We start from the raw sequence: 69,542 nt of genomic DNA on the forward strand, positions 1-69,542 counted from the left end.
ATAATGACAGAAACTTTCCCCTACCTGGTGAAAGAAATAGACTTACAAGTCCAGGAAGCACAGGGAGTCCCAAACAAGAGGAACCCAAAAAGCCCCACGCCAAGACACATCATAATTAAAATGCCAAGGGTTAAAGGCAAAGAGACAATCTCAAAAGCAGCAAGAGAAAAAGCAGTTATTTACCCACATGGGAGCACTCATATGACTGTCAGCTGATTTCTCAACAGAAACTATGCAGGCCAGAAGGGAGTGGCAAGAAATACTCAAAGTGATGAATAGCAAGGACCTACAACCAAGATTACTCTACCCAGCAAAGCTATCATTTAGAATTGAAAGTAAGACTATACTTTCAGGGATCATTTCTATAGTTCGTTACTAGAATTGAAGGTCACTTAAAGAGCCTCACAGACAAGAAAAAGCTAAAGAAGTTCATTACCACCAAACCAGTATTACATGAAATGTTGAATGCTATTCTTTAAGAAAAAAATAAATGAACAAGAAATCTAATGAACAAAATAAACTGATGAATAAAATAGAATGAGAGGCATGGAAACATGGAACAGACTGATGAATCTCAGAGGGAAGAAGGGTAGGGGGGCAGGAAGAGATTAACCAAAGATCTTATAGCATACTAGAGGCCCGATGCATGAAAATTCATGCAAGAGTAGGCCTTCCTTCCCCCAGCTGCCAGCACTGGCTTCCCTCCAGCACCCGGGACCCGGGCTTCCCTCCTCCCAGTGATAGTGCAGCCTAAAGACCCAGTTCCTAGCCCAACTGGAGGCAGCCTTGGGATGTGGAGTTTAGAACTAAAGGGTATCAGGAGAACTATATAGAATAAATGATAATGTCACTAAAGAGACAGATAGCTTCATTGGTGACGTCTACCAAACATTTAAAGAAGAATTAACACCATCTTTTTTCAAACTCTTCAAAAAAAGTAAAGAGGAGAGAACACTTTCTAACTCATTCTATGAGGTCAGCATTATCCTGGTACTAAAGCCAAAGATAGTATAAGAAAAGAAAACCACAGGCCAATATACTTTATGAATATTGATGGGAAATCCTTAAGAAAATACTAGCAAACTGAATTCAGCAGCATATTAAAAGAATTATACAATATGACCAAGTGGGACTTATTCCTGGAATACAAGAAGAGTTTAATATATGAAGACCAGTCAATATAACATACTACATTATTAGAAAAACACACACGATTACCTCGATTAATGCAGAAAAATGTATTTGAAAAAAATCCAATACCCATTTATGATTAAAAAATACTCAATAAATTAAGAATAGAAGAGAAGTTCCCCAATATAGTCCTAAAGGCCATGTACGAAAAACGAACACGCAGCTAATATCATATGCCAGGGTGAAGGATGGAAGCTTTTGATCTAAGATCAGGAACAAGAAAAGGATGCTCACTTTTATCACTTCTATTCAATATAGTGCTGCAAGTTCTAGACAGATCAATTAGGCAAGAAAAAGAAGCAAAAGGCACCCAAATTGAAAAAGAAGTAGCCCTAGCTGGTTTGGATAGAGCGTTGGCCACAGACAGAAGGGTCCTGGGTTCGATTCTGATCAAGGGCATGTACCCCTGGAGGGAAGCCCGGGTTGCAGGCTTGATCCCCGGCCCTAGTCAGGATGGGGTCAGAGGCAACCAATCAATGTGACTCTCTCTGTCTCTCCCTCTCCTTTCCACTCTCTCTAAAAAAATCAATGGAAAAATATTCTCGGGTGAGGATTGACAAAAGGTATCTGGTCACAGATGACATGATCTTACATGTAGAAAACTAAAGAATTTATACATAAAAACCAAGAATTTAGGAAAGGTACAAGATACAAAATCAACACACAAAAAATCAGTTGTACTGCTATGCACTAGCAAAGATCAATCTGATAGGAAATTAACAATTCCATTTAAAATAGCCTCAAAATAGCCCTGGCCTGTTTGGCTCAGTGGAGAGTGTTGGCCTGTGGACTCAAGGGTCCCAGGTTCGATTCTGATCAAGGGCACATGCCCAGGTTTCGGGCTCGATCCCCAGTAAGGGGGCGTGCAGGAGGCAGCCAATCAATGATTCTCTCTCATCATTGATGTTTCTCTCTCTTCCTGTCCCTTCCTCTCTAAAATCAATAAAAATATATAAAAATAGAAAAACTTAAAAAAAAATAAAATAGCCTCAAAATAATAAAATACTCAGGAAGGAGAGAGGAATAGCAAGGAAGTACAAAAGTGAAAAAAATACCTCACCATTTAATGGTAAGCCCTGAGTGCTTCTCATTTCCAAACTTAATACAGTGAGTTCAGGGGAAGCCCAATTTCAGGGATGTAAGGGAGTAGGTGAATAAAAAGAGCCAGTTCTTCATATGCTATCTTGTCTCTCTCCCACCCCCAAGCAGTTTCTGGATTTTGCATATTGGCCCATGGCTTATATGATTTGCCCAACACTGACTGGACTCAGGATAGATGAATACCTACCCATCTATTGGTTACCAACTTCAACTCTAGGTGTCTGCCAGGGGGCGCCAGAACCCAGGACTAAGGCATTCCTTTCTGAATAGTCCATGCTGCTCTAGGGTTTGTAATCTCTTGGCTCAGTTGGCCCTTTATCTCAAACTGGATGGGGTGGGGGTAGGGGGGCGGGGCAGACACGTAGGAGCAGCTGCCCTAGTAAGGTTTTGAAACTGTCTGAATTGCTTGGGGGCATGTGAGCCTGGTCCCCAAAGCAGATGGGGGAGTTCTGACTTGCTGGATAGGATGAAGGTGCTGTTTGTTCTTGGTCCTGGGAAAACATGGCCTGGGTTAGCAAACAGCCTCATGCCCAAGAATTCCTTCAGATGCCCTTCCCTTCACTTCCACTAAGAGGCAAACGGTCCCTGCCTGACTAAGAAGTCTTTTGCCCTTTGTCAAATCAGATTGTCTGCTTGGATATCAGTCCTGATTCAACGCCTCACTTCTCTCCTGCCTCAGGCACTGGGAGACACTAGAGAAGCAAGGACTTGCCATTTCTAGTTGTACATGGAGATCACCTGGGGAACTTTTAAAAACTGGATGCTGAGCCCCACCCCAGGGATTCCAATGTAATTGTTCCGGGGTGGGGCCTGGGCATCCGTGTTTTTAAAATCATCTCATGTGATTCTTACGTGCAGCATTATTAAGAATCTCTGGGTCCAAGGGCTTGCTACTCAAAGTGTAGATGGAGATCAGAAGTCTCAGCATACCCTTCCCGCTTCGCAGAATCAGAATCTGCATCTCAATGGGTTATTCGGTCCCACACTGAAGTTTGAGAAGCATGGATCTCATTAGCATATCGTTCTGCTTCACCTCTGCCCATTGCTCTGGCCTGAATTGCAGCCTCTGCGAGTTTCTCAAGCTGGAGCAGTGGCTTTCAGAAGTTATTGGCTGTGACCTACAGAAAGAACTAGACTTCATTTTCCATGTAAAGTGCACGTGTGTATACACAATGAAACAAACATGTCACAAAACAATACCTTTACTACCTGAAATGCACTCCCGTTCAACAGATATTGTTGGCACCTGCTTCCTGCTAGGCATTGTTCTAGGTGCCTGTGCCAGTCTGTCCCCAGACAAAAATCCCTGTCGTGGTTTACATTCTGTCTGTGGGGGCAGAGAACGTTGTTGGACATTTAAAAATCATGAATATGAAAGTGCAAGGGTTCAGAATGAGCCACCTCAAGCTGTACCTCAGTTATATGTAGAGTACCTTGAGCGAAAGGCAATTTTATCTTCAGGGTCAAGAGAAATTTTATCTTCAGGGAAAGCCTCTGAGGTGCTTGCCCTCATCCCCGGCTCAGGATGTCCAATATACCTCAATCCCCCTTTCTATCTCTGAGCCTCTCGTGCATGTGAGGTCGCTGACTCGTGCATGTGGGTTCCCAGACATATGTATATACTAAATTTGGTTATTTTCTCTTGCTAATCTGTCTCATGTTTATTTTATTATTAGGCCAGCCAGAAGAACTTTGGGGGTAGAGGAAAGTTTGTTCCTCCCCCACAAAGGGCATGCTAGAAGATGAATATAATAAAAATTTATTTTAAAAATTGCCCTACCCGGTTTGGCTCAGCGGATAGAGCGTCGGCCTGCGGACTGAAGGGTCCCAGGTTCGATTCCAGTCAAGGGCATGTACCTTGGTTGCGGGCACATCCCCAGTAGGGGCTGTGCAAGAGGCAGCTGATCGATGTTTCTGGCCCTCTATCCCTCTCCCTTCCTCTCTGTAAAAAATAAATAAAATATGTTTAAAATAAAATAAAAATTGCCATTGTGGGGAACTCTCAGAAAGCTGGTTCTGTTTCTTGATTTGGGTGCCGGGCATATTCACTTTGTAAAATGTGCATGTTTTTTGCACTTCTCTGGATATATATAGACTTCAACAAAAAGTTCAAAAAAATTACATTCTGGTATTTTCTATTCCATTAGTGTCCTCTCCCATGAAAAAATAAGCCAGTCAAACCTCACTAAATTCAGTTCATCTCCTACTAATACGTTGCAACAGTCATTTAAAAAACAGGGTTCTATTTTAGAAAACAAACCAGAACAAAAAAAACCTTCAGCCCAAGCCCTCAGCAGCCTCCACCACCCTTGGCGGAGCACCTGCTTGCAGGTATGAGTCAGGCGGCATCACCACCCCTGAACTGCCCTCCTTGCCTTGCCCGCAGTGTAAGCATCTCTCAGAGGAGATTCTGAAGGGCACCATCACGAGCCTCCTCTTTGAACTAGACCTGACAAGCCCTCTTTCTCTGCAGAGTCACTGCTGTGGGCAGCTCTCCTTACGCTCCAAATCTGGGAGGTGATTAGCACAGGCATGTTAGAGGGTTGGAGTTATGCCTACAGCACCTCCTGTATCTGCTGAGCCTTGGGCTTCTAAGCTGCCTTCTCTCCTCCATTGTGCTGTCAGCTCCCGGGGGGCAGAGCAGTCTCCCTGGGTGCCTCCCTGGCTCCTAGTATGGGAGTCACAGAACACTGCAGAGATGACAGCCTCAGAGACAACTCCCAGCAAAGTTCGTGTTCAACATGGTGGTCGGTGAGGACAGTCTGGGGGGTTAGGACTAGGCAGGATGGGGGAAGGGAGCAGGAGGCCTCTTTTCCTAAAGCAACAGAAAACCCTACACGAAGGGTGTTCGAGGCATGGATCTGGCCCTTGAGGGCAACGGGTGGAGAGGTGGGAGAATGGGGACCTGCGCTCCCCCAGTGAATCACCAAACAGGATCTACCAGGATGCAGGTGCTTTGATCCCTTGCTTTGTTTGATTTGGAGCTTGATTTACTGGCAGAGGAGCTTGCTCCCAATCAGTTGTTTGCATCTATTGACCCCTAAAAGTCTAGTCAAAACCAGTGCTTCCCAAAATGAAGCTCCTGGGTCTGGCATTGCTTTGTTGTGCCTCAGTGCCTCAGAGCAGACTTGTGAGTCAGAAAATTGGATTTGAATCCTGGTTTCCCTATAACCAGCTGTATGACCCTGAGCAAGTTACAGTACTTAGCCATGTAGAGCCTCAGTTCTGCCATCTGTAAAATGGGGATGATAATGTGTACCTCCCTGGGTTGTGGTGGGGGTTGGATGTAAATAAATGCCAAGGACAGGACCTTACCAATAGGAAGGGTCCAAACACTTTAGCAATTGTCATTACTGAAATTAGTGTAAGGAAGGTTGGGGAGAGGATACCTCCTCCGCGTCCTTCCCGCTGAGATTTTTTCCTGAGGCCAGGCCACAAGGGGGAAGACTTTAGCCTAGCTGTGCCCATAGGTGGGGTCAGGAGTCCTGTCTGTCCCAGACCCTCTCTTGGCCCAGGTAGGGTGCTTTAGCCTCCTGCTCAACAGCCCTGGCTCCATGGGGAAGGGCAGCTGTTACACACACTGCTATGAAGTGATTTAGTAGAAAGCTGTGCTGCCCACCTCACAGGGTAAGAAGCAATGATTCAAATCCACCCCATCTGGTCCCCCATCAGAGGTGTCTGGACACAAATCCACCCAATCCAGCCTCCCCCCCTCCCCCTGCCCCCTTGGGTGTCTGGAACCCATCCCCTTCTCATTGCCCTACTGTCCTCTGGCCAGGGCCCTTGGGCCCAATGCCAGACAATGGGAGTGCAGAAAGAACCACCCTCACACAGCTCTCTGATGTCCGATTTTGGGGACACTTCTTTCTGGGGTTATTTTGTTATTATACCCATTGTATAACGAGGTACAGTCAGTAGAACGGCCAACTGGGTTCTAAACTCCACATCCCAAGGCTGCCTCCAGTTGGGCTAGGAACTGGTCTTTAGGCTGCACAACCACTGGGAGGAGGAGCTCTAAGTTTTCTCCTCCGTTGTGGGTACAGGGAGAAGAGGGCCATAGAGGCCCAGAGAATGCCGGGCACAAACTGCCCATCTAGAGTCCCTTAGATTCTCTGACTCCCCATCCCTGGGTGCTGGTGCCATTTTAGGGCTCAGCCCATCTGGTTTACAGATGACCTAATAAATTTATAATTCTTTCCCACTTTCGGCCTCATGGGTACCCCTAGAAGCACCCCGACAGGAGGAAGGCCCCGTTTTTTGCCTGGGGCTCTTTCTGCCTGTGTTCTCAGCAGAAAGTGTCACATGCCCGAGAGAGTGCTCCCTTCCTGAAATACCCTTCAAGCACCCTCTGCCCTCTGTTGGGAAAAGGGACGGGAGATTGGCCTAGGTTCCTAGGCCTCAGGGCTCCATTTTATCTGTTAGGACTAGAACAGGGGTGGGCAACCTTTTTGTGAGTGCGTGCCAAAACCAGCAAAATCTCTGACTCAAAATTCTTCTGCGTGCCAACCCTAATTTTTTGAGAACATGTTACGCCTATTTGATATCTCCTAAGGTGTATGTATGTGGAGAACCTTGAAGAAATAATAAAATTCATTCGAGCGACAAAAACACAGTATATGATGATGAAAAATACATTTATTTTTAATGTATACATGTACACTGATAGTCCAACAGAAAACTTTATGACTCCGTTTGATATTATCAGTGGGACTTTTGCTGCTGCATCACTGATGACAGAGATTTTACATCAGGTTTATATTTCGTAACTTTCAGAGATATGCACGAGCTACTACTTTCATCCGTCAGGCTACTCCTATTATGAGACTTAACAGAAGTCATCACTGAGAACAAAGATTCACAAGTGTATGTGGATGAAACCAAAACACTGGTCGGACCTAGGAAGGCAGGGAGAGTTAAGGCAGAGGCATAGAAATTGCTCTTCCCCTCTCTCGTCAATCTATGTCTATGGTCTTTAAGATAACTTGTTATGTAAAATTATTTATCTAAGATGCACCCACACTGAATTTATCTGAAAAATAAAAAAGTCGATATTAAGAAAAAAATTGTAAATGGAAGATTATAAGAGAGGGTTTCGCGCGCCAGCAAAAGTTCCTGGCGTGCCATGTTTGGCACGCGTGCCAGGGGTTGCCCACCCCTGCACTAGACCCTTTCTCTGCAATCAACCACTCATTAGACTATGCCCCTGAAAACTTTCCAATCCATCCTCCTCATTTTAGAAACGAAGCAACCGAGGCCAGATGGAAGTGACTTTTTACAGGGTCACATGGTAAATCAGCACACCTGAACTGCTGCTTCGAATCCAAGACTCCTATGTCAGTGCTCCTCCATTGGGTGTGGTTGACTATACCTTCCCAGTGTTAACTCCTGACCTCACGCTTCACCTCGCCTTCCTTTTCTGGCGTCACTGGAAGACGCAAGCATGGCCTGAAGGAGGAAGGAGGAGTGAAGCGAAGAAAGGGGAGAGGAAGGGTAGGGGGAGGAGCGAGCGGAACCTGGCCCTTTAAGAGGGCGTGCTGGGCCCCGCCCCCGCCCCGCCCCGCCTTGGGCAGCGCAGGCGCAGGCGGGCTCCGGGGGACTCTGGCGGGAGGGCGGGCGCTCCTGGCTCGCGGGCCGGCGCGCGGGGCCGCAGCACCTGCGGGGGCCGGCGCAGGGCTCGGTGCCCATTGGGCGGACGTCGACGCCCGAGGGGAGGGCGGGAGACGTGCTGGGGACGTGGGGTCGACCGCGCAGTCGGAGGGACGCGACTCCGCAGCCCCCTCCCGGGGGACGGGGCGGAAGGAGCGGGCGGGCGGGGGGCGGTGTGAGCGAGCGCCCAGGGCAGCACCATCTGGAGAGGCGGGACCGCGCGGCCTCTGGGGGGCAAGCGAGTGCGCTGGGCGGCGCGGGCGGGGGACCCCCAGCAGGGCGCGGAGGAGGAGCGGGGCGGACTGAGCCCCGCGCTGCCCGAGCAGCAGCCGCAGCGGGTCGGAGTGCTCAGCTGGGGGCCGCAGCAGCTCTGCGGGTTGAAGCTCGGCGTGGAGGAGCAGGGGGGCGTGGGTCCGGCGGTGCAGGAGGAGGGCGGCGTGGGCGCGGGGGTGCAGGAGCGGGGCGGCCGCGGCCGGGAGCCCAGCCTGGGGGTGGCGTGGGGGACGCCGGACGGCGCGGACTGGAGGCGCCCGCCGCAGTGGACGAGCTCTGTGAGCTGGCCTGGGGTGCAAGAGGTGGGGCTGGGGGCCCGCAAGCAGCACCAGGAGAAGGGGGAAGGCAGCCCCGCAGTGCAGGAGCGCGGGGAGGCCCTTTCCGGGGTGCAGGAGCGGGGGGAGGGGAGCCCACGCTGGCTGCTGCAGCTGTCCGAATTCGGGGACCGCTCCTGGGAGCGCGGGAAGGGGCTTGAAAGTTCGGGGGAGCAGGGCGGGCAGGACTGGGAGAGCTGCGGGCACCTCAGACGGGAGGCGGTGGTTCTAGGAGAGACCCGGACTCGCAGAGAGAGACCCGAGCTGGTGGGGAGGGCACGGCCTGTGGGGCCCCAGGGCCCCGAGGGAGAGGGGCGCCTGGGGGTGCAGGAAGCAAATTGGCTTCCGGGGGTGCAGGAGGGACAGGTGGTGCGGGCTGTCCAGGAAACATTCCTGGACGGGAAGGGGTCCCAGGGGGGAGAGGGGCTCCCTGAGGGGCCCCGGACCCGGAGGCGCCGGCGGAGGAGGAGGTGGTAAGCCACAGGCGGGCTGCCCAGTGCCAGGATCGCTCCAGGGCTGGAGGGAGCACAAGATGTAGGGGTTTGAGGAGTGGGGAGCAGAAGAGCGCTGTGAACCTGGGAGCGTTGGAAGCGACTGCCTGAGAGCAGGCTGTGCCCTGCTGGATCCTCTCCTGCCACCCCAGCCTGGACATCATCAAAGCAGTGTCTGCGGAGAGGCAGCAGGAGGTAAGGAAGCCCATTTCTGCTCTCCGCCGGAATTGGGGTGTTTGGAAGCCGGGAGGCTGCGGTCACCCCGGGGGAGGGTGCTCTCCAAACCGCCCTTGTTCACTGCCCCGTGCTTAAACCTGGGGAGGGAGGAAGACGGTGCAGCTTTCCACAGCGAGGCCGAACCCCGTCCCCCCCCCCCCCCCCCCAGTACCCTGCATGCCAACTAGAGTGATGGGGCATTTCCTTAGAGTCTAGACTGAAGGTGAGACTGGGTGGCTGCCAGGCCTGGGCAGGAGGAAGAGAGGGGGTAGCCACGGGCTGAGCTTGCAGAGGAGGCCGCCATCCCTCCACCTGTCTGCCTTTGGAGATAGGGGTGCCTCCATGCCGGAGCTGGGATGGTGCAATCAGCATGGGTTGTTGCCTCAAGTCCTTACAACACATTCCGAAAAAAGGGAAGAGGGCAGCATTGTGTTAACAGGACCTTATCTTGTGTGGCAGCCCGTGACTTGGGCACGAGCCTGACCTGCTCCCGCCACACCTTCTTGTCACAGCTGATTAATGTTGAGGGCCCAGGGCCAAGGATGGATAGTGGGCAGGAGGGTGGAGAGCTACTGGGTAGGCTGTCCGTCTCCTGGAGGACCCCAGCCTGAAAGGGGTGGGAGAGGACAGGATATCTACAGCATTGGACTCTGGGCATCCTTTGTGGCCCAGACCTCAGCCCTCGCCTGTGGAGGTGGACAGATGGTCAGCTGTGGCATCATGGGTTCGGTACCAGCTGAAGCCAGCTCCTAGGCCAGCCTAGAGGTGGGGTTTGCAGCGGTCGGGGCTAGATTGGACTGTGTTGATTCCTTCATGGCCCCGGGTGTCAGGCCTTCTCATTCCTGCCCCTGGGGCTTGGTTGGCCAGCATATGGGCTTCATTCTCCTCGGGCTGCTCACCTCTTATCTGGTACTGTCTGGGTTTTTGCTTCTCTAGACCTTGGGGACTGGGAGATGGTGTGCAGAATTGCAGCTTGCTGCAGGGCCTTTAGCTGGGACCAATCTCTGCCCCAGCCCGAGGTGTGGCTCTAAGTCACATGGCCCCCAGGCTCCTGTCTGAAGCAGACAGGGTAGAAATTGTTGGGACTGGGGAGTGGTGGTGACTTCCTAGGTAGGCAGCCCCTGGGACTGTGCTGGAGGAGCCGGTTAGCCTGCTCCTCAATCAAACCCAAACTTGTCTGTCAGCTTCATCCCACGCCTGCCTGTCTCACTGCCACCCCAAATACTTATGTACCTGAACTTCAGGTGCTGTGTCCAGGGTGCCTGGCTCTTCTGGGATAGCCAGACTTGTTCTGTCTCTCTGGCTTCAGTGCATAAAATTGTCTGTTCTAGCCCTAGCCGGTTTGGCTCAGTGGATAGAGTGTCTGCCCGCAGACTGAAGTGTCCCGGGTTTGATTCCGGTCAAGGGCATGTACCTGGATTGTAGGCTGGATCCCTGGCCCTGGTCGGGTCTCCGGTGGGAGGCAATCTATCTACCAGTATGTGTCTTTCTCACATCGATATTTCTCTCTGTGGGAGGCAATCAATCTGTGTGTCTTTCTCACATCGATGTTTCCCTCTTTCTCCCTCCCTCTCTCCCCCCACCCCCTCCCTCTCTCTCTAAATCAATGGGAAAACATCCTCGGGTGAGGATTAACAACAATAACAAAAATTGTTCTAAACTTACACACAAGCACACATCTTCACTTATTTCAAGTCCCCTTTTTTGAATTTGTGGTAGATGAAGATGAAGAGGAAGGCTTTGTCAGACCTGGGTTTAGATTACGTATGAGCTATATAACCTCCTGGGGCAAGATAACACCTTTGGGTTTCGATTTCCTTTTCCTGTGTGGTGGGCCATGCTTTTCCCCAGTGTCTTTTAAAAAAAATTATATTTTATTTTATTGATTTTAGAGAGGAAGGGAGGAGAGAGAAATAGAAACATCAATAATGAGAGAGAATCATTGATTGGCTGCCTCCTGCACACCCCACACTGGGGATAGAGTCTGAAACCTGGGCATATGCCCTGACCAAATTGAACTGTGACCTCCTGGTCCATAGGTCAGTGCTCAACCACTGAGCATGCTAGCTCCCCACAGTGTCTTGAGTCCTGAGGGCTCAGTCCCTGCTTTGTCAGTCTGGTGCCCCCTCCCCGGGAGCTCTGGTTGGCAGATGTTGGGGAGGAGGGGCCAGTGCTTCCAGACCTTTTACTCTAGCCCAAAAGCCCACAATTATCCCCCTGCTCTGTGCTGTATTCTGGAACATGAAGTGCTTTTTTGTTTGTTTTTAATAGTAGTTTTACTGAGGTGTAATGATCCTATATAGTAAAAAGCTAATATGCAAATTGTCCCGTTGGACTGGGAGTTCAACCGGGAGTTTGACAAGGGGGCGGGGCCGGCCAACCCCTCATGGCCCCTCCCCCCTGCCGGCCTGGCCCCATCGCCCAGATCGGGGCAGGCTGGACCCCACCCATGCACGAATTCGTGCACTGGGCCTCTAGTATAAGATAAGTGGAAATATTTAAAACATAATTTAATGTTTTAATATATGTTTGTATCTGTGAAGCCACACCGCAGTCAGGATAATGAGCATGCCCATTATTCCCAAACTCCCAAAAGTTTTGTAATCCTTCCATCCCACACCTCCTTTGCCATCCCCCTTCCCCAGGTAACAGACTGGTTTGCTTTCTGTCACTATACATTAGTTGACATTACCTAGAATTTTATGTAACTGGAACCATACAGCATGAGCTCTTTTTTTGCCTATTTTTTTTTTTTCACTCACTATGATTATTTTGAGATTCATCCATGTTGTTTTAATGCTGGTGGTCTTGATCCGGTATCAAGAAGGGTTCAGCAATCTGGAGAAGGCGCTGTGTGTAAATTAAATAAGAGTCCAGAGAGGAAACATAATTTTGAAAGGCATTATGGGGAGTCAGAGAAGACTTAGCTAAAGGAACTAAGTTCTTCTCATCTCAGGACCCCTTGCTTTTTATTAACACAGATTGTCCTAAGATGAGGTAGATAAACACATCAAAGGGTTGGGTTTCCTATACACAGTCCATTGTCAGATTGGGGAATTGCCTACGGCTGTTCAGGTGTTTGGCCAGTAGGAGGCAATAACACGTAGATTGAGATGCCCTGAGCTGTCTGGCAGCAAGCAATCAATTTAATGCATCCTTTTCAGGTTTGGGGAAATGCCCTTCGCCATCTCCAGATGATTCAGCCCTGCTGACATGCTGGAACTGGCTTCCAGCATTGTTTTGAATATCAATAGCACATTCCTTTTCATTGCTGAGTAGTATTCCATTGTATGTATACACCACAGTCTGTTTATTCATTCTCATATCAATGGGTTGTTTTCAGGTTTTTTAAAAAAATATATTTTTATTGATTTCAGAGAGGAAGGGAGAGGGAGAGGAAGAGAGAGAGAAACATCAATGATGAGAGAGAATCATTGATTGACTGCCTCCTGCATGCCCCCTACTGGGAATCGAGTCCACAACCCAGGCATATACCCTTGACCGGAATTGAACCTGCGGTCCTTCAGTCCCCAGGCCGACGGTCTATCCACTGAGCCACACTGGCTAGTGCTGTTTTCAGTTTTTGGTTATTACAGTAAACCCTCGATTTTGTGGACCTCTATTTAATGGACAAAATTTCTGGTCCATATATCATGTGAAAATTAACATCCTGTTAATTTAAAAATGCTTTTAACTAAGATTTGCTTATAATTAAATTAACAGGTTTTTTTTTTGTTGTTATTAATATTCACTGTTTTTAACAAATTTTAGGGAATAGGCCATATGTTGGAAAAACGCTAGTGTGATTTTGCCGACATAAATATTACATATCTACAACTATCATCTACATATTTAAGTCTAAGAGTCACTCATTGCTCATAAAGTGTTCAGTGAATGATTAGCACATGATTACACAGCATTTCATGCCATTATTGGTTCTGTTGTCACATGGCATGACTTTCTGCAGCAGTTTTCTTTTTTTTTCTTGTTAATCCTCACCCGAGGATATTTTTTCCATTAATGTTTTTTAGAGAAAAGGGGAGAGAGAAAGAGAAAAAGAGAAAGAAACATTGATGTGAGAGAGACACGTTGATTGGTTGCCTCCTGCACGTGCCCCAACTGGGTCTGGGGATCCAACCTGCAACCCAAGTATGTGCCCTTGCTGGGAATTGAACCCATGATCCTACCATGTATGGGCCAACGCTCTAACAACTGAGCCACAATGGCCAGGGTTCTGCAGCAGTTTTTTTAAATAATATTTTTTGTTGTTTTTTAAACATTTTTATTGATTTCAGAGAGGAAGGCAGAGGGAGAGAGATAGGAACATCAATGATGAGAGATAATCATTGATTGGCTGCCTCCTACACAGCCCCCTTTGGGGATTGAGCCCACAACCCAGGCATGTGCCCTTGACCAGGAATCGAACTGTGACCTTCTGGTTCTTAGGTCAATGCTCAACTTCTGAGCCATACAGCGGGCTCTGCAGCAATATTAATGGCTGCCAGCCACCAAATATTCAGATGGCCACCCTATGTTCAGATGTGCACTAAGCCACTCCCCAGCCATGTGCATTTGTTTACTCGTGGTGACTGGTGAATGCACATATTTACTGGACCTATTCAATATACATTTAAATTACTTTTCATACATACTTAATTACACAAACATGTCTACATAAGTAAAAACTGGTAAACTAATTTGTCAATTTTTTAACATATGCATTCCGAAAACCTATTTTATTATATAACTAGAGGCCCGGTGCACAAAATTCGTGCACTGGGGGGGGAGGGATTATCCCTCAGCCCATCCTGCACCCTCTCAAATCTGGGATCCCTCGGGGTATGTCTGACTGCCGATTTAGGCCTGATCCCTGTGGGACAGTGTTCAAGATCTCCCAACTGCTTGCCTGTCTGCCTGCCTGATCACCCCCTAACCACTCTCCTTCCAGCCTGATTGACACCTAACTGCTCCCCTGCCAGTCTGATTGCTCCCAACTGCCCTCTCCTGCCAGCCCAATCTCCCCCAACCCCCCTTCCCTGTTGGCCCAGTTGCCCCTAACTGCCCTTCCCTATAGGCCTGGTCACCCCCAACTGCCCTCCCCTGCTGGCCTGATTGCCCACAACTGCCCTCCCCTGCCAGCCATCTTGTGACCACATGGGGGTGGCCATCTTGTGCGATGGCATGACGGTCAATTTGCATATCAACCCTTTATTATATAGGACTAGAGGCCCTGTGCACGATTCATGCACCAGGGGGGTCCCTCGTCCTGGGCTGTGAGGATTGGGCCGAAACCGGCTCTCTGACATCCCCTGAGGAGTCCCAGATTGTGAGAGGGTGGTTCTTGGGTGACAAACCCTGAAATCGGGCTCCCTCCTCTCTAGTTCTGGGTGCATCACCCAAGAACTGCAGCTGCCAAGTCACCGCAGCTTGGCAGCTTCTGCATTGAGTGTCTGCCTCCTGGTGGTCATTGCATGTCATAGCTGCTGGTTGGAGCATCTGCCTCCTGGTGGTCATTGCATGTCATAGCTACTGGTCAGACAGTCAAATGGTCAGATGGTCACTTAGGCTTTTATATATATAGATTGCCAGCGCGTGTCACATGTACCAGTCACTTGGTCAGACGGATGGATGGTCAGTCACTTAGCCTTTTATATATATAGATTAGAGGCCTGGTACACGGATTTGTGCACATTGAAAGGAAATTAATTAGAAGGTGGCTGGTGCGGTGGGACTGGGCAAGATGGGCTGGACACACCCTGGATCCAACCTCCCTCGGTCCCTCCCCTGCCAGCTGCACCTGGGGTGGTGCTTGGGCTCGAAGGGCGTCTGTGAAGTGAGCGGGGTCCCTCCAACAGGTGGGGTTTCTCAGCCTGGCCTGCGGGGATTGGGCTGAAACTGGCTCTCCGACATCACCTGAGGGGTCCCAGATTGGGAGAGGGTGGTTCTTAGGTGATGAACCCTGGAATCAGGCTCCCTCTTCTTGGTTCAAGGTATGTCACCCAAGAACCGCAGCTGCCAAGTCACTGCAGCTAGGCAGCTCCTGCATTGAGCATCTGCCCCCTGGTGGTCAGTGTGCATCTTAGCTACCGGTTGGACGGTCGGACAGTCACTTAGGCTTTTATATATATAGACTAGGGGCCCGGTGCACGAAATTCGTGCACTGGGTGTGGGGGGGGGGGAGTGTCCCTCAGCCCAGCCTGCCCCCTCTCACATACTACTGGGAGCCCTCAGGCGTTGACCCCCATCACCCTCCAATCGCAGGATCGGCCCCTTGCCCAGGCCTGATGCCTCTGACAGAGGTGTCAGGCCTGGGCAAGGGACCCTCATTTCCCCCCATCACTGGTTCTGCCCCCAGCCCAGGCCTGATGCCTCTGGCCCAGGCATCAGGCCTGGGCAGGGGACCCCCAGACCCCTCCGATTGCTGGCTCTGCCCCTGGCCCAGGCCTGATGCCTCAGCCAGAGGCGTAGACCCCCATCACACTCTGATCACCTGATCGGCCCCTTGCCCAGGCCTGACGCCTCCGCCAGAGGTGTCAGCTTGGACAGGGGACCCCCATCTCCCCCCGATCACTGGCTCTGGCCCCCGCCCAGGCCTGAGGCCTCTGGCCCAGGAACCATGCCTGGGCAGGAGACCCCCATCTCCCTCTGATCGCTTGCTCCACCCCCCGCCCAAGCCTGACGCCTCTGACCCAGGCTTCAGGCCTGGGCAAGGGGACCCTCATATCCCCCCAATCCCCGGCTCAGCCCCCCGCCCAGGCCTGATACCTTGGCCAGAGGAGTTGACCCTCATCACCCTCCGATCACCAATCACCGGATCGGCCCCTTGACCAGGCCTGAGGCCTCCGGCAGAGGTGTCAGGCCTGGGCAGGGGACCCCCAGCTCCCCGCGGTTGCAGGCTCCGCCCCTGCCCAGGCCTAACGCCTCTGGCCTAGGCGTCTGGCTCGGGCAGTGGGGACCCGCAGCTGCAGCGGCCCCGCGATCGTGGGCTCCGCTTTAGGCCCAGGCAAGGGACCCCTAGCTCCCGGGACTGCCAGCTTCGACCGTGTCCAGCTCCCATCGCTGGCTCCACCCCTACTTCCTGCTATCACTGGCCAGGGCGGCAAAGACGCCTGATTCTCCGATCATGGCTGGGGGGCAGGGCAAAGGCGGCCCCAGGGCCGCCTTTGCCCTGCCCCCCAGCTCTTAGCTCCCCCCTGGGTTTCCGATCACTGTCAGTGGCAGGGGGCTTCTTCCTGCTTTCCCTTTCGCCTCCCTGCATTGTGCCTACATATGCAAATTAACCGCCATCTTGTTGGCAGTTAACTGCCAATCTTAGTTGGCAGTTAACTGCCAATCTTAGTTGGCAGTTAATTTGCATATAGCCCTGATTAGCCAATGAAAAGGGTATCGTCGTACGCCAATTACCATTTTTCTCTTTTATTAGTGTAGATGGACTTTCAGTTTAACAGGCACCCCCTTGCCCAAATTAATCTGTTATATTGAGGATCGAGGTTTTCCTGTACAAATAAAACTACGAGCATTTGTTGAAGTTTTTTTATGGACCAATGCTTTTTATTTCTCTTGGGTACATCCTTAGGACTAGAATGGTTGGATCATATGGTAGAACTGCCAAACTGTTTTCAAAGTGGTTGTACCATTTTACATACCCACCGGTTGTGTGTGAAAGTTCTAGTTTGTCCACTTCTTTGTCAACACTTGGTCTCTAATTTGAGACATTCTAATAGGTCTGTAGTTGTATCTCATTGTGGTTTTAATTTGCATTTTCCTAATGACTAATGTCATTGAACATCTTTTCATGTGCTTGTTCATCATCTTTATATCTTTAGTGATATGTCTTCAAATTGTTTGCCCATTTTTTAATTGTATGGGTTTTTTTTTCCATATTGAGTTATGAGAACTCAAATGTATAAACATTCTGAATACAAGCCTTTTTATTGGATATGTGATTTGCAAATATTTTCTTCCAATCTCTGGCTTACATTTTAATTCTCTTAATAGTGTCTTTTGAAGAGCAGAAGTTTTAAATTTTAATGAATTCTAATTTATGAACTTGTTTGTTTGGTTTTTATGGATTGTGCTTTTAGTGTGATGAAGAAGAAACCTTTGCCTAACCCAGGGGTGGGCAAACTTTTTGACTCGAGGGCCACAATGGGTTCTTAAACCGGACCGGAGGGCCGGAACAAAAGCATGGATGGAGTGTTTGTGTGAACTAATATAAATTCAAAGTAAACATCATTACATAAAAGGGTACAGTCTTTTTTTTTTAAGTTTTATTCATTTCAAACGGGCCGGATCCAGCCCGCGGGCCGTAGTTTGCCCACGGCTGGCCTAACCCAAAGCACTGTGGTTTGCTCTTATGTTTTCTTCTACAAGTTTTATGGTTATGGGTTTTACATTTAGGTCTCTGCTCCATTTGGGGTTAATTATTGTATATGGTGTAAGGTATGAATTGAAATTCAGTTTCTTATGTGTGGAGATCCAGTTCTTCCAGCACCATTTCTTGAAAAGACTTGTCTCTTTATGGAGTTGCCTTTGCACCTTTGTCAAAAATCAGTTGTCTGGCCTGACCAGTGTGGCTTAACAGTTGAGCATCAACCTGTGAACCAGGAAGTCATGGTTTGATTCCCAGTCAGGGCACATGCGGGGTTATGGGCTCAATCCCCAGTGGGGGCTATGTAGGAGGTAGCGGATCAGTGATTCTCATTGATGTTTCTATCTCTCTCTCCCTCTCCTTTCCTCTCTGAAATCAGTAAAAAAATATTTTTTAAAAAATCTGTATATGTGTAGATCTAATTCTGGGCTCTGTTTTGTTCCATTGATCTGTTGGTCTATCTTTATCCCATTATCTTGATCACTGTAGATTTATAGTAAGTGTTGATATCAGGGTAAGATCTTGAACATTGTCCTTCTTTTTCAAAATTGCTTTAGTTGTTTAGGTTCTTAGCATTTCCATATGCATTTTAGAATCAATTTATTAATTTCTACAAAACAAAACAAAAACAAAACCTACTGGGATTTTTATTGGGGTTGTATTGAATCTGTAGGTTAATTTGGGAAGAATTGACATCTTAGCAGCATTGAACTTTCTGACCCATGAATACCATAGGTCTCTGAATTTATTTAGATTTTTTAAGATTTTCACCAATGGTATATAGTCTACAATGTATACATCTTTCACATCTTTTGTCAAATATATCCGTGAGTATTAACATATTTTTGGTGCCATTGTAAATGGTACTTTTTTATGGTGTTTGATTTTTTATTTTTAAATTTTTTATTTAGCTTAATTATGGTAAAACTAGAGGACCGATGCATGAAATTCATGCAAGAGTAGGCCTTCACAGCCGCAGCTGCCTGGATCCTTCCCTCCCAGCCATGGCTGCAGCCCCAGCTTCATCCTGGAAGGACATCCGGAAGGACGTCCAGTCTAATTTGCATATTATGCTTTTATTATTATAGATATACATAACATAAAATATACTATTTTAACCATTTCTAAGTGTACAGTTCAGTATTGTTAGGTAAATTCATATTGTACAAACATCACCATCCATCTTCTTAATATTTTTCATCTTGTAAAACTGAAACTCTGTACCTATTAAACACTGACTCTCCCCCTGGCTGTTATGGCTCAGTGGTTGAGCATCGACCCATGAACCAAGAGGTCGCTGGTTTGATTCCTAGTCAGGGCACATGCCCGGGTTTCAGGCTCATTCCCGAGTATGGAATGTGCAGGAGGCAGCTGATTGATGTTTCTCTTCTCTTGCATCCATGTTTCTATCTCTCCCTCTCCCTTCCTCTCTCTCAAACAAACACACTCCAAAACAGTGACTCTCTATTCAGTATTTAACCTTTTTTCGCTTACCATAATGTATTCAAGGTTCATCTATGTTGTAGCATGTATCAGAATTTCCTTCTTTTTTAAGGTTGAATAATAATCTATCATATGAATATTCTATATTTTGTTGATTCATTCATAGATGGTTGCTTCTTAACTTTTGGTTGTCAGTAATGCTGCTACAAGATGGTGTTACTTTTTAAATTTTGGTTTCCAATTGTTTGTTGCTAGTATATATGAATACAATTGATTTTTGTATATTAATATTGAATCCTGCCAGCTTGCTAACCTGACTTATTCTAGTAGCTTTCTTGTAGCTTCCATTGGATTTTATATATAGACTGTGATGTCATCTGCTAATAAAGACAGTTTTACTTCTTCCTTTGTAATCTTTATGCCTAATTATATCCTCTAGTATTATGTTGAATAGAACATTAGATTTCCTGGTCCTGATCTTCAGGGAAAAGCATTCAGTCTTTCCCAATTACTCATGATGTCAGCTGTCGGTTTTTCATATATGACCTTGATCAGGTGAAGGAGCTCACTTCTATTCCTGAGATTTTTTAATAGGAAAGGATGTTGGATTTTGTCAAATGCTTTTTTGTGTGTTTATCAAAATGATCTATTTTAGGTTTCTAAAATGTTGAATTACATTGATAGATTTTTAAATGTTATAACAACCTTACATTCCTGAGACAAACTCCACTTGGTCGCGATGTGTTATTCTTTATATATATTGTTGAATTCTGTTTGCTAAGTACATATTTGTTAAGAATTTTTGCACCTATGTTTATGAGGATAGGTTTTTTGTAATGTCTACAGGATTTATAATATACATCTTTAACTTATTATAGTCTGCCTCCAAGTGATATTAGTAGTATATTTTTATTTCTCTCCTTTCTTTGTGCTGTTATTGTTAAAAATTATACATGTTATAGACACCATACTACATTGATATTATTTTTGTTTGAACAGTCAATTTATCTTTTGAAGTAATTAAACAATAAGAAAAATATCTTAACTATTTACCCATGTAGTTGCTATTTCCAATGCTGCTCATTTCTTTGCAGAGATCCATATTTCTATATGGTATTATTTTCCTTTATCTGAAGGACCTTAACATTTACTGTAGTGTAGGTTTGTCTGCTGATGCTGAATTCTTTCAGCTTTTATATGTTTAAAAAGTTTATTTAGCCTTTATTTTAAAAATATATTTTGCCTTTCTGATCTGCCATCTGCGGTGGAATCAAGGCCAAGATGCAGATTTTCATGAAAACCATTATGGGGGAGAACATCACTCTCGAGGTTGAATCCTTGGACACAATAAAAAAGGTAAAGGCCAAGATCCAGAATAAGGAAGGAATTCCTCCTGATCAGCAAAGACTGATCTTTGCTGGCAAGCAACTGGAAGATGGATATCCTTTGTCTGACTACAACATTCCAAAGGAGTCTACTCTTCATCTTGTGTTGAAACTTCGTAGTCGTGCTAAGACAAGGAAGAGGAAGTCTTAAATACCACTCCCCAGAAGAATGAACATAAGAGAAAAAAGGTTAAGCTGGCTGTCCTGAAGTACTACCAAGTGGATGAGAATGGCAGAATCAGTTGCCTTCGTTGGGAGTGCTGTTTAGATGAATGCTGGAGTTTTTATGGCCAGCCACTTTGACAGACATTGTGGCAAATGTTGTCTGAACTATTGCTTCAACAAACCAGAAGACAAGTGATTATAAATGGGTTAATAAAAGACATGAACTGACAACAACAAAAAATTTCCATTGAAATAGAATTCTAGATAATTTTTTCTTTCAGTACTTTAATGATGTTGTACCATTGTCTTCTCATTTCTATTGTTTCTGCAAGAAATGTGCTGTCATCTTTATCTTTCTCTCTTTTTAAAAAATATATACTTTATTGGTTTTTTACAGAGAGGAAGGGAGAGGGATAGAAAGTTAGAAACATCAATGAGAGAGAAACATTAATCAGCTGCCTCCTGCACACCCTCTACTGGGGATGTGCCCGCAACCAAGGTACATGCCCTCGACCGGAATCGAACCTGGGACCCTTCAGTCCGCAGGCTGACGCTCTGTCCACTGAGCCAGACCGGTTAGGGCTATCTTTCTTTCTCTTTATGCTACGTTTCTCCCTCGCCTTCCCTAGCTACTTTTTAAGATTTTCACTTTATCACTGATTTTGAGCAGTTTGATTATGATATGTGTTTGTGTAGTTTCCTTCATGTGCCTTGTACTTGGAGTTCACTGAACTTCTTGAGTCTGAGGGCTTAGTTTTCATCAAACTTGGAAAATTTCAGCCATAAGTCCTTCAAATATTTTTTCTGTTCTGAATTTTCTCTCGTCTTTCTTTTCTTTTTTTAATATATTTTATTGATTTTTTTTTTTTTTACAGAGAGGAAGGGAGAGGGATAGAGTTAGAAACATCGATGAGAGAGAAACATTGATCAGCTGCCTCCTGCACACTCCCCACTGGGGATGTGCCTGCAACCAAGGTACATGCCCTTGACCGGAATCGAACCTGGGACCTTTCAGTCCGCAGGCCAACGCTCTATCCACTGAGCCAAACTGGTCAGGGCCTCTCTTCTTTCTTTAAGCACTCTAATTATATGTACGTTAGGCCACTTGAAATTGTCCCACTGTCCATGGATGTTTTGTTCATTTAAAAAGGAATCTCTTTTTCCCTCTCTTTCATTTTGGAATTTCTAGTACTGTGTCTTCAAGTTTTTCTTCTGCAGTGTCTAATCTGCCTCTGATTCCATTCAGTTTATATTTTCATCTCATAATGTGTAGTTCTTATTCTAGAAGTTCAATTACAGTCTTTTTTAAAATATGGTTATAATAATTGTTTTCATGTCTTTGTCTACTAATTCTAATGTGTGTCAGTTTTGGGTTGGTTTTGATTGATTGCCTTTTTTCCTTATTATGGATTATAGGTTTTTGTATGCCTAGTAATTTTTTATTGGATGCCAGACGGTGTGAATGTTCTTGTTGATTGCTATGTATTAAATATTCTTGAGCTTTGTTCAGGGATATAGTTAAGTGACTTGGAAATAGTGTGATCCTCTTGGGTCTTGTTCTTAAGATTTGTTAAGTGGGAGCAGAGCTGTGCTCAGTCTAGGGCTAATAATTCCCCACTGCTGAGGCAAGACCCGTTTGTGTATTTTACTCAATGCCTAGCTTTTCCAACCTGTTAGGAATAGGCACTTTTCCCAGACTTGTGTGTGCCAGGCACTGTTACTTCTATCCTTTTGGGTGTTTTTGCTCCCAGCCTTGGGTAGTTTCTGTACATTCATGTGATGATCAGAACTCAGCTGAGTATTTGAGGGGGCCCTTCAGAGACCTTTATGGTGCCCTCTCTTTTCTGATGATCTGCTCTGTGAACTCTGGCCGCATGAGTATCCCCACACTCAGCTCCATCTCCACAACTAAGGGAGTCTTTTGGAGTCTGACTGGTTCCCTTCCCTGGGCTGTAGTTTGGAAACCCAACTGTAGGGCTGAGGTCCTTTGTTTCCTGTCTCATGGGTATCACTGTCTTTTGTTTCCTGAGATCTGATATCTTTAAAACCATTTTGTATATTTTATCTATTTCTCTGTTATTGTTATTTCAGTCAGGAAATTAAATCTGATCTTTATTATTCCATCTTGGTCCAAGATGAGGATTTGACTTTAATTCCCTCATTCCCATCTTTCCACCTTTTAATGCTTCCCATCTTTAAGTCCATCCACTCTAGGTATATCTCGTTTTTTTTTCCTTCACTCTACTGTCCGAGTTTACATTGTTATGGTATAATAAACTATAATGACTTTTCCTTTCCTGCACCACTTTTTGCTCTCCCTGGAGTTGGTTTTTCTGTTTGCTTAGTTTTCTATGTATCTTTCAATGAGTCGAACTCTTCAGTCACTGTCTAAATTTATCAAGATGGTATTTTCCATTCAATATTCTATCAGAGCCATCTTTCTGAAGAGGTTTCAGGGCCTTGTGTCCTGGAGCAGCATGGACTGGTTGCTTTCTATCATGATGCTTAGCTGTCCTCTTGGGATCTCTCTCCAGCATCCTGGGCATTTCCTTCCCAGCCCTTCTGTGTTAGGGTCTTCTGTTTCCTGTATCTTGTGTCTTCTCCTTTGTTGGTTTACTCAGTAGTTTTAGTAGAACACATCCTCTCAACTGTCACAGGCCCATCTGCTTTCCAGATTCCAAAGTTTTGTTGTGGGTTGTCTCTACTGTTCTTATCCTTGGGGACTTCTGCCATTCAAAAATTTCTCCTTTTTAAATTGTAATATTGGTAGAGTTTTGGGAAGGAGTGAAATTATGTGCATGTTGCAATCTACAGTCTTCTCTACAGTGGTTCTCAACCTTCTGGCCCTTTAAATACAGTTCCTCATGTTGTGACCCAACCATAAAATTATTTTCGTTGCTACTTCATAACTGTAATGTTGCTGCTGTTATGAATCGTAATGTAAATATCTGATATGCAGGATGGTCTTAGGCGACCCCTGTGAAAGGGTCGTTCGACTGCCAAAGGGGTCGCGACCCACAGGTTGAGAACCGCTGTCTTAGAACGTTTATCCCCTCTTTAACCTTAGAGAATCCATGAATTCATTCAGTATCCAGCGTACATTTAATGAATAAGACCCCAGCTCTATCCACCATGGGCCTGCATCCTTGAGCCAAGCAATGTAGCGTGCAGAATTCTGGCTTCATTTCTTACTTTCTGGGTGATCATGGCCACCTCTTCAGAGCTAGTTTTTTTATCTGTAAAATGGGAATAATGTAGTAAGGGGTGGGGGTTTAAATCGGCCAATGGAAATAAAGCTTTTAGTAAAGAACCTGCACATAACCTGGGTTTTCTTGAGAGTCCAGACTGTGACTTCTCCGTTATACTTCCCCCAAATCCTAGCCCGAGGTGAAAACATAGTAGGTATATGAGTGACTGAGGAGGGGTGTAGGGTGAGAGGTTTGGCTTGGTCTCTCCTTTAAGCAGTTACACATCCTGAATAACCAACTGAAGACTAGCTGGAGAGAACCCTGACAACCGAGGCCAGAAAGTGGAGACCACACAGAGACTGGTAGGAAGGGCAGAGGCAGGAAAGGCTGGCTGGGAACCCACAGATACCTGAAGTTCCAGGAAGAGAGATCTCAGCTGTGGGGGGCTGCCACTGAGAACTCTTGGGTCTACCTCTGGAGGAACCTGAAGCCAAGGGCCTCAGCGGGTATGAGAACACTGGGTTCTTTTATCTCTGCCTTTCCTCTGTGTGCTGTCTCCTAATGAGTCAGGGTCTCCTCTCTGGGCCCCTGGCCTTTACTAGTCCCTGATCTTGGCAGGGCTGCTCCTCCTCCATGGTCAGAAGAGAATTACCATCACCCTGAATTGTTGACCTCCCCCAGCTCCTGGAGATTCATTCCCTATGACAGGTTCTTAAGTGCCTTGGACCGGGCAAGTCCCTTCCAACTTAGGGTCTTTGTTTCTCTATTGCTAAAATGGGTGGGCAGGATATGGTGGGACTTATGGTATCTTAAATATCTTGAAGTCCCTGACATTTCTCTCCCAGGTTCAGACCCTTCGTCTCCTGGGCCCGGCAGCCTGCTCTGCAATGGACCTAGCTCCTGGGCTTCTGTTGTAACATGGGGATGAGCAGTCCCCCTAGCAGAGTAAATGATTTACAATACACAGCTCTGGCTTTCCCCACCCCACCTCCAGGCCCCAACAATAGGCCACTTCAGCTCTAGGCTCTCCCCAGGGGTGGGGGTGGGGTGAGGCCTGAGCCAGAATGCGGGTGACTAGCTGGGCGTCCTCTGCCCAGCCCTGGAAGAGCTCTGGGAGTGCCGGGCTGCTGGAACTGCGTCCTTCCCTTGCTCTGAGACACTGCCGGGCCTTGGTGCCATGCTGGTGTCTGGGCCAGAGGATTGGCACGGTGTGCATAAGACCCAGGCAGCTGCAGGAATTTATCCTGTCTCTTGAGTGGTGTTTGTGTTGCGGGGAGAGGAGTGCTTCAGGAATGCATTAGGGCTCTCAGTGTCCTGTCTCTGAGTGTCAGGATTGGCACGCCAGTCTCTAGCTGGTGGAGCATGAAACAGTTACAAAATACTTTCAAGGCCAAGTTGGTACATGTGGGGAGGTGTTGAATTCACTGTTGGTCCGTGTCATGATGTTTAGTCAGATCCTTTCCTCTCTGAAGATCCTTACACCTCTCTCTCCATTGTGGTCTAAGGAGATGAGGCATAGGAGGGCCGCTCTGTCTGATGTATCTGCCTCTGCTTCCGTGTCCTGCCTTTCCTCCCTGTCACTCCCCTTTCCCCTTCGGGTCCCCCCCTCCCTCTTTCCCGCTTCTCCCCTCTCTTCCTCTCTTCCCTGTCCCTTTCTCTCTCCTCCATTGAGAAGGCCTTCCTGAGAAGGGAAGGCCAGTGCAAGACTCCCCTTCTGCCTGAGTGACCGGCCACGTTGTCCCTGGGGCTGAAGTGGCTTTGTGGGAGCAGAGTAGCTTAGTGGGCCTGGGACAGGAGGGGCTGTAATGAGTTTGGCAGCCCCTCTTTCCATGAAGGTGCTTGCTTTACTGGATTTGAAAACATGGAGACCTTTGAAGGGAAATGGTAAGAGATGGAGTTGGACAAATAGACAAGGAGTGGATCCTGAAGGGCCTTGTATTTGGTTCAATGAGGAGCTACAGAAAGCTTTAAGCAGGAAAGGGACTTCAGATCTGTGCTGAGATGACAATAGTAATAATAGGCAACTGTGTGCCAGGTGCTGTGCTAAGTATGCCATTCATGATCTCATTGAATCTACACTCTATAAAGGAGGTATTATTTATCCCCATTTTACAGATGAGGAAATTGAGGCTTAGAGGGTAAGTCATTTGCCCAAAAGTTGCCCAACTAGAAAGTGATGGAGCCAGGATTTCAGCCCAGGCCTGCCTGCATTTTGATCCCAGATCCCAGTGGTATTGATGGGAGGAATCATAAAGAGGCAGAAACAAGATTTTGTGGCCTGCCTAGGGAAGGTAGGATGGCTGTGGGGGCCAGGGGTGAGGTTTCTAGCTTGGGTGCTGGTGTTGGCTTGTGATTTTCAATCAGGGTACAGGGGCACCCATGAGCTAGGTTTAAATGGTTAATGATGAGCTCAGTCTGGACATGCAGAATTTGTGGTACCTACCTATGCGGCCTCCTGGTGGGGCTGTCCTGTAATGTGTAGAAATGTGGGTCTAGAGCAGTGATGGCGGACCTATGACACACGTGCCAGAGGTGACACGCGAACTCATTTTTTTGGTTGATTTTTCTTTGTTAAATGGCATTTAAATATATAAAATAAATATCAAAAATATAAATCTTTGTTTTACTATGGTTGCAAATATCAAAAAATTTCTATATGTGACACGGCACCAGAGTTAAGTTAGGGTTTTTCAACATGCTGACACGCCGAGCTCAAAAGGTTCGCCATCACAGGTCTAGAGCTTCAGGAACTCGGGAACGGAGACAGATAGCTCTTGGTGGTAATTGGAGTTCTAGGAGGAGAGGTGATGACCCACGAACAGAACATCCATCGAGAAGGGAGAGTTCAAAAGTCTTAGGAAACACCAACAGTTAACGAGAAGGGCGAAGAGGCTCTAGGGCTGGACTCAGGGCCTGCGGGCCCAGCACTGCTGCCAAGTATGCCTCAGCCTTGCCAGTCCTCAGGCTCTCAGATGCCAAGCTCCCCTGGGAGGGAGTGGGCCGCTGTGTCCTGGAGATGGAGAGGGTGTGAACAGCCATGGTATGTATCTGAATCATCCCCTTCTCTCCTTTGGCCCCTGGCCAGCCTCCTCCTCAAACCAGTATGATGTCAGACCTGGGCTGACCTGAAGGTGTGGGGTTGCCTAATGCAGTTCCCTCTGGGATGAGGACCTGAGGGAACCAGCCTGGCCTTGATCCAGAAGCTTGGGCCCTGCTCACAGAGGGTGAGTTGAAGCTGCTTGGGCTTGGTGGGACTGACATGTAAGGCAAGATAATCCTCTGGCTGCGAGAGGAGCTACCAGCATTACCCAATATGTTGTTTTTCCTCTAGGGCTTGGAGAAGAGGGAGGGCGGAGGTGGCAGAGGGCTGGCTTGGAGGTGGGATTGGCATATATTCCCGAGAATACGGTAGATTGTTTTGGAAAAATCCTCTTGGCCGGAAATTACATGTCACGTCTGCTCCTCAGTATGGATTTGTCACTTCACTGATGCTGTTGGAGAGGCTGGGGGGCGGGGGGGGTGTCAACAGCAGATTCCGGGCTACTCCCACCTCCCTTTTAGAGATATGGGGGCAAGTTACAGACCAGAGAGGTGTGCGAGTGGGCGGGATTCCCCAAATCCTAGAGGCAGATTGGATCTGTGGCTGTCTTTATAACCAGACGGCAGGGGGCTTATAGGGGAGGAGGAAGGGAGAGAAAAGCAGGAAGGCGGAATGGTTTGGATCAGACCCTTCACCCAACCAGGAGTAGAAAGAATGGGCCTGGCATTTGCAGCCTCTTTCTCCACAGCCATCTGACTCGGGGTTCTTGCAGCTACTCCCAAAACTAGTTTCTGTCGTAGCTGCAGTAAGACACAGAGGAGCTTCTGCCTCGCATAAACCGCTGCCTGGCAGGGGCATACTTAGGGTTGCCACCGAGCTTGTGAGGAGGGGGAGCCTTATGGAACTCACCTAGTGACCGCCTGGGATCTCGCCTCACTCTGGAGGTTGAGTGTGTGGCCGGGTGTCTCGGCATCTCTCTCCTCCTCGCCCCAACCCTAAAAGGGGTGAAGTTCCCTGAGCTCAGCCGTAAATACCTGTTACTGTGGAGTCAGTGGATGCTTCAGATGCCAGCAAAATGAGAGGGTGTGCGGGCGGGGAGGAGGAGCCTCTGCAGTGGGGCGTCCTCTGCCAGCTGTGGCCTCACCTGGATGCTGGGTGACAGTTCGTGGTGGGCAGGTATCGGAGCAGCTCCTCCGGCAGGCAGTGTGGGCACGTGGGGAGAGGTCAGCCCCAGCCCCCAGCGCTCTGCCCTGCCCTCCCGCGCGCACAGCCCGGGCGATCTGGGGGTCAAGGCCCGGCTACGAAGAGGCGTAGCGGGGTGGGGGCTGGAGCGGTGCCGGAGGAGGTGTGGCTCCCACGGTGCTGGGCCCGGCAGGTTTGCGGCTGGAAGAGAGGGTGGAGCGGAGGGAAGAGGAGCCGCCGGGAGCCGGGAGCCGGCAGGTGGGCTCATTCCTGGAGCTCAGTGGAAGCTGCGCGGGTGGAGGGCTAGGCTTCAGGGCCCATGTCTAGAGGCAGGGGTCCCAGGTTGGTTCAGGACAGGGGCTGCTTCTCTTCTGTATGCTTCTTGGATGGACCCCCCCCCCCCCCCAATCATGGAATATGGGGACCCTTGAATCCCCAGAGCCAAGCCTGGTGGCTGTGGAGCTCTGGGATCCCGGAGACCAAGGGGCCGAGGGGAGCCATGGCTCTCTGGGGATCGGGCTGTGGCCCTGCGGAGAGGCAGCGGCTGGTTGGTGCAGACCGGACAGGATTGGGGGAGGGGCCTGCCGCGGCCGGGGCGGGAGAGACAGCAACCGCGGGGCTCTTGCCAGCGGGTGGGGGGTGGAAAGGAGGCCGTGGCGTGCGTGCGGGGTGGGGGCCAGGACCAGAGCCCCCCGGCTGATGTGCTTTAGCGGCCCTGCCCTTCTCCTGGACTCCAGACTAGAGGATGCTCAGGCCCGGTCCCGCAGGACGCAGGGCAGTGACGCCGCCGGTGCCGCTGGCGGGGCGGGGGCTGCGGGAGGGCGCTGCTCCCCTCCTGGCCTTAACGCGGGCAGTTTGGGTTCCATGGGGGAGAGATCTGCATATCAGCGCCTGACTCGGGGCGAGGAGGCCCTGCAGGTAATGGGGGAAGCCTGGGGGGTAGTCAGGTGCCCGGGCCCTCGCCCCCATCATCTGCTGGTGAGCGGAGGGCCCGGCCCTGCGCACTGCAGCCAGGAGTGAGGGGTGTCTACGCTCCCGGGAGGCCGGGTGAAGCATTGGTGTTGCTGTGGGGAGTTAGGGGTGGGGTGAGTCAGTGGTGATGAATTACTGGTGCGGACATTGGCCTCAGTGTCTCTGGTCCCAATTCAGCTGCCCTTTGGGCTTGCTTTTGGGTTTAGTCGTTTACGGGCACTGCATCCCTGTGCCCTGGACATTCCCGTGGACATTCCGTTCAAATATGCGCATCAAGCCAAATGTCCCCGTTTGCTTTAGAAAGTAAGGTCACCATCCATATTTATGGGACCACTGCTCCTTCTCCTTGGAGATCCAGCACTTCCTCTCTTGGCCGGCAGAGGGCAATAGCGGACAGGACAAAGGCGGGCCAGAAGGTGGGAGCTGTTTTCCAGGACTGGGAGCAAGGGATCCCAGACCTGGCCTGAGCTCAGACCCCTGGCCAGGCTTTTCCTTTCTTACAGCTTCTCACAGCTGGCTTGCCGAGCAAACTGCTGAGGCTTGTTCTTACCTTGTGACCGAGGGAGAGCCAGGCACGGGGTTCTGGTGCATTTGGGGCGCATCTTTCAGGGGGTGCCTGGGGTTTTTCATCTGGCCACTCTAACCCAGCAGCCCCGCCTGGGAGTTGAGGGAGTAATCCTGCTTACATTGTCTCCGGGGATCAGGTCCCTGGGTCTCCTTCAGAGTGGTGCTGGTGGGAGGTAGGCCGTGGCGTTCCTTTCTGAGCTGTGGACATTTCCTGCCAGGGGTTTGGGGACGAGTCCGCTCCAGTGTGACCTCCGCCTGGTCTTGTCCATTATCTGTGACCCCGGCCTCAGACAGGTGATTCACTTGGACAGAGGGGCGGCTGCACCTGGCTGGCTCCACAAGCTTTGGGGGTGGATGACAGGGGGATGGGGAAGGACTGATTGCTGGGGTGTGTTCACCTTCTCCCCCACCCCCACCCCCGCGTCGGGGCTCAGGCCAGGAAATGGCTGTTCCTTTGGGTACCTCCTCTCCAAACACTGAGAGAGGCCTTGGAAAGGGAGCCTGGGATGCTGACTCCCCCAAACTCTCACCCAAGCTGCCTGCCCCACTAGCCAGCTGGGGCTCTCAGTGCTGGTCGCCAGCTGGATCGGGACAAGAGAGCAGTGTGAAAGAAACAGGGGCTCCCTGGGCATGGTGGGGGGGTGGGGTGGGGGTGCTGAGGGAGCCGGCGAGGACTTCCTGCAGCTGTCAGGTGTGTCTGGGGGCTGTGGTGAGGGGGGTGTAAGAGCAGCTGGCTCTCTTGAGGAGGGGCAGAGGGATCATTTGTCAGCTCCAGGAACATGGGGGGCCCATGAGGGCTTGATGGAGTGTCTCTAGTTCCCTTTAGCTGGGGCTGTTGTCTGTGTGTATGGGTGCTGTACAAGAGACATCATACAGCCTTGAATGCTACAGCTTGGGGTGGGGGTAATCCCAGCCAGGTCTAGGAGCCTATTTGTTTGTTTTGAGGGGGCTTTGGATCTTGGCCAGCTGGTCTGGGGAGGAGGTACCCTGGGTGTTGTGGGCAGCAGACAAGGCAACCCCAGGGGAGGAGGTGGAGATTCCTTGCCCCCTCCACCCCCTCTCGATCTTGGCTGGACTGCCCCGCTCTGGCCGGCTGCCGGCCTCCTATTTCCGTCGGGCACCAGGGTAACAGGGCCACATTAGGGCCTGAGCCAGGAGACGCCCAGCCAAGGCTGGGACTGGGAGATGGGGGAGGGTCTCCAAAGGGTCTGCCTGCAGGATCCAGGAATGACTCTGGGGTCCTAGCCCCTAACTCAGGCTATGTACCAGCTCCCAGGCCCCAGATAAGCCCATATGGGATCTGCAACCATTCTTTGTACATTGCTGCTTGATTCACATAGCCCCCACCCTAAAATCCTAGGAGTTGTCTGCAACTATGGGGGCTGGGGTGGAAGCCAGAGACAGGGGGCCTTGTGTATGGGGAGGCAGGGGGGCCAGTGCGGGTGGCTGGAAGGAAGAGTCCCCCCATTCCCGCCGCCTTCTTGGCAGTGATTCAGAAAGGTCCTTTTTCAGCCAGTGTCAGAGCTGCTCAGCTGGGGAGGGAGGGGGGAGGGAGGGAGGGAGGGAGGGAGGGCAGTCGGGAGGGGGAGCCAGGGAGTAGGGCTGGAGCTGTGACCACTGCTCTGGAGAGAAGACAGAGAAACAGGACAGAGAGGACTCAGGCTGCAGGCAGTCCAGAGAAGAGCCAACCTGCTCCCTGGCAGACTAGCCAGTGTGGAAACAGCTGTGCAGCAGAGAAGGGGACCTACCCTCTTCTTCTGCCCTACATCCCAACCCTGGTGTGGGATTTTGGGAGCTCCTAGGGCAGACCTCTGGCCAGCTTCCCTTCTGGGCAGGACCTGAAATTTAGAAGCTGAGGTCCCTGCACCCCCACTTCTCAAGCCAAAGTCCAAGGGACCCAGTCAGGGGTCCAGCTCCGTGGAGATGCCAGCAGCTCGTCGGTTCCCTGGCCTAGAGCTCTCCTTTCCTCTCCTGGCCAGATTGCGGCGAAGACTATACACAGTGAGTGGGGGGCTGGGGCCAGGCGGACTGGCTGGAGACTGGATCAGCTCCTCAGAGCCAGCACTTCACTGAGGGGCAGAGAGCAGGACTGGGAAAGGCTGAGGGACCCCTTCAGTGAGGGTTTGGCCGGGGGTCTGGGCTGAGTGGCTTCTCCCCTCTGGTGCTGCATTCTTGTTGGCGAGTGTTAGAAGAGTGTACTTGGGAAATGTGCGTGCCGCCTCTAGAGCTACACGTGTCAGACATAGGTGTGCGGGCTCTGGGCTCCGCTGGGGCCCAGGCACATGGGGGACAGCTGCAGCCGTGCTCTGCGCTTCACAAAGAAACTTGGGCTGGAGGGGCGGGTAGGGGTGAGGAGGGGACTTGTCCAGGGTCATCCCGGGCTTGGTGGTAGAGACAAGACTGGGACTCTGCCTGCTATCTGCTCACTGGGATCCCAGTGTTCTTAGTCTTCCCACACACGCCCCGATGCAGAACAGCCCTGTTGCCTGGGCTTGGGGAGCAGGGAGGAGAGTGTCCAGCTGAGTCGGGAGATTTGTCAGCTGGTATTTCAGGGGAGAGGAACAGGTTGGACTGTGCTCTTCAGGGGAGGGACCTCTGGGTCTTCCCTAGCCCTGAACACCAGAGCACGGCTTTGAGCTGTCCTCAGGAGTGGCTGCCTCCTGTCCCAGAGGAGGGTGGGCATGGGGACCCTGGAGCCCTGGAATTGGGGCGCTGGGGAAGGAGAGGAGAGGACCTTCAGACCGCTTGCCCTGGTGGCAAGCCCCATCTGGAGGCTGAGCCATGTTGGGGAGGGGTTGCCCGTGAAAAAGCTGGCCCCGCCCCACCGGCCTGGGCTACGGAGACTTTCCGAGGGCAGTGATGTCACAGTGCACCTTTGGGGTTTTCTTCTGGAAGGCAGTGGTGTCCCTCCCTCTTAAGCCCACACCCCTTGTTTATAACAGATGGTTTTCTGAGGATGAGTTAATACTGCTAAATGCTTGGCACTGTGCCCAGCATATTGTGATGTAGTTGAAGTGTTAGTTATTTTTATTGTTATTCTTAAAATTAATAGAAATATAACATGCTTACTGTGTGTGTTATGTTCAGTCAGTCAGCAAGTGTAATGCCACCTGTACTGTAAAAGAGAATTAAAAGTAATTACACCACTTCGTGCATTCTATGTCAGTACACTGGCAGAATGAAGTCGACGCTCCGACCTCCTGTAGCACCACCACGAAGCACCATCCACAAGTGCTGACTGAGAGGGGTGTTTTGAAAAAATGAGGATGGGTTGCCTTCAGTGACATTTTTTTTTTTTGAATAGTGAACAACTTTTGCTAAGTTCTGAACAAAACAAAGGCCAGTTTTCCCTCCGTTAACACAGTACGCTAGTTCCATTCCAGAAAAATTCAGTATGTATCAAGACTGCAAAAATATTTTTTTGTTCAAATGTGAAATGGAATTCGACTCTAGAGTCAGATGATTACAAATTTTTCACCTCCATGAATGAAGTTGTATGGGATTTGGGACAGTGTGTGAAGCTCTCCTGTGCATTACAGGGTAACTCACATTCTTGTCTCCCCTAAAGACCACCAGTGGCCCCCCAACATTGTGACAACCAGAAACGTCCTCTAGGGGGCGGTCCAGCCTTTGTGAGAACCTTCTGGGTAAAGGGTTACGGCTTAAAGTTTGGAAACCCCCCGTGGCCCAGCCACCTTGGCAGGAGAGCCAACCGGGGTTTGAACTGAGGTCCTCTGGTTCCCATTTGTCACTCTCTGTACTGCCCCGAGCTGCCTGGGAAAGTCTGAACTCCTGGCATTGGGTTGGCAGCACCTCTGGGAACTGTGGGGGCAGGAGGCTCGTGCTGGGCCCAGGCTGTGAGCGGCTCCAAGAGCCTGCTTTTCTGTGTGACCCGTGATGAGAGCCGAGGGACAAGGCAACCTCTGAGCTGGGGAGGATGGGGTCGCGGGCAGCTGACCTCTTGCCTCTTGCCCGTTTCCTCACTGTTAAATACCTCTGGGATTGAACATGGGCCCGGGGCTGGCCTGGCCAAGCTTTCAGCTCTGAGGTGTCTTACTTGGATAGGGATGGGCTTGGTGTCTGGTGGGTCAGGTTGCTTGGTTTTGAGGGTGCCACTGGCCTCTTTCTCTGGGCCCAAGAAAGTGTAGGTCAGAGGTCACTCACTGCGGGGCTTTGGCTGATTGTGGCCTGCAAACGCGTGTTGTTTGGCCAACATAGAGAATGTCATGTGAGAGTGAGTGTGTGTGTGTGTGTGTGTGTGTGTTTCAAACTTGAATTAGTTGACATAATTAAAAAGTCAGGAGATACCTGGCCGGTTTGGCTCTGTGGATAGAGCGTCGGCCTGTGGACTGCAGGGTCCTGGGTTTGATTCCAGTCAAGGGCACATACCTCGGTTGCAGGCTTGATCCCTGGCCCTGGTCGAGGCGCATGCGGGAGGCAACCAATTGATGTGTGTCTCTCACATCGACGTTTCTCTCTCTCTGTCTCTCCTCCTTCCTTCTACTCTCTGAAAATCAATGGAAAATATCCTCTGGTGAGGATTAACAACAACAACAAAGTCAGAGGAGAAAGATAATGTTAAGTGAAAACAAGGAACAGAATGACGTAGGAACAGTATTTGTGTGTGTGTGTGTGTGTGTGTGTGTGTGTGTGGCGGGGGGACACAAACTCTGGAAGCCCTGGCTGGTTTTGCTCAGTGGTTAGAGTGTTGGCCCTTGGACTGAAGGGTCACAGATTCAATTACCATTCAAGGACACATACCTGGGATGCAGGTTTGATCCCTGGCCCTCGTTGGGGCGGGTTGGGGTGTGAACGGGAGGCAACCAATGGATGTCTTTCTTTCTCTGTCTGTCTCGCCCACTTCCCTCCCTTCCACTCTCTAGAAAAATCAATGGAAAAAATATCCTTGGGTGAGGATTGAAAAAATAAATGAATTAAAAGCTTTAGAAGAAAGCTCCTCTTTAGAAAACAAAACAAAATCTGGAAAGATCTGCAAAGTTATTGATGGCATCTGGCTTTGGGGAGGGAAGCTAGGTGGCTGTGCAATAGAGGAGGGAATGAAACTTTATGGCTCCTGTGTGCCTTTTGAATATTTTACCATGTGCTTATATTACCTTTAAAAAAATTATGGCAAGACTAGAGACCTGATGCACGAAATTCGTGCAAGAGTAGGCCTTCCTTCCCCTGGCTGCCGGCACCAGCTTCCCTCTGGCACCAGGGACCCGGGCTTCCCTCGCAGCCCGACTTCTCCTGGAAGGACGTCAGGAAGGACGTCAGGAAGGACATCGGTCTAATTAGCATATTATGCTTTTATTATTATAGATTTCACATATAGATAGCTAGTATTTCTTGAAAAAATTGCAAATTTTGGTAACACTGGGCCTCAGTCTATTGTGATAGCCATTGACAGGAGCTGAGCAATGCTGCCTCTTTGAGCTGGATCTGAAAGCCCCCACCTGTCTCCCACTCGTGGCCCTGGAGGCACTTGTGGGGAGGGCCTTGGGTTGGGGAGAGAGGCTCGCTATATCAAGCATTGGGAGGACTCATCTAGCCCGGAGTCCTTTCTGTGGGGTCCCTCAGGTCTGGAGAACCAACCCATGGAGGTGTCTCAGGGGACCCTGTAACCTCCAATTTTTTGAGTGCAACTTTATGATTAAGACTGTGTTATTTCCCCTGGAAACCAAGTCATTTTCATCAAATTCTCAAAGGGTTTGTGACCCCAAGGGAGTTTGAGCCGACAGGGAGATCACAGAGGTTGATCTCAGGTCACTGAGCCACAGATTTTTAAAAAAAATTTTTTAATTTATTGATTTCAGAGAGGAAGAGAGAGGGAGAGACAGATAGAAACATCAATGATGAGAGAGAATCATTGATTGGCTGCCTCCTGCACACCCTCTACTGGGGATCGAGTCCACAACCTGGGCATGTGCCCTTGGCCGGAATTGAACCTGGGACCCTTTAGTCTGCAGGCCAATGCTCTATCTATGAGCCAAACCAGCTAGGGCAAGCCACAGATTTTGTGAGTAAGACCCTGACTCCAGCGCCTGGGCTGCCTCCCAACTGTCCTAATCCTACCCTTGTTGCTGGCAAGAAAGGGGGCAGGTGGGTATCTGCTATTCTGTGCAGCTGTTTTGAGGAGCAAGAAGGTGATTTTAATCCGTCCTGGAAGCAGCATAGTAGGATGTGGGTGAGCCCAGCGCACTTGGGCAGGGTCCCCTTTTACCTCCCTGTATCCCTAGGTCCTGGATTCATTCTTTTTTTTAAAACAACAGCAATAATATTTTTAAAAATTATTTATTTTAATCATTTTTTTATGGCTGTCTTTAAAAAAATATTTTTATTGATTTCAGAGAAGAAAGGAGAGGGAGAGAGAGAAACATCCATGATGAGAATCATTGATTGGCTGCCGCCTGCATGCCCCACCGTGGGGATCGAGCATGCAATCCAGGCATGTGCCCTGACAGGGAATTGAACCATGTCCCCCTGGTTCATAGGTTGATGCTCAACCACTGAGCCACATCGGCCGGGCCCTGATTCACTCTTTCTTCCCCACAGAGGCTGGGGAGCAGCAGCATGCAGCCAGAAGAGGGTACGGGCTGGCTGCTGGAGCTGCTGTCCGAGGTGCAGCTGCAACAGTACTTCCTGCGGCTCCGCGACGACCTCAATGTCACCCGCCTGTCCCACTTCGAGTATGTCAAGAATGAGGACCTGGAGAAGATTGGCATGGGCCGTCCTGGTAGGTGGGGACGTGGGCCTTGCTCGTCGTTTCCCCACTGACCATTTGCCTCCTCTGTCCTCAGGACTGCCAAGCACATGGAGGAGCCCTCCCCCCTATATTGCATGGAGTGGCATAGCTGAGAACCCTCCCTGCCTGTCCAAGAGCCCCTGGGTGGGGTGGAGGGGCCTCAGTAGATGCCGCACACAGTCAGTGCCTGAGAACAGTTTGCACTTGTAAAGGTGAATGGGACTTCGAGGAGTCTCACTTGAAGCTCTGGCTACTCAGAACTAACTACCGCCCTCTGGTTTGTTCAGACATTTGTAGGATGTATTTCTTCCACCTTCTCTTCCTTTATACCTGTACCTGTAGAACTGAGTCTGTCCTATTCACCAGTTTGAACACCAGGGTTCAGTATCCAGAGATTTGTGTGAAGAAGAGAAGATAAAAACCCTCAGATGGTTTGCTGATTTTCTCTTGATCTGTCTTTCTTTCTCTGTCTCTCTCAGAAAGATCTGGTCAATCAGGATGTATTGATCCTAAAAGTAGTGGTTGCCGCATATAGAACTCATGGTGTTCCTTATAGGACATAGAAACTTATTTGTGCGTTCAACTTAAAGCAGCTCAATAAGTAATAGTGTGCTGAATTAGACATTGACTTCTGCTACTTTTGGCCTGGATAGTTGGTGTCTGATGTCAGTAAGATAATAAAATTTTATGGAAGAAAAACTAAAAAAACTCAAAATTAGGAAAATTCTATTACCTTGATTTCCTTTGCTCTTGGAAATTGGGAACAGAGAACTACTGTTCAGTGTTGGTGGTTAAATACCTCCATCCAATTCAAGAACCACTGCCTAGAAATGGAATGCAGGATCATCTAATAATTGCAGCCCCTGGTTGGTTGGGATGGTTTGTTTCCTTGGTTTCATTGTGCTGGGCAGTATCTAGTGGTGGACTCACCACGGGAGACAGAGGGAGCCTGCAGTGGGCAGCAGCCTCTCGGGGGGCGTGAGCCTTAATAACATTGGGCTCCTGTCCCCCCTGCAGGCCAGCGGCGGCTGTGGGAGGCTGTGAAGAGGAGAAAGGCCATGTGCAAGCGCAAGTCCTGGATGAGCAAGGTAGGTGGCTGAGGAGTGAGACGGGCTGGAGCAGCCTCGTGGGGCCCACTCTGATGTCCATCCTAGGAAACTCCCCCCATTCCTGGGCAGTATAATCTCACACTTTGTACAGACCTCCCTCCTCCAGGATCTTATCGGGCAGGGCACTTGTGGAGCTGCCTGGCTAAGTGTCTGTCTCCGCTAGAGACGGCACGTGAGTAGCCTGTGTACAGCCATGGCTTCACATCCGCTCCCGCTCTGCGATGGTGCCGGGCCTGCAGCAGGCACTGGTTGATAAGTACACCGTAACTTGAGCCCTGGCTCTGTCTGAGTTTTGGGGCTGGTGTCAAGCCTGGGGTAGTGCATCTTTGCTTTGCTTCCCTCCTCCCCGCCCTCCTCAGGCTGTGGAGGGTTCCTCTGGTCATCTGGCCTTGCTGACAGCTTCTTTCCCCACAGGCTCCCCTCTTTCCCTCTCCTTTGTCCTAATTTGGGTCTGTGGAGTGGTGAGTCCCTGGTCTGACTCAGTGGAGCTTTGCCCATTGTCTGGAAGACAATGCGGGAGGAAATGAAACAGCCAGGGCCTTCCCTCCCCACTTCTGGCCTCCGGGCTGGGGTGGGGGACAGGCAGGGCAGCACAGTTGGACGGGATTGGACAGCAGAAATTTCCTGGCTGCGATCTGGCAAAGGGGCTGTCTCTTGGGATCCTGTGGCCTTTTCTGGGGACACTGTCCTGGTCCCTTGCCCAGGTTTTAGGGAAGAATGAGCATGTTGAGGCGGTGAAGGCAGGAGGGAAAGGCTGTGCAGTGTGCCAGGTTTCCGGGGTCTTGGGTCTACCACGGACTCGCAGGAGGTTCCCGGGCCGGTCACTGAACCTCTCCAGACTTGAGGCGTGAGGCTCGTCTTCAGTCAGACGGTGCTGCCACACTTGCCCGGCTCACCTCACCTCACCGGCTGTGTGCACGGTCCTGTCAGCTGAACATTGTTTGCAAGCGTCAGGGATTCCAGTTACTGGGAGGAAGGACAGAGCAGCAGCCAGAAGAGGCCCTCAGATTGGAGACTGTCCGTACAGATAAGACTCTGCCAGCTTTGGGGGCAGGGGCCCGGCTGGGTAGGCTCTGCAGCCTGAAGCCAAGGCTTTGTAGGGGTGGCCAAATCCAACTGACAGGCCAGCCCTGACCTCAAGGCCTCTTTCCTCCTGTCCCCTGACTTTTGTCCCCTTCCCTGTCCAGCTCAGGCTGCAGAGTTCTTTCTCGTCTCCCTTCTTTCTCAGCCCTCAGCTCTCGGCGGCCCTCCAGAAACCCAGCTGTCTTCCCAGGCCCTTCCCCAGCAAGGCCTTGCTTCATCTGCACCCCACACACACTCACAAGCTAACCTCAGGCTCAAATTATCCTCTGCTCTGGCAGGAGGAAGGGCAGCCGGCTCCCCGGGGAGGGTGGAGACAGACAGCACCAAATGGGCAGCCCAGCGAAGGGGCCAAGGCTAAAAATGGACAGAGAGGTGTTTGTGGCAGGCCCCTTAGGCTCCTACCCATCTGCTCCGGTTAGGGCCTGGAGTCTCTTCTGGGGAGGGGGTGCAGAAAGGGATGGACGGGGTAGAAGGTGGTGCCTAGCGTAGCTTTGGGCTGCCCCGGATCCCCCAGCTGGGTGTGGGGCCACAGTAGCCACAAGCTACATGCCTATCAGTCCATTTCTGCCACACACACACCCTGAGGCCACACTGAAGCTCTGGGTTCCTGCCTTGGGGGTGTGGTCAGGAGGGGGCTTGGACCTCCAGCCAGGCTGCCCCCCCCCCAGGCAGTTTGGCAAAGCCAGGACCTATCTGGAGGCTACGTGAGGGCCCGCTGGGGCAGGACTGTGGCCTCAGGGTTCCATCTGGCCTCTGGCTGCCTTCAAACAGGTGTTCAGTGGAAAGCGGCTGGAGGCTGAGTTCCCCCCTCATCACTCTCAGAGCGCCTTCCCGAAGACCTCGCCCACCCCTGGTGGCCCCGCAGGGGAGGGGCCCCTGCAGAGCCTCACCTGCCTCATTGGGGAGAAGGACCTGCGTCTCTTCGAGAAGCTCGGAGACGGCTCCTTTGGCGTGGTGCGCAGGGGCGAGTGGGACGCCCCCTCGGGGAAGACGGTGAGCTGCCCGGGTCCTGTCGGGTGTAGCAAGGGGACAGGCTCCCAGGAGACCGGCAGAGACCCCACTCTGCCCTCAGAGTGGCTCTGTCCCCTTGGCTAGGATGTGAAGGGGGCTGGGGACAGGTTGCAGAGTTCTTGCCCTGGATTCTACTCTCAGGTTTAACTAGACACAGCTGTTTCTTTTTAAAATTATACAAATAACTTATTATAAAAGTTTGGAAACTGTTTTAAAAGTAAGGGGGAAATTGCTGTACTTTCACCAGTCAGGAAGCAGTTAGCATTTCTGTCTTCCCCCCCACCCCCCTCAGGTATTTTGTTGAATTTAGTTAAGATACAAATTTTAAATACAACTTCTAAATTCTTGCCCTTTCTCTTGGTATTTTATTTATTTATTTTTTAAAATATATTTTATTGATTTTTTACAGAGAGGAAGGGAGAAGGATAGAGAGTTAGAAACATTGATCAGCTGCCTCCTACACACCCCCTACTGTGGATGTGCCCACAACCAAGGTACATGCCCTTGACTGGAATCGAACCTGGGACCTTTCAGTCCGCAGGCCGACGCTCTATCCACTGAGCCAAACCGGTTAGCTCTCTTGGTATTTTATTTGAAATTTCCCCCCAGAGGCATCCATAGCATGAATATAATAAAGGTGCAGCTCCTGAGCGTCCAGCTCAGTGAGTGTTCACCTGTGCACAGACGCAGGCAACCACACCCAGGCCATGGTATGGGCATTTCCCGCCACCAGGGCCTCCTCCCTCCTGCGCTGAGTGTCTCCTACCTCTTGGGAAGGCCACTGTTCTGACTTCTGTCACCATAGATTAGTGGTTTGGGATTAGAGTTAAAGCATTTTTCTCCTACACCAAACCATTTTTAATGTTTTATAACATTTTATCACATTTTAATATCCTATCATCACACTGGTCATCTTTACCAAATGGTTGCTATTTCATCTGGGCATTCCCTCAGGAAAGGAAGGCCCAGCCAATGGCTCTGGGGGTCAGCCAGCTGCCCTTCCCCAGCCAGGCCAGGGCACCTGTGACATGCTCACCCACCCAGATGAGCAGATCTGAAGCCAGGATGTTTGAGCTTCGTTGGAGGGAGGAGCAGGTTGGCTCAGAGCATTGGGCGCTGGGGGCTGGGGCCTGTCCTGACTCCGTGCAATCTCCGCTCTGGGCAGGTGAGTGTGGCTGTGAAGTGCCTGAAGCCTGATGTGCTGAGCCAGCCAGAGGCCATGGACGACTTCATCCGGGAAGTCAACGCCATGCATTCGCTTGACCACCGAAACCTCATTCGCCTCTATGGTGTGGTGCTCACGCCACCCATGAAGATGGTGAGTGCTGTGCGTGGGCGTTGGCTGTGGTCTCCGGGCCCCAGGTCCGCCCCTTCTCCTGCCTGTGCTGTGGTTACTCCCATCCTGACAAAGGTCAGAGGTCCCCCCAGATCCTGCTTTGGTCCCCCACCTGATGTGGCAAAGGGGCTCACAGGGGCCCCTAGCCTGGGACTGACCGTGTCCTTCGGAGCCCATGCCCACCTCTGGGTTTTGCTTGTATTCATTGGCAGAGTAACGCCTATGGGAGGAGCTGGTCCTAGAGTGTAATCTTTGAAATTTCTCACATGAGCCTCTTCGGGTTGCTTCTCTGGGCCTCAGTTTCCCACATTGCCCAGAGGAAGAGGCCGGGGAAGCTGTAGGACTCCTAGAGGCCTGCAGAGGCCAGGCCGGGAAGGAGCATGGAGCGTGGCTCTGCAGGATGCTGAGGGGAGCAGGGCTCAGCCACACTTACCCCTCCCACCTTCTCTGTGGCCTCAGGTGACGGAGCTGGCGCCTCTGGGGTCGTTGCTGGACCGGCTTCGCAAGCACCAGGGCCACTTCCTTCTGGGCACTCTGAGCCGCTATGCTGTGCAGGTGGCCGAGGGCATGGGCTACCTGGAGTCCAAGCGCTTTATTCACCGTGACCTGGCTGCCCGCAACCTGCTGCTGGCCACACGCGACCTGGTCAAGATCGGGGACTTCGGGCTGATGCGAGCACTCCCCCAGAATGACGACCACTACGTCATGCAGGAGCATCGCAAAGTGCCCTTTGCCTGGTGAGGGGCCGGTGCCGCCAGCTCACAGAGCCCGGACCCCACCCACCCACCCTGGTCCCTGCACACCAAGGCTCAGAGGACCTGGATCCTTTATGCCCACAACAGCCTGGTCTCCTCTGGGCCGGGGTGTCCTTGTGTGCCCGTTCATTCACTCATTCATTCAGGAATTTTCATGTGCCCGGCACGGGAACACACCGGGAAAGGGGCTTTCGGGAGGACTCAGTATTACGCTCCTGAAATACCAGAAGTTAGCCAGGTAAAGACTGGCTGGTAAGCATGTTCCGGGTAGAGCTAGTGGAAGGCAGGGCCAGGCCAGGCTAGACTTTGTCGACTGAGCAGGGATGTTCACCTGCACACGAGGTGGTCCTTGGCCCTGCCTGGCCCCTGAGTGAGCCAGTCCTGTGCTGAGAGCAGCGTCGTCTTCCCGTGTCGAAGGCACCCACAGGAGCTTGGTCTCCCTGCTGTGAGGCGGGAGGAGTCGGTCTGGTTCAGCTGGCCAGAAAACCTTCTAATCCAGGATGTACAGTCACCCTGCTTAGTAACTGACCTGATACCCAGGGGATCATGCATCCTGGGCTGTGCCTGTTGTCCTGGAGGAGTTGATAGCTCCCCTTTCATACCCAAGCATCCTGGTTTGGGTGGTAATTGTAAGGTCACCTATGTTTATGCAGCCCCCTTGGAACAGCTCTGTGAAGTGAGCGGATTATTATTATTCCCATTTCATAGATGAGGACTAGGAGGCTGAGAGTGACCTTCTCTGGCCCCACCCCCTTTGAGTGGCAGGGCCAGCTCTCCAGTCCCATGAGAGGTCCTTTGAGTCTTCATCCGGAGTGGCTTCCTCCTCCCGCTGCGCCTCAGCGCTGCTGGAATTCCCCTTTGCCAGCCTCGCTGCAGTGGTGCTTGTCCTCCTCACCCAGAGGGCATCCCAGAGAGCATGTGCGGATATTGGCGTGTGCTGGTGTGACTGTTTTCACCCGTTTTTGTTCTTCCCCAGGCCCTATCCAAATTTCCCACCCACACCTTCCTGCTGAAATGACCCGGATGCTAGCATCCTGCCCCAAATCTGGAAGTTGTCATCCTCCCACCACAATTATAAAACAGCCGGAGCTCTGTCCCCCTCCCTCTGCCCCTCCTAGAGCCTCTGACCGTCTTCCTTTCCCTGCTTTCCTGACCTGGCAGCTTCACCCTCTTCCCAATGCAGGCCGCATGTGTGTGAAAACCTGAGCATGCATCATTTTCTGCAAGTCTGTGTGTGTCCCATAGTTCAGACACACTGCCCTTCCCCTTCATACGTCCCTAGTACCTGCTGTTGAGCCCAGAACACGGGCCAGCAACATGTTTGTTGAGTGAGCATGTATGTCCACTGGGGCTGGTGTGGGCGGGGATGCTCGGAGAGGCCTCTGTTTGACCCCTGCCTTTGCCAGGTGTGCCCCTGAGAGCCTGAAGACACGCACCTTCTCCCATGCCAGCGACACCTGGATGTTTGGGGTAACGTTGTGGGAGATGTTCACCTATGGCCAGGAGCCCTGGATTGGCCTTAATGGCAGTCAGGTGAGGGGCTGGGGATGTGCTCCCTGTAGGGTGGGAGGGGGTTGATTTGATTCCTGGCTCCCAACCTGGCCCTGTTGGAACTGGCTTTTACCTGCTGGAGTCCTGTCCCCCAGGCTCCATGTCTGTGTGTCCTCTCAGAAAGCGGAGCAAAGACAAGGGCCCCCAGAGGTCAGGAAAGGAGCAGGTGGGGCTTGCTCCCATTCTTAGTCCTTGCCACAGCCACCTGTTCAGGGGCCCCAGACCTGGGGACAAAAGTGAGGCCCGGGGATAGACTCTGCCCCAGAAGAAGCAGGCCTCTTCTCTGGGGTGCGGGCATGGCCGCCCAAAGCGCCAGTTGTTCCGTGGGACGGAGGGAGGGTGGGAAGTGAAGAGCTGGGTGCTCTGCTTGTACTCAAACTACACCGCCCTCCAGATCCTGCATAAGATTGACAAGGAAGGGGAGCGTCTTCCCCGGCCCGAGGACTGCCCCCAAGACATCTACAACGTCATGGTCCAGTGCTGGGCTCACAAGCCAGAGGACAGACCCACCTTTGTGGCCCTGAGGGACTTCCTGCTGGAGGTAAGGGCAGGTCTGCCCACGGGTCCTGGGGTACCCACGCAGGGGTCAGCCCCAGAGTGGGGAGTGACCTGTCTCTACCCTCAGGCCCAGCCCACTGACATGCGGGCCCTCCAGGACTTTGAGGAACCGGACAAGCTGCACATCCAGATGAATGATGTCATCACCGTCATCGAGGGGAGGTAGGGAGCCTGCGGCTGCGCCTGCGCCTGCACTGCCCTGCAGGGTGCAGGGTGGAGGCCTGCTGGCCAAGAGGCTCTCCAAGGTCCTGCCTCCCAGGTGCTCTTGGCAGTACGCAGGCTGTGGTAGGCCTGAGCTGCGCGACGGCAGGGCGGACAGGGCTGGGTCCGCATCTGAGTGCGGGGGTTAGGTCTGCAGGGGCACCCTCAGAGGGATTTCCCTGCGAAGTCCGCCCCCGTCGCCCTTCTCCCACTCGGCTCCAGCCCTGGCTGTGTGGGTCAGGGCCAAGCTGCCATGGTGGTGAGGCAGCCAGGCCTCGGGGCCACACCTGGAGACGCTGGAACTCCTAAACATTCCTCCTCTCGTCCTCCCAGGGTCAGGACTCTTTTTTTTAAATTCTCACCTGAGGAATATGTTCATTGATTTTGGAGAGAGAGGAATGGAGAGAGAGAGAAACATCGATGTGAGAGGAAAACATCGAACAGTTGCCTCCCACGCCTGCCCCGACTGGGGATCAAACCTACAAATTTGGGGTGTGCCATGACCGAAGTGAAACCCACAGCCTTCTTTGTGTATGTATGGGACGATGCTCCGGCCAACTGAGCCACCCAGGTGGGGCCGATAAGGACTCTTAACTACACAGCTGGGTGCATTTCAGAGCCCCAGGGCAGCCCCACGCCCATCCTGGCAGCCTCCACCCTCCCCCTCCGTCCTGCTGGGCCCCTCACCCTGGCCCCCGCCCTCAGGCTCCTCTCAGGGCCTCTGTTCCTGAGCCTCCCTTGCCCTTCACTCCTGGCAGCATGTCTGTCTGCCTATGGGCAGCATCTTCTGAGTCACATCTCCGACCAGCAGCCCCCACAGGCGCCTGCCTTGGAGCCCCACCCACCGCTCACCCCGTCCTCTGTTATCTGAGCCTCGGGGTGTCTGAGGAACTGGTTGGGGCAGGGCAAGCTGGAGGTGCCTTTGGAGTAGGTGGTGGGCATGGAGGGCCGGAAGGGAGGGAGGGAGGGGAAATGCCCTGTGCCCGGCTCCTCTGATTCGGAAGCAGGCAGGGACGGGGGCAGAGGCTGTTTCCCCACAGAGCCCTTTCCACCTGGGCCTCAGGCTTGGGGGGCCGGGGCCTTTGGTTAAACCTTGTGCCACGTGGGGGCTGGTGACAGGGCAGAACCTCTGGGCTGAGTCGGCGATGGAGCCGGTGCTGGGACCAGGCTGGTTGTGGAGGAGCATGGCCTGCACCTGCCGTGGCCCAGCACCTCATCCCTCGGCCAGGCTCCCCTCGCCTTTGGGCACAGTATCTGGGAAGAAGAATTAAAACCAGCGTGTTGGTGGCGGTGGATGAAAGCAGAGAGCTTCTAGGGTAGAGGCCTGAGGGGCAGGAAGGAACGTAGGCTGTGGTTTGGAGTAGGCTGTGGTTTGGAGCGGAGGGGCCAGGAGAGGGACTGCAGGCCTGGCCTTTTGGGGAACTTTCTGGAAATAGGAAGATTAGGGTGAGGGCCCCTCTGGAGGTGCATGGCAGCTCGCAAGCCAGGAGTCTGGGCTACAGCCATCCCCACCTCCAGGACCCCAGGACCCCGGCCCCTCTGTGCCCTGCACACGCCGTTTGGGGCTGCTGCCGCCCCAGGGGGTCGCAGCCCTCACAGAGGAGGGCCCAGGCCCTCGCTCGCCCCGGCCCTGCTCTCGGGGTTCTGGGTGCTGGGCCCCGTGTTCCTCGGGTGACTCAGAAGCGCCTTGTGTTTCTAAGGCGTGTGTCTCTGGAGCTGGCACCCCGGGTCACCTCCGGAGCAAAGAAGGGAGGAGGAAGGGGGGGAGGGGGGAGGGGGACCGCTCCTCCCGGGAGGCTGCTGTGGGCATGCCCTGCCCTGCCTTCTGTCACAGACTGCCTGCTGCCTGCCCGTGTGGGCTCGCCGGGCTCCTCCAGGGCCCCAGCGACGTGGACCACAGCGCCTGCCCTTGGTCCCTGGAGCTTCTCGGAGTGGGAGGTGAGGGGCGGGAGGCCGTAGCCGGCGGGGCTTTGGGAGCGGGCCCGTAGGTCAGTGGTACCAGAGCTTCAGCTCTGCCCCCTGTCTTCCCAGGGCCCGGATCTCTGTGGGGCTGGCTCTGTCTCCGTCCGTGTGTCCGGTGGGTGGGCTCTCTGCTCCTGCGTGTCGCTTCGGGTCTGTGCTTGTACATGTGGGTTGCTGGCTGTTTCTGTCTCCTCTCAGCCTGGCTCTCAGCTCTCTCCATATCTATCTGCCCTCTTCTGTCGGTCTCGAGTTAGTATGCCGGAAGCTATCTCCAGTATTGGTTTCCTAGTCCGGAGTCTGGGACCCCTTGTCCTCGGCTCTGGCTGGTTCTGTATGTAGTTCAGTGCTTCTCGGGGTACCGGGCAGTAGGCAGAGAGACCCCTCGATGCTGTGTGAGCCGCGCTTGTGGGGCCCGGTCTAGAATGGGCGGACGGTGCCTGTTCGTCTCCGGGGTTCTTACTTGGAGGCTGGGATGGCTGGGAGCACTTCTCTCTTCTGTGTTTACAGAACTGAAAACAGGGACAAGGCTTTGCAGTCCTGAGGTCCCTGGCCTGGCCTGGTCCCTGGAGCCTCTGATGCCTTTAGAATGTGGGGCAGCGGGGGGCAAGGTCTGTGTTCCTTGAGCCCAGAGCTCCTGGGACACTAGAGGGAAGTGGGCTGGGTGGGTTTGAATGCGTAACCAACATCTGTCAGCCATTTCTGGATCACCTTAGGCCAGGACTGGGACCGGGGCTGGGCTTTCAGAGGCTGGTTCCCAATGGGGCCGGGGCCACTGCAGCCAGACCTGGCTTTCCGAGGTGCTGTGTCATATTTTGCCTGTCCCAGGACACTGGCAGGAAGCAGGAAGTAGAACATTCTTGCTGGAGGTACTGGGCCCTCTCACTCCCCTAGGGACTCCCCCCCCTCTGTGTCTGTCTTCGCAGCAGTGACTGATGGCATGGTGGGCCTGGTCCTCTTGTTGCCATGGAGACTCGCCTGTTGGTGGAAGGGGAAGGGAGGGTGTGGCCAGAGCAGGCTGGTGGGGAGCATGGTACCTCAGCCCCACGGAGCCCTGGGGACGCAGCATTGGCCAACTCATTGGCTGTCTCAGGAGGTACGTTTGAGTCTTGTCGGGCCGTTGTGCTTGGGGTGCAATTCCCAAGGGGCCTCTTTCACACACTCACACTCACGCTCACTCACACTCTGCACTCTGACTTCCCCCTAGGAACAGGATGTTTTTGAGGGGTGTCAGGACGCCCAGCAGGCACGGGGCTCTCAGCTCGCCATCCCTGTAATGAGGGAGGTGGGCTGGCGTCCCGTCGTGCTCTCCGAAGTGAGTCCACGTGAGGCTCCTGTGGAAGGAGCTTGGCTTGTTGGCAAAGGAAAGAAGCGGAGCGGGTGACCTCCTGCCAGTCTGGCTTTGCGCAGGCCCACACGGAGGGGAGGCCGCGGCCCCGGCCTCTGCACGGCATCTCCGCCTCCGCCGTGCTGCTCACCCAGGATAGCGAGGGCCTCTGACGAGCGTCCCGCCCGGGGGCTGGTGTCTAAAACAGTTCCGTGGAGGGTCCGCAGAACCGAGGGAGCCAGTGAGTGTTGGGGAGAGCAGCAGCAGGTCCCAATGCCGGACATGCCTCCCTCCCTCTTCACAGGCGGCCCCCCCTCCGTGGGCCCTGGGGTGGGGAGCATTTTCTCCTTGGCACGGCCCTGCTATTTTCGGATGGGCTTTCTTCCTTCCTTCCCGGGTGTTGTCCTCTCTCCTTCCTTCCTTCCCTGCCCTTCCCACCCGGAGGGCAGGGTGGTAATCACAGGGTGGCTGTGTCTGTGGTGGGCCGGTCAGTGGCTTTGTTTACAAGGAGGCTGGGCTCCTGTCCCTCGCCTCACCTCTGGGCTCCCCGAGGACTGTGATGCTCATGGGATCGACTTTGGGGCTGCTGCTGCCCCAGTGGGTCGCATCCCCTCCCAGAGGAGGGTCCAGGTGCTCAAGCCTCACCGCCTCCTTCCAGCCTCCAGTCCCTCCGGTCTGGCTGCAGTTTGGAGGAGGCTTCCTTTACACTCCTGGCTGTGACAGGTGAGGTATGGGTGGGGGCTGACAGTGAGAGCACGCACCCGGGTGCCACAGGAGTCCAGCACAGCAGCATGCGGCTGTCACCACCTCTGCCTTGGCCCTGATTCTGCCCGTGTCCTCGGGTGGTCCCAGCAGCAGAGGCGGGAGCCTTAGGGCCTGTGGCTTATTGGTGTTGAAGTGTCCAGGAGGGCGCTCTGTTCTCTTTGCCTTCCTGCCCCCCGCCCGCCAGGAGGCTCAGGCTGCCTACCAGGTTTTGTGTCTGAGGTCAGAGCGCGGTGCTGGTGGTCCAGCCACACCGGGAGGCTGGGCTCCTTTCTGTATCCTGGTTTAAGACAGGAGGAGAGCTCCTCCAAGGAGGTGGATGGGACAAGGGCGAGGTCCCACAGCCCTGCCGGGAGCTGGTGGAAGGCACTGGAGACATGTAAATGGGTGCGGTGAAGTGTGGGTTGCCCCAAATGCTTCCACATGTGAAGAGCTGCATGTAGGAGACAGGCTGTGGTGGGAGCGCTTGGCTTCACGCTCAGTGCTAAGGCCATGGTGCGCCCTTGGACCCCTGAAGCTCAGAACTCTTGGTACTGGGCTGGAGCGTGAAATTGGGTGGCAATAAAAGGACCAGAGCCCAGGCCTGGTCACGGGAGGAGGCAGGTGAGGTGACACTGTTGGGAGAAGGGCCCTGGCTTTACAGACTAACAACTGAGTTTGAATCCTGGGTCTTCTGCGATCTTTCCAGTAACAGCAGGCAAGCCGTGTCACTTGTTTGAACCTGTTTCGTTATTGTGAAGTTTAGGAAGAGTGGCGTGACCCACCTAGGTAGCTTAAGGCTTTGTGCAAACAGCCAGGCCCTGTGCCCCAGGTGTGGTCATGGGGGGCTGCTGGGAGGGGGCGGGCTGACGGCAGACCAGCCTGATCCTGGGCCGTGGCCTTCCCGTCTCCTCCTGCCAGCGGGGTTCGACAGCCTTGCTGAAGAGCGTGGTGTGGAAAGGGTCCTGCTCCTCGGGCCGTCCCACCACACCCGGTGTTTACCACGTCATCTCTCTCGGGCAGGGCTGAGAACTACTGGTGGCGCGGGCAGAACACACGGACGCTGTGCGTGGGGCCCTTCCCCCGAAACGTGGTGACCTCTGTGGCCGGCCTGTCAGCCCAGGACATCAGCCAGCCCCTGCAGAACAGCTTCATTCACACGGGCCATGGCGACAGCGACCCCCGCCACTGCTGGGGCTTCCCCGACAAGATCGATGAGTGAGTACCGGCCGGCCCGGGGTGCACGGCACAGAGGGCTCCTGTGGGCAGACCTCAGAGCTCATGTTGGCAGCAGTTCGACGCTTCGCCTGCCTGCTCACTCTACCTGGGAGGGGGGTTCTGTCTCCTCTAAGTGGAAGGATGAGGCCCCTGGGGAAGCAGAGAGGAGCAGAATTAGTCCCTTCCTGGGGGCCCCGCCCCAGGGCTCCCCCGGGAAGCTCCTCCTACCAGGCCTCCGGCCTCTGCTGCCCGGGGACTTCCAGGCCCCTCTCCGCAGCCCTGGCTCCTCTGACTTCGGACACAGGACTGCCCTGGGGCGTGGCGAGGCAGGCCCCTCACCTCCACGCTCCCCACACCAGAGCACTGCGCTGGTGTGTATGTCTCAGTCACAAGAGCCAGGCGAGGGCCTGAGAGAGTTGGGGCAGGAGAGCACAGACACCCTCCCGAAGGAGGACGGGTGCCCTCTGCCCTGCTCCTGGCGTGCCGTGGCCAGCCCAGCCCCATTCCTCCAGGCTTTAATCAGCCCCGGTGACTAAGTCCCAGATCCTGACAGTCGGCACAGGGGTGAGGGTGAGCTGGGAGCAGGGCGGTGGCCCCGCCCCTGGCAGTGGGGCAGAAGGATGTCTCCTGCCCACCCTGACCGGGGAGTGTAGCCGGATGCCTCCGGGCCTGGCAGGAGAGAAGAAAGCGTGCCAGCAGGTGGCTGCTGGGTGTGGGTTGGGGTGCCGTGGGGGTTGCAGAGGGCCAGCTCTGCCCTTGTAGGGTGTTCTTGGAGCCCCGACAGTCCTAGCCGTTTGACAGCCAGGAGTCCTTTCCCTGCTCTCTCCACAACACCCTCCCCTGGGTACAGCTCGGCTCTCCAGGAGGGAGCAGCTGGGAGTCAGAGTCCTGTGCCCCAGACCCATGTCTACAGGGCTTGGTGGAGGTGGGCCCTGGATGCCTGACCCCAGGGGGCAGCCCCAGCATCTCCTCCAGAGGTGTCCTCGCTGCCACCACTCCACGCCGGCCCCCTCTGACCCCGTGCTCTCCCCACAGACTGTATCTGGGAAACCCTATGGACCCTCCCGACCTGCTGAGCGTGGAACTGAGCACCTCCCGCCCCACCCAGCACCTGGGAAGGGTGAAAAGTAAGAGCCCCCACTCTCTGGCGTCCCCTAGTTCATTGGCTGCCCAGGGCACTGTCCTCTCAGGCCACCTCTGAGCTGGCTGTCCTGGCTCTGTGGTGGTTGGGTCAGCACAGCAGGGGGACAGTCGTGTCCCTGGCTCCAGCTGGGTGTGGGGTGGGAGATGGGAGGCGGCTGTATCCGCTGAGGTGGGCCGCCTCGGTCGGCCCTGCATCGGCTGCCTGAGCTCTCTTCACCCTCCTCCTCCTCGTCATGCTAGGGCCAGGCCTTCCTCACACACTCTAATCCCCTCTCCTCTCCTAAGCCAAAACCACCCCACAGGCTTCATCTTGGCCAGGAGCTCATCCACCCCCTGGCCCGGGCCTGTCGTTCCGGAACAGCCCCCATCCTGCCGCCCATTGCTTCCCATTGCTCTTAGTCCCTGCGTTCACTCACCCCTATTCACTCTCTCTCTCTCTCCTCTCTCTCTCTTCACCCTCTGCTCTCTGTCTGGCTCTGCCTTCCTCCCTTGCCCTCTGTCTGTCCTGCTCTGCCCCCTCTACTCTTTGCATGGCCCTTCCTGCAGGGGAGCCTCCACCTCGCCCACCTCAGCCTGCCATCTTCACTAAGAGTAAGTGGGGCTGCTCTCGGCGCCTTGGCCCCCGCCCCCTCTCCCTCTCTCCTCTCCTTCCTCCTCTCCTGGAAGGTACAGAGCCCTGTGGCTGGCTGGGTGGGAGGGGGAGTGAGTGTGCTGTGAGCTTTGGCTGCGGACCTGGCGCAGCATGCCTGCCTCTCCTTTCAACTCCCCCCTCCCGCCCTGCCCCCTCCCTGAAAAGCCTGGGCTTCTGGAGCAGGCGTGCGCGTGGTGCCCACCTCTGCCTCTCCACCTGCCTGGCCTGCCTCCCTCCCTGTGCGACCTGCAGAGGCTGGGCTTTCACGACGGTGGGCCCCGAGCTCCTGTTGCTCTCAGTGTGGGAGGCTGCCCGTAGCCCCCGCCTGCACGAATGGTGTGTGGTAACAGGGAGGGAGAGGGGCTGCTAACCAGGGGCAGGGGCATTTGGGGTCTTGTGTTGATGCAGGGGCAGCAGAGGCAGGGGGTGTGGGTGTCGCTCTAGCCGAGGGAGGCAGGGGCTCACCCGCCCAGGTGGAGGGCTGACAGCGTCCAGGGCAGGCTTTGCCCTCCTGTGTGAATGGGGTTGCTGTGCCCTGAGGATCTGGCAGCCGAGGGCCAATTGCCGGGGGAGCCGGGGGAGTCGGTTGGCTTTCTTCCCACACCCCACCTTCCCTGTCCCCCTGCCTGACACTGCCCCCCTGTCCGGGTCTCCCGTCCATTGCAGAACCAACCTATGACCCCGTGAGCGAGGACCAAGACCCCTTGTCCAGCGACTTCAAGAGGCTGGGTGTGAGGAAGCCGGGCTTGCCCCGGGGGCTGTGGCTGACAAAGCCCTCGGCCCGGGTGTCCGGCACCAAGACCGGCCGCGGCGGCGGCAGCAGCGGCGCTGAGGTCACGCTCATTGACTTCGGCGAGGAGCCGGTGGTCCCGTCCCCGCGGCCCTGCACGCCCTCGCTGGCGCAGCTGGCCATGGATGCCTGCTCCTTGTTGGACAAGACCCCACCGCAGAGCCCCACGCGGGCCCTGCCCCGGCCCCTGCACCCCACACCTGTGGTGGACTGGGACGCACGCCCGCTGCCGCCGCCCCCCGCCTACGATGACGTGGCCCAAGACGAGGATGACTTTGAAGTCTGCTCCATCAACAGCACCCTGGTGGGCGCCGGGGTCTCTCCTGGGCCCAGCCAGGGTGAGACGAATTACGGCTTCGTGCCCGAGCAGGCGCGGCTCCTCGCTCCCCTGGAGGACAACCTGTTCCTCCCACCCCAGGGCGGCAGCAAGCCGCCCACCTCGGCCCAGACCGCAGAGATCTTCCAGGCTCTGCAGCAGGAGTGCATGCTGAGGCTGCAGGTCCCCGCCAGCTCGCTGGTCCTCTCACCCAGCCCCGTGGGCGAGGACAAGCCCCAGGTGCCCCCCCGGGTGCCTATCCCCCCGAGGCCCACGCGCCCACGTGGTGAGCTGTCTCCAGCCCCGTCGGGCGAGGAGGAGACGGGGCGGTGGCCTGGACCTGCCTCCCCTCCCCGGGTGCCTCCCCGGGAGCCCCTGTCCCCTCAAAGCTCAAGGACCCCCAGTCCCCTCGTGCCACGGGGCAGCTCCCCGCTGCCACCCCGGCTCTCGAGTTCACCTGGGAAGACCATGCCCACCACCCAGAGCTTTGCCTCAGACCCCAAGTACGCCACACCCCAGGTGATCCAGGCACCTGGCCCCCGGGCTGGTCCCTGCATCCTGCCCATCGTCCGCGACGGCAAGAAGGTCAGCAATACCCACTACTACCTGCTGCCTGAGCGCCCGCCCTACCTGGAGCGCTACCAGCGCTTCCTGCGTGAGGCACAGAGCCCCGAAGAACCCGCCCCCTTGCCTGTGCCCTTGCTGCCCCCACCCAGCACTCCAGCCCCTGCCGCCCCCACTGCCACTGTTCGGCCCATGCCCCAGGCTGCCCCAGACCCCAAGGCCAACTTCTCCACCAACAACAGCAATCCAGGGGTCCGGCCGCCAGCCCTGAGGGCCACCGCTTGGCTGTCACAGAGGGGCTGCCCAGGGGACGGGCCAGAGGCTGTACGGCCAACAGATAAGATCCAGATGGTGAGTATCAGGCCTGGCTGTTGGGTGAGGGGGGCAGGAGCCTGAGGGGCCCAGAGGAATGGGCCCAACTGGTGCTGACCGGTGGGTGGGTATGCCCAGCTGCAGGCCATGGTGCATGGGGTGACCACAGAGGAGTGCCAGGCGGCCCTGCAGAGCCACAGCTGGAACGTGCAAAGGGCTGCCCAGTATCTGAAGGTACCACCGCCTCCTGCCCACTCTGGTTTTCAGGGACCCTGAAGCCTGGCTCTGCTGCTCTCTCCCACTCCCTGCCCCCTCTGGCCCCCTCTGGCTCTCCTCGGCCCCCTCCCTGTCTGGTTCCCCTTGGCCCCCTGTGTCCCACGCACCGCCCTCTGCCCTCAGGTGGAGCAGCTTTTCGGGTTGGGTCTGCGGCCGCGAGGCGAGTGCCACAAAGTGCTGGAGATGTTCGACTGGAACCTAGAGCAAGCCGGCTGCCACCTTCTGGGCTCCTGTGGCCCTGCCCACCACAAGTGAGCGAGCCCCATACCCTGTCACCTTCCTGTTCCCCGAGGGGTGTCCACAGCCACACACAGCCAGGAGATGCGGGCTCCCCAGCTGGGAGGAGGGAAGTTGGGCCCAATCCCAGGACGCAGCGAGTTCGGGGTGAGAGCCGTTTCTCCTCAGTGCATTTACTTAGACTTTTAGCACGTGGTTCGAATGAACTGACGAGTAAAAGAGGACGTTGGAGCCTCTCTGGTTTCTGGGGCTTGTTTCCCCAGCTGCCCCACAGCACCCCGAGCCACCTCCGGGGGGGGGGGGGGGGCAGCAGTTTGGGACCCAATGATTTAAATACATATTTCTCACCTCTGCACCTCATAGTTCAAAGTAACATTTAGAGCAGTGGTTCTCAACCTTCCTAATGCCGCACCCCTTTAATACAGTTCCTCATGTTGTGGTGACCCCCAACCATAAAATTATTTTCGTTGCTACTTCATAACTGTAATTTTGCTACTGTTACGAATCGTAATGTAAATATCTGATATGCAGGATGTATTTTCATTGTTACAAATAGAACATAATTAAAGCATAGTGATTCATCACAAAAACAATATGTAATTATATATGTGTTTTCCGATGGTCTCAGGCGACCCCTGTGAAAGGGTCGTTCGACCCCCAAAGGGGTCGTGACCCACAGGTTGAGAACCGCTGATTTAGAGCATAAATGCCTTTTTTAAAGGAATGTGTAACCAAAAAAGCCCATTACTTTTCTGTAAAAAAATGTAAACATATGTATATATAATAGAATAATAGTTATAAAAATAACATACAGCGATACGTAATATAAATACATACATGAAAGTTTTATCAAGTTACAAAGTGGCGAAATGGGTCAATTCCAGCATCATTCCGGGAGGCGCTGGTGGGATGTGGGGTTCAGAGCGGTTGGGCTGTGGCAGCAGACAGTCCCGGTTGGAGCCTAGTGCCCGCTCACACACAGCGTCAGCTTACACGTGTCCCCATCTCTCAGGGCCCTCGTCTGTGTTTGAATGACGCTGCCTGCCTCACACATGAGTAGAAGAATTAATGAGGGATGCATCTGTCACACTTCACAGCAAGTGTCTGGCACACACGACACCATTAGTAAATTCTTACTAATTTGCATCCAAATAAATTTAGGCTTTACTGTGCCTGTCACCTTGGATACTCTAATACACAATCCTGCTGGTCTCTTATTTTTAGTTCCTTAAAGTAAAGGAAAAGGGCATCCCAGGATGATAAGTTCCAGAATTATTGCCTAGAACTACCAGTTTTCGACTGATTTGCCTGGTACAGAGAGGCCCTCACACACTGGGCATACTCCTGCACTGGACATACTCTTTGCACTGGCCACTGTTGATGGAAGGGTTTTCTGGTTGTTTTTCCTCCTTTAGGCGCTGAGCTGCCTGGAGAGCCAGAAGATCTGCCCTGAAGGAATCACTTGAGCCTGTCCATCTGACAGGGGTGGGAAGATGCCCATCCCAGGCCTGGAGAGCCTGTGGACACCCACTGGCAGAGCGAGGCTAGGGCAGCAGGAGGCTGGGAGCCCCGCCTTGCCTGTCCCTCCCTCACCCAGCACCATCCCAGCAACTTTGGTTCAGCCCACAGTGCCCCTGGCCAAGGTGCAAGAAGTTGCCGGTGAAGGCTAGCATGGGGGTGGCCTCAGCAGGCCTGCGGCTGACGTGCCTCTGGTTGCATCCACCCTGGTAGGCCTGCCGCTGGAGTGTGTCCCAGAGTCCTGCCAGGGGAAAGCCAGGCTTGACCTTGTGCGGGGAGGATGTGTTGGCCACACTGAAAGGTGGACCAGCACGCGGCTGGGTCCTTCTCCAGAGAGCCCCTGGGTTCTGGGGTGTCGGCAGGATGTAACTCGTGGCCCCACCATAGACAGTGTTTTGGGACTTGGCTGCTCTTAGGATCTTGTGCCTGGAAATAGCCTGAGGTGGCCCAGGAAGCAGAGCATTTGGCAGGGACCAGGGCCCAAGGCCCCAGGGTTGGAAGGAGACCAAAGGGGTAGTTTCCCTGGAGGGATACTAGAGCTTCCTCTGCCCCAGCTCTTCCCCTGTGCTGTCCCCAGAGTGGCTGCCCCAGCTACGGATACCTGCTTCTTCCAGAGAAATAAAACTAGTTTCTATTTTATGTTAAGTACTTGTGCCTGCCTGTGTCTTTGCATCTTCGTCAGCAGCCTGAGGCCTCAGGGTGCCCCCTAGGCCACCGCCATCTGTCCAGTGCAGCAGGCCTCAGAGCGCCACCTGTGGGCAGAGGAAGGAAGTGCAGGGCTGGTGGACTTCAGGGTTTCTCCCCTTCCTGAACTGGCAGGGGCAGACCCCCCCAGCCTGATGTCGCCACTGCTCACAGTCCCCATGTGTTTGCTGTAAGGCAGGATATACTGCAGGAGAGAGTACAGTAACTGAATTAGCTGGGGCTAAGCCAGAAACTTCAGTAACAAGCAAGGCTTCCATGTGGATAAATATTGTAATTTTATGTTTCTTTTTTTTTTTTTAAGTGAAGTATGTATTTTTTTTTAAAAAAAATGTATTTTATTGAGTTTTTACAGAGAGAAAGGGAGAGGGATAGAGAGTTAGAAACATCGATCAGCTGCCTCCTGCACATCTCCCTCCTGGGGATGTGCCCGCAACCAAGGTACATGCCCTTGACCGGGATCGAACCTGGGACCCTTGAATCTGCAGGCTGACGCTCTATCCGCTGAACCAAACCGGTTAGGGCTGTAATTTTGTGTTTCTGAACACCTGATACTTCACATGGTTCAAAATTCAAAAGGTACTAAAGAATATACAGTGAAGTCTCCCACCCCAGCTGCCCACTTCCCCACCCCCACCATAAGCTGATCTGATTATCAGTTTCTCGTGTGTTTCTTTTTTCCCCCGCTTAAAGTATTTTGAAGAGTTCCCTGGCCACTGAAAGAGTGTTGCTGTCCTTGGTTGGGGTGGCATGTGTGTATGGATATTCCATAATCTACTTAACCAGGCCTCTTTTGACGAAGGGGTATTTTGGTTTTTCTAATCCTTTGCAATTGCAACCACTGCTGCCATAAATAGCATATGCGGGTTATTTTTCACCTACAACTGAAGGATGAGTTTCCAGAAATGGGGCTCCTGAGTCAGAGAATGTGTGCAGTAATGATGGATCTCGCTGAATTGCTCTGTAGAAGGGGTGGCTCCAGTTGTCACAGCCACCGGGGTGGGAGAGCTTTTATGGAGCTTTCTGGTTTTAGCCAGTCCAACAGGTGAAAAATGGTGTCTCTATAGTTTTAATCTGCAATTCTCGAATGAAGGAACATTTAAAAAAACGTAGACCGTTTATATTTCCTATGAGTTACCTATTACTACCCTTGACCCATTAAGAAAAGTTAGATTATTAATCTGTTTCTCATTGGTTTTTAGGAAGTGACTAGATCCAAGCAATTAGTCCTCTGAGCTTTACCATATTTCCTGAATTTTAAGAAGGGAGGTCAATCATAAGGTGAGATGACGACCTGGGTTGTTAAAAATAAAACAAAGGCCATTCAGGATGGCCTCCTGTGTGTCTGTGGCCCCAGGTTGGTCTGCGTGGTGGGCCCTGAAGCTCGGGAGCTCTGGAGCCTTCAGATTCAAACATGGCCTGCCTACCTGTTCACCAAGACAGGAGTTAAATTATCTTTAACTGAGATTTTAAAAATGTAGTCAGATAGGATATAAAAGGGAAAAGTTAGTATTAAATAACCCTTGGGCATTGCTATTAGACCTGGGTTCCATTCTCAGCTGTTTGATCTTGGGAAAGTTACTTAACCTTTCTGAGCCTGTAACCTGGGGGAGTTTAATTCCTGCTTTTTAGAATGGTCATGAGGATTAAATGAGGTCATATGGGTAGAGAACATTGCGCCTAGTGCGTAGACCATGGTAAATAAGTAATAAATGGTAACTGTTATACATTGTGTTTCTCCGTGTTCTTGCCTTTCTCTACCAATCAATAGCTTACATTATACACTGACCACAACTCTGTGTACAGGGTTGTCCTTTCACATTTCCCCTTATTATTTTGTTGTTGTTAATCCTCACCCGAGGACATTTTCTCCATTGATTTTCAGAGAGTGGAAGGAAGGGGGAAGAGAGAAACATCGATGTGAGAGAGACACATCGATTGGTTGCCTGCTCTAACCTGGGTATCGAATCTGCAACCGAAGTACATGCTCTTGACCAGAATCGATTCTAAGACCCCTCAGTTTGTGGGCTGATGCTCTATCCACTGAACTAAATTAGCTAGGGGGCTCTTTTTTTTTTTTTTAATCCTCACCCAAGGATATTTTCCCATTGACTTTTAGAGAGCGTGGAAGGGAGGGGGAGAGACAGCGAGAGAAACATCAATTGGTTGCCTCCTGCAAGTGCCCCGACCAAGACTGGGAATCGAGTGTGCAACTGAGGTATGTGCCCTTGACCAGAATCTCACCTTGGACTCTTCAGTCTACAGGCCATTGCTCTATCCACTGAGGCAAACTGGCTAGGGCCTCCCTTATTTTAAAAAACCCCCACAATTTGTTATTTTGCTACGAAGTCATTCCTATTTTATAGATCATGGATGTTTTCGACTCTGTTTTTAAAAGAAGGTTTCTTTGGTAAATGATGGCAGAGATGAACACATTCCAGAAAACATCTGGGGGTCCTTCAGGGGGTCAGGAAGCCCAATGTACTTTTCTTGCCAGACACCGCTCTCCAGACCCCAGGATTTCCTGTTGTTCTCACTCAGCCCCAGCCGGTTGCTCAGTGGTTAGAGCGTCAGCCCCAGGACTAAAGGGTCCCAGGGTCGATTCCAGTCAAGGGCACGCACCTAGGTGGCAGGTTTGATCCCCGGCCCCAGGTCAGAGCACTTCCAGGAGGCAACCAATTGATGCTTCTCTCTCTGTCTTTCCCCCTCCCTTCCACTCTAAAAATCAATAGAAAAAAATACCCTTGGTTGAGCGTTAACAAAATAAATTAAAATCTTAAAAAAAAAAAAATCAGCCTGCTAGCATTTGCCAGCATTTCCTGGGGTTATTGAAAAGATCTCAAGGGAGGATGTCAAAAAAGCTGACTGGGGTTGGATTGCCAACATGGGGGATCAATAAATCAGCAAGGATTCATTGGACACCTCTGTGTCAAGCCCTGAGGGGGGCTACGAGGTGAACAGTTTGTGCCCCAGCGGGCTGGCATCACAAGGAATACGAGTGCCCCAGGTCATTATATGCCAGGCGTCTTGGGAGCAGAGGAGGTGGCTCCGGAGGAGGTGACACTGTGCTGACTTGATGGGGGGAAATGGGCATTCGCCGGGCAGGTGGGAGGGCAGGGAAACATTGCAGGTGGAGGGAATTGCGAGTGCAATGCTGTGGAGGTGCAAACTGGCTCAGTGCTGACGGTTAGCAAGGCTAGCACCCCTCCTTTATGTTCTGGTTGTGGGTGAGAGGTGGTTTTTCATGTGACCCTGGCGAGTGAGGCAGGCCTGGACCATGAAGCCACTAGTGTGAAATGGTGAGTTTTCTGACTTTATAGACAAAAGGAGACAGTAAAGGAGAATGAGTGGAGAAATGATGTGTTTTTAAGAAAGACGACTCCGCTTAAAAGAGGCTTGCTGCTCCACTGCAGCCACGAGTGGAGGAAAGCATGTGTGTGCCACTGCACACTGGGAACACAAAGGTATTCATAATTTGAAGCAAATTAATTTTTACAGAAATTTGAACTTGGGGGATCCTTGGCTAGAGCCGGGGTTCCTGGAGTCTAGACCAGGGCCAGTGCTGATCTAGGGTCAAGTTTTCACAGGCCTGAGGTGAAATAAAAAGAATAAGAACCACACAATTGAGTTTTTCTGAAAATGAAACGTATTGCATTTCAAGGACTGTCTTTACTCTGAGATTTTTGTCTTCCTACATTTTTGGTATTGAAATGACTACTCTTGTGATGGTAACAGTAGTGGCAGGTGGAAATTTGTCCCCATGCTGTTATGTAGTAATGCTGTGCCAGTCAGCATGCCCTCTCCAGCAATCGCTATTTTAATGATCCCTGAAATCGGCTTCAGATCCCTGGGGCAGAGTGCTTTTGTGTAAGCAGCGCCACCTGTCGGCAGCATGTGACTTTGCAGTCTCAGGTTAACTCAGGGGAGGGATGAGATTGTGTGAAGTCATTGCCCAATACATCAGTTAAGTCTAAAAGCTGCTGGCCCAGGTCCATGGGTGCTTAAAGGGATCTATCCCAGGGCAGCTGGGAGGGAAAGGAACACCATCTGAAGGCAAGCCAAAGCCAACTAGTCAAGCCAGGAAAAGGGACTAGGTTGGGGCTCTGAAACAGGCAGGCCCTAAACCTAGGGAAGAAACCATGGGCTATCTGGGAGATACTACAGACTAAGGGAGCCCATGCAATCATTTGCCAATGAAAAGGCCCTTCATGAAGCAACACCACTATTTTTCTTTTCTTTTCTCAAAGTTTTTTTAAAAAATATGTTTTATTGATTTTTACAGAGAGGAAGGGAGAGGGATAGAGAGTTAGAAACATCGATGAGAGAGAAACATCAATCAGCTGCTTCCTGCACACACCCTACTGGGGATGTGCCTGTAACCAAGGTACATGCCCTTGACCGGAATCGAACCTAGGACCCTTCAGTCCGCAGGCCAATGCTCTATCCACTGAGCCAAAACGGTTAGGGCTCCTTTAATGTTTTTATTATTGTCACTAGAGGCCCGGTGCACAAAAATTTGTGCACTGGGGGGGGGGGGGGGGAAGGGGGGGGTCCCTCAGCCCGGCCTGTGCCCTCTCGCAGTCTGGGACCCCTCAGGAGATAACGACCTGCTGGCTTAGGCCTGCTCCCTGGTGGCAGAGGGCAGGCCCAATCCCTAGGTGCAGCCCCTGGTCGGGCTCAGAGCAGGGCTGATTGGGGAGTTGGGGCACCGCCCCCTGTCATGCACAGAGCAGGGTGGATCGGGAGGTTGAGATGCCACCCTCAGTCACGCTCAGGGTAGGGGCGATTGGGGGGTTGGGGCACCGCCCCCTGTCACACTCAAGGCAGGGTCGATGGGGAGGTTGCGGCACCACTCCCTGTCACGCACAGAGCAGGGCTGATTAGGGGGTTGGGGCGCTGCCCCCTGTCACTCACAGAGCAGGGCCCATCAGGGGGGTTGGGGCTCCATACCCTGTCACGCACAGAGCAGGGTCGATCAGGGGGTTGGGGAGCTCCCCCCTGTCACGCACAGAGCAGGGCCCATCAGGGGGTTGGGGAGCTCCCCCCTGTCACGACAGAGCAGGGATGATCAGGGGGTTGAGGAGCTCCCCCCTGTCACTCACAGAGTAGGGCCGATAGGGGAGTTGGGGCACCGCCCCCTGTCACACACAGAGCAGGGCGGATCAGGGGGTTGGGGCGCCGCACCCTGTCACACTCAGGGCAGGGCTGATGGGGAGGTTATGGCTCTACCCCGGCACACACAGAGCAGGGCCCATGGGGGAGGGGGGGTTGGGGCGCCGCACCCTGTCACACACAGAGCAGGGCCAATCAGGATTGGGGAGCTTCCCCCCTATCAGGCACAGAGCAGGGCTGATCAGCGGGTTGGTGTGCCTTCCTCTGTCACGAACAGAGCAGGGCGGATAGGGAGGTTGTGGCCCCGCCCCCTGTCACACACAGAGCCGCAGGGCGATCAGGGGGTTTGGGCGCTGCCCCCTGTCACGCTGATCCTGGTGCCGGGAGGCCTCGCGGCTCCGCTGATCTCGGTGCTGGGAGGCATATTACCCTTTTACTATATAGGATAGAGGCCTGGTGCACGGGTGGGGGCTGGCTGGTTTGCCCTGAAGGGTGTCCTGGATCAGGGTGGGGGTCCCCACTGGGGTGCCTGGCCAGCCTGGATGAGGGGCTGAGGGCTGTTTTCAGGCTGGCAGGTAACTGAAGCTCCCAACCGCTCCTTTTTTTCTTTTTTCTTTTTTTTATTCTGGGCCAGCTTTAGCTCTGAGGCTTGGCTCCAGCTCTTAGGCCTTGGCTGCTGAAAGCAGGTATCTGGTTTGTTTGGGTTCTATAATCGAAACACTGTTTCAACTCCAGCTCTGAGATCCCGGCTGGCTGAAGCAGGTTTCTGGGGTTTTGTTTAGCTTCTATATTTGTAACAATGTTTCAAACTGCAAGCTCAGAGGCCGGCAGCGGCAGGCGGGGAACGTTGGAGTCCTCTGTCACTGAAGCAAGCAAGCCTCCTGTTCGCTTCAAGCTGCCTGGCTGCCGGCCCCCATCTTGGCTGGCAGTTAATTTGCATACCACCCTGATTAGCCAATGGGAAGGGTAGTGGAGGTATGGCTAATTACCATGTTTCTCTTTTATTAGATAGGATACCTGCTCATTGTTGAATTGGAACATTTGGAAAAGCACAATGAGAACATTTAAACTACCCAGAAAGCCACTTGAAATTTTGAAATATTTTATTCCAATTTGGTTCCTGTGAACATATATGCTGTATATGTAAAGGTTTTATAAAGTAGTCATGGGGCTTGTACTGTTTTGTAACCTGACATTTTTTTACTTAACATTTTATATCACAAGCAGTTTTCTATATCTTAATATTCATCTTCTGAAAAAATATTTAGATGCTGCATATTTTCCATTGGATAGAAATGAAATGTAATTCTGTTATTTAACACATTCTTTTATTAGCATTCTTATTTTGTAACAAATTATCTTAGCAAATGTTGTTACATGGCTTTCCAGAAAGATCTGTCTCCCTTATTGAAACAGAATATGTATGTTTTTAAAGAGAGGACTTATATTTTGCAGATGTGTTGTAAAACATTTCCGAATGAAAAGATTGGTTGAGAATAGTTCATACAGTTGGAGGAAATGGCCATGAGTGGATAATTGTTGAAGCTGGTCCTTGTACTCCTCAACCTAAGAGGATGAATGAAAAGTTAAACAAAGATGCACACACTCTCCAGAGGGGGAAATCCCCTCCGGTTCAGCTGTCTTCCCTGAAGCTGACCCTTGGAGGCTTCTCACTTGGTTCCTGCTGCCACCACCAGGATGGCCCCTGGGATGCACGCTTCTCCCTGGCATCTCCCTTCTCGGCTCCGGCACACGATGGGCAGAACCCCTTCCCTTGCTGGCCTTTGTGAGGTAGAAACAAGGGGGAGCTTTACAAACCACTGGACCAATTTCTGAGGGAAACCCCGGCAGGCCTGTTGCCACAGCCTCCAGTGTGCTCACCCTTTCTCCCGGGGCCGTGCGCCTTCAAGGGTGGTCTGAGGTCCTACAGCATCAGCAACACCTGCGAACCTGTTAGAAATGCAGAACGCAGGCCCGATCCTGGACCTACTGACGTGAATCTTCCTCAAATGAAGACTCCTTCCGGATTCGGGGATGCAGTCAAGTGTGTGGGACCTGAACTAAGGCAGCTCTTCTCTATCCTAAAGCGCTGGTGACCGTGGTTCCCTGGGGCCCCTGGTCCTCTCCAAGCAGGGGCTGTGCTCCCTGCCCACCTTCTCTGATGACCTGTCACTCATCCTAACGTTACCCCCTTCTCTGAATAGAAAAACTTCAAAATATACATGAAATTTAATCACAAAAGTGTTTATAATAGTAAACAATTGGAAACCATCAAAATGTTCAGTAATAGGCCCTGGCCCATGTGGCTCAGTTGGTGGGGGCATCGTCCCGTGCACTGAAGGGGTGTGGGTTTGATTCATCGTCAGGGCACATACCCAGGTTTTGCGTTCGATCCCTGGTCAGAGGCAACTCATGATGTTTCTCTCTCACATTGATGTTTCTCTCTCTCCCTCTTCATCTCTCTCTCTCAAATCAATAAAAACATATCCTCTGATGAGGGGAAAAGTTCAGTAATAGGGGATTGGTTAAATAGGCTTTATTTTATCCACAGAATGGGAAATAACACAGCCATCCATTCATCCTTACGAGAGTTCATTAATATTCAACTAATTTGAGTGATGAGATTGTGGCTTTTTATTTTTTTTTAATTTCTGTATTCTGTTCTATTACAAAATGGCTTCCTGTCATACTTTTTATTTCCAACTCTTTTATTGTGGTAAAATATGCATAACATAAGATTTGGGTTTTTTGTTGTTGTGTTTAAAGTAGCAGCCATTCTCCTGAGCATGAGGTGGTATCTTGTGGTTTTGATCTGCATTTTCCTAATGGTTAGTGACGTGAAGCATCTTGTAGGTCATTTGTCTGTTTCCTATTTTTTAGTTGGGTTGTTTGGGTTTTTGTCATTGTAACTGCGCTTTCGCTGGGCCCCGTGACCTGGAACCCCATCCCTCACCATCTGGCTCACTGGCTTTAGGAATCCTGCTTTCCGCCTTCTCTTCTCCCCACACCCATGACGTGGGCTGGCTCTCCCTCCAGGCACACCAGCACCTTCTAGCCTGGCTGTTCCATTTTTCAGGGTATTACCAGCCTGTTCTTGGAGGAGAAGCACCTTGTTATGTGTCCCCCCAACTTCATCCGTCCTTGCGTTTGGCTGGCACAGTTGGCATTAACTGGGTCTCGGTCCTCTATCTCCCTGACCACGGTGATTTAAGCTACGTGTTCTCTGGTCAGGGAGGAGAGGTATCAGCTCTTTGTTCTCCAGTGACTTTGGTTGGGGAAGATAAGGTCTTGCGATTCACTGGCTGGCTGCCAGTTGTTCAAACTGTTTGGCCTTATTTAATTATCGTGTCAGTTTCCCCATTCCACTTGCCCAGGAATTTTCCTAGCTTCTTACTATCCTGCCCCAGTTTCATTCCCCTTGCTCCCTCCCCCCCCGCCCCCCCCCCCCCCCACTCTCCTACCCTCAGTGGCCCTGGTGTAACTGAGCAGCTACTGTTGGGTACTTAGAATACATAAATTGTGTTATTGTAACACGTACTATCTCTGCTGGTAAGTCACTGCCTCCCCAGTCCCTCCCTCCCCTGCCAGAACCAGGGAGGCCCCTCAGGGCAGTGAGCATCCCCGTTGGGCTGGCTCTTGGAAGGACACAGCCTGGAGGGAAAGCCCCCAGGTCTTGGCCAGGCAGCTGCCCACTTCTCTCATTTACTTGCTTCCTGTTGGAACCTCAGAGCTCCTCGTGGCCATGGAGGGAGGGAGAGCTGGTCAGAGCAGGTGGCAGAGATGCAGAAATCAACATCAGGCCTGTGTCTTGGACAAGTGGTTTGGCTGCTGTAGCCCCGGGGTTTTGAGCTCTGTGTATTTAACCACAGCCTAATCTACTGGGAAGACAGGCTAACAGTTCCTCTATTATGCAATTTTTTTTTCTTTGTCTCCATTACATAGTTCCTGTTTGGAATAAACCTTAATTCCTTTATTTCTCTATTAGGTGTTTTTAAATTTCAAGTATTAAATATTTCCAAATATTCCTTCCATCCATCCATTTATTCATCCACAAATATTTCCGGTATTCCTATTGTGTGCCTGGCACTGTACTAGGAGGCAGAGATATAGTCATGAGCAAAATAGAAATGGGTTACCAGCCATGGAGGTTGCTATTGTTCCACCTATTGTCCTCCCACCAAAATAAAAGAGTGGCTCCCCCCCCGCAAATAAAACACTTTTCTTTGTTGCCAAAAGGACATTCTCATTATAGAATTTCTGGAACACAGAAAAATAGAATCTTCAGCTCATTTGTAGCCAGATACTTGAATACAACCACTGTTTATTTAACATCTTGATGTTTCTGTTCTGTTTATTTTGTTTTTTATTATGTTCACTTTATCATAGAGCCATAAACTTAGTTCATTCAGTACACATGCCAAATAGTCTTAATCATTCTCCTTTGGTTGAGTATAGAAGTAGTTCCCACTTTTCTTCTCTAATTCTTTTCTTTTCTTGACTTTTAAAATTTTTTTAAAATTTTCAATTACAGTTGACATGCATTATTATATTAGTTTCATGTGTATAGCATAGTAGCTAGACATTTTTGTAACTTACTGAGTGATCATCCCGATAAGTCCAGTACCATCTGGCGCTATGCGTAGTTATTACAGTACCACTGACTATTCCCTGTGCTGTCCAGCGACTCCACGCCTACCCTCCAGTGGTTTGCAGAACACCCTCAAACACCGGTGCTCTGATCATTGGAAGCGTGTTCCCAGGAATGGGGAGAGGGCAAGGAGCAGTGGGATCCCCTCCATACTTTTGGGACCACAGATTCTCTAATCAGAGAGGAGACCCTGTCCTTTGGAGCTTAGGTGCCTGTCCAGCTGTTGCTGCCACTGATGCTGTAGGTTTGCCCGGGAACTGGGTGGAGAAGGACAGACAAAACAACAACAAACATTAGATTCGCTCCACTCACTTTAACTCCTAGGAGCCCCCTTTTCTGCTCCTTTGACCAGAAATAGAGAGCTCCTCCCCCCCCCCCCCCCACTTCCTCCTCCCTCTTCTTTGTTAATCCTCACCCGGAGGATGTTTTCCCATTGATTTTTAGCGAGAGTGGAAGGGAGGGGAAGAGACAGAGAGAAACGTCGATGTGAGAGAGACTCCTCAATTGGCTGCCTCCTACATGCACCCTGTCCGACTGGGGCTGGGCATCGAGCCCCCAACCCAGGCAGGTACTCTTGACTGGAATCGAACCTGGGACCCTTCATTCTGCGCTCTATCCACTCAGTTGTCTTTGAGTTCAGGCTGGGAGATGCCAGCGAAAAAGGGAAAAAGGAAAATTCACTGCTGGCTTGGTGTAGCTTCAGGTTCTGGTTTTCTTCCCCACACACCTGCCCCCATTGACTGCCCAGAGTCTCCAGTCGCGGGCCCCAGGCTAGAACAGGGATCTGCTCCCGGGGCAGCGCTCCTGAGGTGTCCATGTGGGGGAAAGCCACGGGCCACTGAGGCTTCACCCTGGTCTGGAAAGCTTGGCCCCTCACTTCACTGACATCACCCTGATGACCCCACTCCCACCCACCCACAACCCCCACCTCAGAAGCCAACACTGTTTTTATTGAGCACCTACTAAGCAGTCGAGACTTTCACAGACCTTACCTCATACACTAACCCACACTTTACATTTTATTGGCCCCATTTCATAGACAAGGAAGCCGAGGGTCAGAAAGGTCAGCTGACCTTACCCAAAGCCATGGGAGGAGATGGCTCTGGGATCAAATTCAGATCTGGGTGGCTCCAGCACCCACATGGCTGCTGGCTGCATAAGCACCCAGTGTGGCTACCAAACTGGATCCTAGGAGCCCAGCCATGAAGACAGACAGAGGACAACGGGAGAAACCAGGGAACTCTGTGGTTTTTTAAAGAATTCCCCTCCCGAGGCGTGAAGATATTTTCCCATTGACTCTTTTAGAGTGGACGGGGAGAGAGAACAGAGAGAGAAACTACGATGTGACAGAGACACATCGACTGGTTGCCTCCCCCACACATCCTGATGGGGAGCGGGCAGCGGACCTACAACCCAGGTACTGGCTTTGACTGGGAATTGAACCCGAGACCCTCCAGTGCAGGCTGCCGCTCTCACCACTCACCACGCCAGCCAGGGCCCCAGGCACCTGGGGACTTTTTGGAACCTCTCCTGGTGCCCAGAGCTCACCCAAGGGGACGAGCCTGTGTGTTCTGGCCACGCTGGGCAATCCCCTAGGAGAGCCGTCCCCCCTCCCTCCCCGCCTCCACTGAGCAGGGCGACCATCCCTCCCAGTGTCTCGGGCACAGTCCTGTTCGTGCCCGTTGCTCCCGGGTGTTGCCAGTTCACTGGGGGTTGCACTCTCAGAGGTGTCCCAGCACAGGCCCCACAGAGTCACCTCCGCCTGGGGGATGCTTAGCCGCGCCTCTGGCCACAGGCTCGGCCTGTTCTCAGGACGGGACAGGCACCAGCCCAGCAACCTCCACTCAGTGGTTCTCAACCTTCCTAATGCCGCGACCCTTTAATACAGTGCCTCATGTTGTGGTGACCCCCAACCATAAAATTATTTTCGTTGCTACTTCATAACTGTAATTTTGCTACTGTTATGAATCGTAATGTAAATATCTGATGTGCAGGATGTATTTTCATTGTTACAAATTGAACATAATTAAAGCATAGTGATTAATCACAAAAAGAATATGTAATTATATATGTGTTTTCCGATGGTCTTAGGCGACACCTGTGAAAGGGTCATTCGACCCCCAAAGGGGTCGCGACCCACAGGTTGAGAACCGCTGCTCCACATGGACCAGGAGAGATGTCCTGAATCCTCCTCCAGTCTCTTCTCCAGCCTGGAAAGTCCCCGAGGGAAAATGCCCACTGCTTCGGAACCCAGAGAACTAGGTGCTCCGCTGGCCACTTCCAGCGGACTGTTTAGACGGTGTGAGCCTGCGTCCCTTCCTCCGTGAAATGGGTGTGATAAACACATTGTAAGGCGGTTGAAAGGTTCGATGAGGGAAAGAATGTAAAGCGCTCGGCACAAATGGCAATTTCTCCTTTTGAAGGGGGACAAGCTAGAGGCTAGGGACGCAGGAGAGGGTGCTGGGAGGGGTGGAGCCCTGGTCGGTGGACAGCAATGCTGCTGGAACACGTGTTCCTTGGTCACATGCCAAGGTCTTAATGAAAATGCGTTTGGATTCCCGGTCAAGGGCATGTATCTGGGTTGCAGGTCGGATCCCTGCCCCCAGTTGGGACGTGTGTGTGTGTGTGTGTGTGTGTGTGTGTGTGTGTGTGTGTGTGTGAAAGAGAAACCAATCACTGTGTCTCTGTCCTGTTGATGTGTCTGTCTCTCCTCCCACTCTCTCAGAAAAATCTGCAGAGAAAAGAACCCAGACCTCACTCATCTTGATGGTAGCAGTGCCTGACTGTGGGTGGTGAAGTGGTGGGTGATTTTTAGTTCTTTTATTTTTATAAACGTTTTTCAACTTTCTAAATTCTGTATGTGTGTGTGGGTGTCCTGTACTGAGAGGAAATCAAACAGTGTAGAAACAGACCATTGTAAGAACTGTGGCTTTCAGTGCGTTAGAGAGTTACTCTGGGTTACTGGGTCTTGACTCCCCAGGGGTCAATGCAGGCGCCGGAATGGACATCAGGAACGTGCAGAAAAACGCGTGTGTGTTCATTTGCACAGAAAATGGCCACTCTGTTCCCTCACCTGGGCCCTTGCCTGGCTCTCCTTGAGGCCCTGGGGCTGGATCTGAGGCACGAGGACCAGACTCCGGGCAGAGGTGGAACTGCCCCAGGGAGGGGCCAGTGCAACCAGGGAGGACACAGCTGCTGTGAAAGGACCACCAGGGCCTCCTGCTCAGGACCCACCCCTGCTCTCCTGGCCTGAGCCCAGTCTCCACACATCTCTCCCAGACATGAGTCAGTGAGGGCGGGTACAAGCTGACATGGTGGAGGGGCAGCCGCAGAGGGAAAGAGGCCAGAGTGGGTTCAGGCACTCAGTAAGAATTCAATGAATGAATGAATGAGTGAATGAATTAAAGGATGGGTGGGGGGAAATAACCCGACCAGAATCCTCTAGGGTCAGAGCAGAAGCTGGTCCCCTGCTTAAATCGGAGACATCTCCTTAGGGCCACCCCAGGTCTTGAGCTCCCCAAGGGGTAAGCTGAGGCCTCTGCTGTGATTGCTGCGCAGCCCAACCTCTTCCTCTGCCCCGTGCTGCCTTTGCCACCCCTCAGGGTGTGTTCAAGAGCACACCAGCTCACCGCCTGCACAGAAATCTCCCTCTGAGCCCGGTTCCTGGAGAACGCGACCTAAGACAATGTCCTAACTGTCATACAAGGACGGGTATGAGGTGTAACTCACAGTAACACATGTTCTGTACGTGTCGCTGCTCAGCTGTGACTGCATGAGGACCTGACAGCGTCGGCCTCTGCTGGGCTGGTGAGAAATGTGTATCTCAGGCCCCACCTCTGACCTGCAGGAATTTGAATCTGTCCCTTGGAAAGGTCCCCAGGGGATGTGTGCGCAGAGCGGTGAGAAGAGCCTCACTGAGACACGCACGGGTCAGAGGTGACATTACGAATGCGGACTGACGCACGGGTACCACCTGGCCACTAAATGGAAGTACTGTCCGTGATAAGATTTCCAAATCAGTGAACAACGCTTGGGAATGTGCCAAACAGGAGACATTGTGAAATTCCCTCAATCTGCCCCGTAGCTGTGTTCCTGGAAAAGTCAGGGTCTTAAACTTGTGAAGAACAACAACAACAACAACAAAAACCCAACAC

At 52.3% G+C, this 69,542-nt stretch overlaps 1 protein-coding gene, 1 long non-coding RNA gene and 2 pseudogenes across 10 annotated transcripts; 3 read left to right on the forward strand and 1 right to left on the reverse strand.

Moving 5' to 3' along the window:
• The first annotated feature begins 337 nt into the window (after window positions 1–337).
• Window positions 338–429, forward strand: LOC132231984 (small nucleolar RNA U3; annotated as a pseudogene).
• Window positions 430–9,074: 8,645 nt separating this feature from the next.
• Window positions 9,075–20,830, forward strand: LOC132230295 (ubiquitin-ribosomal protein eS31 fusion protein-like; annotated as a pseudogene).
• An 831-nt stretch (window positions 20,831–21,661) lies between these two features.
• LOC132230296 (uncharacterized) lies at window positions 21,662–27,908 on the reverse strand. The gene is made up of 3 exons (XR_009451845.1): window positions 27,734–27,908; window positions 26,228–26,794; window positions 21,662–23,832 (listed from the first exon to the last, which is right to left on the reverse strand). It is a non-coding gene; the product is annotated as an uncharacterized LOC132230296 (long non-coding RNA).
• Window positions 27,909–28,325: 417 nt separating this feature from the next.
• On the forward strand, window positions 28,326–55,571 carry TNK2 (tyrosine kinase non receptor 2). Of its 9 annotated transcripts, none has more exons than XM_059687517.1 (16): window positions 28,326–28,348; window positions 36,101–36,281; window positions 37,308–37,378; window positions 39,254–39,475; window positions 40,659–40,811; window positions 41,289–41,566; window positions 42,991–43,117; window positions 43,530–43,676; window positions 43,761–43,855; window positions 48,945–49,139; window positions 50,175–50,266; window positions 50,829–50,873; window positions 51,580–52,934; window positions 53,034–53,129; window positions 53,295–53,422; window positions 54,824–55,571. In XM_059687517.1, exons 2-16 carry the CDS (start codon window positions 36,119–36,121, stop codon window positions 54,828–54,830), a joined length of 3,174 nt encoding a protein of 1,057 aa, XP_059543500.1. In that variant the 5' UTR covers window positions 28,326–28,348; window positions 36,101–36,118; the 3' UTR covers window positions 54,831–55,571. The 9 variants fall into 9 exon arrangements, with proteins under 9 accessions (XP_059543500.1, XP_059543502.1, XP_059543501.1 ...); XM_059687516.1 differs by lacking the exon at window positions 28,326–28,348 and adding an exon at window positions 31,214–31,546 and having other exon boundaries at window positions 39,305–39,475; XM_059687512.1 differs by lacking the exon at window positions 28,326–28,348 and adding an exon at window positions 31,217–31,546.
• Window positions 55,572–69,542: the final 13,971 nt, after the last annotated feature.

This window comes from Myotis daubentonii, chromosome 3 (assembly GCF_963259705.1).
Source record: "Myotis daubentonii chromosome 3, mMyoDau2.1, whole genome shotgun sequence".
Lineage (NCBI taxonomy): Eukaryota > Metazoa > Chordata > Mammalia > Chiroptera > Vespertilionidae > Myotis > Myotis daubentonii.

Coding starts and splice junctions, on each gene's coding strand:
- TNK2 (XM_059687512.1), top strand. CDS start 31,469: ATGCCAGCAGCTCGTCGGTTCCCTGGCCTAGAGCTCTCCTTTCCTCTC. Junction 36,282..37,307: donor GATTGGCATGGGCCGTCCTG/GTAGGTGGGGAC, acceptor TCCCCCCTGCAG/GCCAGCGGCGGCTGTGGGAG. Junction 50,267..50,828: donor GCACCTGGGAAGGGTGAAAA/GTAAGAGCCCCC, acceptor CCCTTCCTGCAG/GGGAGCCTCCACCTCGCCCA.